Source organism: Triticum aestivum, chromosome 7D, assembly GCF_018294505.1.
Source record: "Triticum aestivum cultivar Chinese Spring chromosome 7D, IWGSC CS RefSeq v2.1, whole genome shotgun sequence".
NCBI lineage: Eukaryota > Viridiplantae > Streptophyta > Magnoliopsida > Poales > Poaceae > Triticum > Triticum aestivum.
Window position 1 is genome coordinate 501,437,516 of NC_057814.1, and position 72,089 is coordinate 501,509,604.

The 72,089-nt window shown below is 44.4% G+C and overlaps 1 pseudogene; it reads right to left on the reverse strand.

The window, feature by feature from the left end:
• Window positions 1-31,768: 31,768 nt before the first annotated feature.
• Window positions 31,769-57,463, reverse strand: LOC123171199 (diphosphomevalonate decarboxylase MVD2, peroxisomal-like; annotated as a pseudogene).
• Window positions 57,464-72,089: the final 14,626 nt, after the last annotated feature.

The window sequence follows — 72,089 nt, forward strand, 5'->3', positions numbered from 1 at the left end:
TACCGCTTATAAGCGGTACTACCGCCCCAAGGTTCATGTTTGGTTGCTCCTTTTCCCTGCTTCTTCCGCCAGAGCGGTAGTACCGCTCATGGAGCGGTAGTACCGCTCGTGTGCGGGCTGAGCACATAACGGTTGGATTTTTCCCCTTCTATAAAAGGGGGTCTTCTTCCCCAATGAACCTTATCCTTTGAGCTCGTGTTCTTCCCCCATTGTTGACCTTCTTCGAGCTTGCTAACTCTCAATCCCTCCATGGATTCTTGCTAGTTTTTGAGGGAAAAGAGAGAGGAGATCTAGATCCACATTTCCACCAATCACTTTCTCCTCTTTGTGAGGGGAACCCCTTGGATCTAGATCTTGGAGTTCTTGGTGTTCTCCTTCTTGTTCTTCCTCTCATTTTCTTCCCTAGCATTAGTTGCTTTGGTGGGATTTGAGAGAGAAGGACTTGGGCACTCCGTGTGCCCTTGCCATTGCATTTGGTGCATCGGTTTGAGTTCTCCACGGTGATACGTGGAAGTTACAAGTTGAGAAGCTTATTACTCTTGGGTGCTTGGTGCCCTTGAGCTTGTTCCTCTTGGGTGCTTGGGCGCCCTAGACGGTTGGTGGTGTTCGGAGCTCAATCATTGTGGTGTAAAGCTCCGGGCAAGCGTCGGGGTCTCCAATTAGGTTGTGGAGATCGCCCCGAGCAATTTGACGGGTACCGGTGACCGCCCCAAGGGTTGCCAAAGTGTACGGGTTCGGTGACCGCCCCCAAGGGTTGCCATTTGTACGGGTTCGGTGACCGCCCTCAAGGGTCCCTTAGTGGAATCACGGCATCTTGCATTGTGCGAGGGCGTGAGGAGATTACGGTGGCCCTAGTGGCTTCTTGGGGAGCATTGTGCCTCCACACCGCTCCAAATGGAGATTAGCATCCGCAAGGGTGTGAACTTCGGGATACATCGTCGTCTCCGCGTGCCTCGGTTATCTCTTACCCGAACCCTTTACTTATGCACTTTACTTTGTGATAGCCATATTGTTTCTTGTCATATATCTTGCTATCACTTAGTTGTTTATCTTGCTTAGCATAAGTTGTTGGTGCACATAGGTGAGCCTAGTTGTTGTAGGTTTTGTGCTTGTCAAATTAACCGCTAGGTTTATTCCGCATTTGTTCAAGCCTAAACCATAATTATTTTAAAGCGCCTATTCACCCCCCCTCTAGGCGACATCCACGATCTTTCAGTGTGTTCAGCTGCTCGTTGGTCCAAACGCACTTCCCTATTACAGGGTCCAATTTTCCCCCAACCCCGAAGAACCAAGTCCTGCAACGGTCTGGCCAGCGCCGCGTCTGTGGTTCGATCCCTTTATCAATGAGGTCATTCTCAGCCTTGTCCCACAACGGCCGGGCTTTCAGGTAGCCACCTGACCCCGTGCGATGGTGATGCTTCTTCTTTGCAGCATTTTTCTTGTTTGTCGCTGACATCTTCGCTGCTCTCTCAGATTTCTTTTGGGTGACAAATTCGGGCCACTGATCTTTGATCTTCTCAAATCGGCCGATGAATTCTGGAGTCTTGTCTTGGTCGACAAACGATGATTTCATCTCATTCTTCCACCTCCTGAATAGCTCAGCCATCTTCTTAAGAGCATAAGCCTTGATCATTGGCTTTTTAACTGGATTCTCCGGATCCTCCTCAGGCGGGAAGGTGAAATTTTCCTGCAGCGCGGTCCAAAGATCAGCTTTCTGCCTCTCGCAGACATAAGACACCTGAGAGTCTTTGTCCTTAGGCTTCAACCATTGCTCGATGCTGATCGGGATCATGTCCCTCACTAGAACCCCGCACTGAGCATTAAATTTTTTCTTGGTCCGGAGGGGTTCAATCGGTTGGCCAGCGCGATCAATTTCGATGATCGTGTACCTTTCATCCGCGCGCAACTTTCTCTTCGGGGCTTGTCTCATTACCGAAGTGTTGCTCGATCCGGAGGGCTAGAAAAGAAGAAAAAGAAGAGAGTTAATATGTGTACATACCAAAAACAATTAATGCATCAATTAGCTATAGTCAGCACATGCTTAATTAATTAATATATATACCTGGCCGGACTCCGTTCGGTCACCAGAGCCGTCATCACGGTGTCCTTCCCCCTCCATTCGGTCACCGGAGCCGTCATCACGGTGTCCTTCCCCCTCCATTCGGTCACCGGAGCCGTCATCACGGTGTCCTTCCTCCTCCATTGTTTGATCATCGTCGTAGCCTGCTTCTTCATCATGTCTTTCCAGACCATCGGTGCATGTGTCGTTGAGGAACGACAAGACGGCATCACTTCCGTGTGCGATTATCTCCCCCAACACCACTTCTTTTGCTTCGTCTCGGGGGTGCGGATCCATAGTTCTGCAAATATTTACAACATGGCAATTATTATTCAAACATGACAGATGGATATATTAGTGGCAAATGTTGAACTAGCTAGCTAAGCACAATAAGGAATCATATTAGTGGCATGGCCTCGACGCTTCTTTAGGGTTTGGGGTGGCCTCTGCAACGCTTCAAGGGTTTGGGGTGGCCTCAACAACGCTTCAAGGGTTCGGGGTGGCCTCGACGACAATGCTCTTTTAACTTGGTAAATTTGGGTGGCCTCAAGAGAGTTTGTCGATCGGGTAGGGGCGCGACGGGAGGGGGTAGGAGACCGACATTGTTTTTTTCTAGGGTTTGGGTGTCCTCGAGAGTTTTGGTCGAGCGAGAGGGCCGGGGGGTGCTCTGGACGTCCCCCCTCACTTTAACAAAGAACTACCTTAAAAAAAGACTTGCTTCGCCGCGGGTCCTTCTTCATTTTTTCCTTTGTTTTTTCTTATATGTTTGTTTTCGTTTTCATTCTACATTTTCGTACATATGAAAAAATAAAGTTTCTATACAAAAGTGCACAATTTTTATGAACAAATTACAACATCTAAATTAACTATACATCTAAATAAATATAACTATACATCTGAAATTTTCCTAATCTTAAAACTAAACTAAACATAAACTAAAATAATCTAAAAACATCTAAAACATCTAAAAATAGCATCTAAAAACATCTAAAAAAACATCTAAAAACATCTAAAAATCTAATAGCTAGCACTCGGCAGGGGCGGAGGGGCACGACGGAGGGGCCGGCGCCGGCGGGGCAGGGCAGGGGCGCGGGACAGGGGAGGGGCGTGAGAGTAGGCTGGTGCTCACAGGGGGCGGCGGGGCACGGTGGGCGGCGCGTCGGGGCCGGCAGGGGCACGAGGGTCGACGCCGTCGTCGGGGCAGAGGGCGTCAGCGGCGGCGGCGGCGACGTTGAGCAGCCTGACGGCGTCGGTGGCGGCGGCGACGGCGACGTCGAGCAGCCTGACGGCATCGGTGGTGGCGGCGACGGCAAGGTGGAGCAGGGGCGTCGGGCGGCGACGGCGAGGAGGAGCAGGGGCGTCGGGGGAAGAAGTGATGGATTTGGTCGAAACTGCTAAGTGTTTTCTTATATACCCAGGGCATTGGTCCCGGTTCATAGCAGCAACCAGGACCAAAGACCCCCTTTAGTCCCGATTGGTCAACCGGGACCAAAGGCCTCTTTTCAGCAGCCCAAAGGGCGGGAAGCGGCGGCCTTTGGTCCCGGTTGGTGGCACCAACCGGGACTAAAGGGGCGGCATTGGTCCCGGTTGGTGCCACGACCGGTTGGTGCCACCAACCGGGACCAAAGGCCTTGTGCTGCTGCGCCCGCGTCGAAAGTTTAGTCCCACCTCGCTAGTTGAGAGGGGCGCGCAGTGGTTTATAAGCCCCATTGTCGCACCCCTCTCGAGCTCCTCTCCATTGCAGGCTTATGGGCCTAATTGTGACTGCTATGCCTGATGGGCCTACTGGGCCTTATGCGGGCCTGAATCCTGGCCCAGGGATGGGTTTCTAGTCGTATTCAGGCCGTGGTGGCCTAGTAGGTGCCAATTTTTTATTTTTTCCCATTTTTTTGTTTTCTTTTTTGCTTTATTTTTTTGTTTTGTTTCTACTTACAACAAAATACTTATTTATTTTATTTTATTTTGTTTCTACTTATATATTTGCTATTAAAGTTTCTAACAAACAGAGTTCTTTATGAAAATTCTTTTTGCTTTTAATGATTTTGAACAGAAAATACTTTGATAATTTTAGTTGCATCAATTTTATATAATTTTAGTTTCATAAATTTTAGAGGTTGCTTATAATGTTTTGAACAGAAAATACTTTGATAATTTTAGTTTCATAAATTTTATTTATGTTATTAAAGTTTATTTTATTTTGTTTCTACTTATATATTTTATTAAAGTTTATATTATTTTGTTTCAAATTACTTATTTATTTTATGTTATGATAATTCTTTTTGCTATTAAATTTTCATGCATTTACAGATTATTTTGAGCTATAAGACCCTGAAATTGAAAAGCATTTCAAATGAACTCTGAAAAGGTGAAAAGTTGGCATGGTATCATCATTTCACCCACATAGCATGTGCAAGAAAGTAGAGAGTGTTACGGCAAAAACTGGATGCACTTCGTGTACAAAACGGACAATCTCTCTCGAAGTATCATGGTTTCATACAGAAACTCATCTGTTACAAAAGGATTTCATTTTTTTGAACTTATTTGAACTCCATAGTTTTTCTATGTTCAAAATGCACCATTCAAAACCACATCATCAATTTTCAACCCTTTCTGACTTCATTTGTTATTTTTCATGCATTTACTGATTTTTTCCAGCTATAAGACCCTGAAATTGAAAAGCACTACAAATGAACTCTGAAAAGGTTAAAAGTTGGCATGGTATCATCATTTCACCCACATAGCATGTGCAAGAAAGTAGAGAGGCTTACGGCAAAAATTGGATGCATTTCGTGTACAAATTGGACAATCTCTTTCGAAGTATCAGGGTTTCATACGGAAACTCGTCTGTCACAAAAGGGATTTCATTTTTTTGAACTTATTTGAACTCCATACTTTTTCTGTGTTCAAAATGCACCATTCAAAGCCACATCATCAATTTTCAACCCTTTCTGACTTCATTTGTTATTTTCATGCATTTACTGATTTTTTTTCAGCTATAAGACCCTGAAATTGAAAGCACTACAAATGGACTCTGAAAAGGTTAAAAGTTGGCATGGTATCATCATTTCACCCACATACCATGTGCAAAAAAGTAGAGAGGCTTACGGCAAAAACTGGATGCACTTCGTGTACAAAACGGACAATCTCTATCGAAGTATCAGGGTTTCATACGGAAACTCGTCTGTTACAAAGGGATTTCATTTTTTTGAACTTATTTGAACTCCATACTTTTTCTGTGTTCAAAATGCACCATTCAAATCCACATCATCAATTTTCAACCCTTTCTGACTTCATTTGTTTTTTTCATGCATTTACTGATTTTTTTCAGCTATAAGACCCTAAAATTGAAAACTACTACAAATGAACATGGATAGATAAGTGACCAAATTAATAGTAGTTCATCATCACATTAAAACCAAAGTACATACATAGTTCAAATTGAACAACATATAGCTCTCGAGAGCATCTAGTTAAACCATACATTGAAACTATGTAAAACCTTTCAATTCAACAACAAATGCGATCATAATCACAACTAAGGTAACAATTGATCCAACGGCATAATGATACCAAGCCTCAGTATGAATGGCATATTTTCTAATCTTTCTAATCTTCAACCGCATTGCATCCATCTTGATCTTGTGATCATCGACGACATCCGCAACATGCAACTCCAATATCATCTTCTCCTCCTCAATTTTTTTTTATTTTTTCCTTCAAGTAATTGTTTTCTTCTTCGACTAAATTTAACCTCTCGACAATAGGGTCGGTTGGAATTTCCGGTTCAACCACCTCCTACATAAATAAAATCTATGTCACGTTGGTCGGCATAATTGTCATAAACAATAAATGAACCAAATAGTTATAAAAAGTTAATATATATACCACATCCGAATCATAGACAGGACGAGGGCCGACGGTGGTGGATACCAGAACCATCGCACTATATAATAACAAGGAATAATAAAAGTAAGAAAACTAGACAAGTATCTATCTCAAGTAAGAATTTTTTTCTTTCAGAAAGAAGATAAGAACAAGAGGCTCACCACGGTGGTGCCAGCGACGAGATCGGCGCGGCCGATCAACGGACGTGAAGACGGGGAGAACCGCTAAACCTAGAAAAATCTCGGGGAAAATGGAGCTCGGAGGTCGAGTTTCGAGAGAAGAAATATTAACTAGTGTGGCTCGGACATTTCATCGAACACCTCATGTGCATAGGAGGTGAGCTAGAGCACCCAAATGCCCTCCCCTCGCTAACAGAGCAGGGTGGAGTGCTCTGCTCGCTGGCGATGGCCTATATATAGGCAAATCATTTGTCCCGGTTCGTGTCTGGAACCGGGACCAATGGTTATGGGCCAGGAGCGAGGCCCATTGGTCCCGGTTCGTTCCTAGAATCAGGACAAATGGGTCCAGACGAACCGGGACCAAAGCCCGCGAGGCCCTGGCCGGCCACCTGGGCTAACGAACCGGGACGAACGCACCCGTTGGTCCCGGTTCATATAAGAACCGGGACTAATGGGCTGGCTAGGCCTGAAACGAAAGCCCCTTTTTCTACTAGTGAAACGGTGGTCGCGAGGTCACCGGTGTGAACGCCAACAACCACGCCAGTGGTGATACGATCACCAGAACCACAAATGTTGCAACCGCCTTCCAAGACTTGCCACAACAAAGCACACATACAAGTCTAATAATCGCCGCCTCCATGAAAACCGATGGGTAATTTCCTCCCTATGAGATTTGATTGTTTTTGTTTTGTGTTAATGATTAGACTTTATGATTTAGAGGGACAACTATGCGATCTGACTCCTGAGGCATCTAGATATTTATGCAATTACACATGTTTACACATTTTAGTGTTTGTAGGTTTGGAAGTTTCTATTATCTATTTAACTTCCTATGTACCCAAAGATCTAACCAGGAAATTTTGATGTGTCGTGGATGTTGGAGTAATTGTTGCTATACCCAAGGGAACTCACGGATATGTTGTTTGGTTATTCGGTATGTCTATCAGAGAGAAGTTTTTGTGCATACACCAAGTCATTGGTTGTAATATATTAATTCTCAAATCATTGACATATGCCTATCGGATGAGGTAGGCTTATGTTACGAATTTGTGTACAGAGATCATAATGACATTTGGTCGGTGTGACACTTTCTTTTAAACGGGGCAAGGCTCATCTATTAACTAAGGAGATATAGAGTCAAAGTTCAAAGAGAGAGAGAGAGAGAATAGAGTTTGTTGTAGAGTGTGAATAGTTCTATTCTCATAAAAGTGGAGATATAAATATGAAATGAAGTAGAAACGACTTTTCTTTACAAGAGGCTCCTGAAACACACTAAATCCTAGTGAATGGATAATTATTGTGTTTTTTTGCTTTGTTGAGGATGTTATTGTTTATTCTCCATGTCTTCTACAAACTCCTCATCTACATGTGCTGCATTTTTCTACATTGTAAACTCCTCTAATGCTTGAGAAACAATGTATTTGATTTATCTAGGGAGATGGGAAACCTAAAAGCCGCGGGTCTGCAGGCTTAGCCAAGCAAAGTGTAGGTGAAGCTTATCATGTCGTACTTGGGTACCAGAACATAGAGGCAATAAGGAAGTCATGAAAAATGAAAAGGAAGGACATCACCAAAGGACAATAACTAGTGGAACAAGGATTATTGCCTCCGAATTAAGGGGATCTAAATACATTTGCAATGTTCGTTCTTGTGATTGCACAAAAACAAATGTAAAGACGAAGAAGTCAAACAAACAAGAAAAATAGGGTAATAAAATTAGCTTGTTTGTTCTTGTGCACTTAATATGTCACATGATTGCTAAATAGATGACATTCATAGTTGTCGATTCAAGTGGTCACACTTTCCGCTGGCAACAGAGTTGGTTTATGTTCCCTGCATTAACTTAACTCTCTTACTTTTTTAACTCTAAGTATCTACTTTGCCAACCTCCACTGCTAATAGAGTAAAGAGTCTCCATCTAATCTTGCAACATGCCAATAGACGATGAACTGCATGAACTTCTTTGCGATGTTTTTGGTGATAGTGATGATAATGGTATCACCTTATGTGACCCTGAAGATGTCAATGTGAGAAGACAAAAGAACACACTTTTTAACTCCACTTTTGCCTTGTCCATGAGTATTTACATTTGTAGCTCGATGTGAGTGGGCTAGTATATATATTATAATTATCTAGACAGACGGTACATGTTTTATAAATCATTTACACCATGGCATCACGACAATGACATAATATTTTATCTGTGCATTTGGGAGTGAACATGATACTTTTCTGCAGGCCATGTTCATGCAAAAATGTAAAATACCAGTAAAGACTATAAAATCATTATATGAAATGAACCATGCATATATGGAAACTATTTTTCTACTTAACTGCTAATACATAAAAGAGCTATTTTTATTAGAAAGTTGTAGAGGAGTTTGTGAAAGTTTCCATTTTCGTCCAACTTTGGGTTTTGACATCTTCACAAAAATACAATGTGTTCTCAAAGTGATTTCACCCTTATGATACTTAAACTTGCTTGGGTTGAGATGTCATCATTTTGTCCCACATGTTTTGCTTGCGTGCACTATATGGTAGTTGTATGTTTTTAACCAATAGTTTTTTTAAATATTATTAACATGTGTTGCCCATGTATGTTTGTGGGGCCTTCTAAACCCATCAATGTACCTAGGAAAGGCTACTTAATTTTTAATCTTACATTTCTTCTTGTAGAGATCGCTTACCGAGGGAGAAGACCATTGTGCGGATATTTTAGAACCAAAGGACGTAACTCGTGGAAAAGATATGTGCATGAATAATAGTCCAAACGTTGTCTAAATGGTCCTCCACTGAACTTGGTGGTTCCACATATACCACCACCTGGCAACCTGATCGAGTGAGTTGATAATATTTGGAAGTATGTAATCTCCTGCATATTTGTCCATGCACTCGTGATATGAACTCATCATTTTTAATCTGAATTCTTGATGTTCCCAACGTTTGTCATCTATGATGCCCATGGGGGTTCATATTTGAAACTAGCTAATTCTGGCTTGTACCTTCTACGAGTACATAGTGTATCTTCGATAGCAACAATTTCTGGTTTGATTGTTCTCATGAACTTGTGTGGCTTGTTGGGCTATCATATTTCCTTATTCCCACATCAATTTGCTCTGCTCCTTATGTTTCTCAACTTGCACTAGCATAGTTTAATGTTCTTGCTATTAATTAACAACTATATGGTACTATGTTGTGTTATTAGGCTAATGTGTTTATGCCTGTCATCGTACATGTTTGCAAGCAAAGAGGAAAGATCATTTATTGTACTTGAACTCTTTACTGGTGGAGATTTGAAATCTAATAAATTTCTGGTGGTAACATTATGAAAGAGTCCTAATAAATTATTTATTAGTTATAGTCTTCTTTCCTAAAAGGTGTCGGTCATAACAGTATGATCCTAAGATGCTGAGATTCTTAATGTCATTTTTTCTCAAACACGCGGAGAGCTGCACATCAGTTCATTAAGAAGAATAAAAAGGTACAACAATTTTCATTTTTAGATTTTTCCTTTTAATTTTTTTGTTCATTTTTTCTAACCATTTCTTCTTATTTTTCCTTTCTGCAATACACCGTGACATTTTTAAAAATACACGTCAAAATTTTATTGAAACATGGAAAATATTTTTAGGATCTGCAACAAATTATTTTCAAGTTCATGTTGAACACTTTTCCGAACACATGTAGGACATTTATCAAACACTTGTTAAATATTTTACAAATACACGATGAACGTTATTTAAACACACAATGAACATTTTACAAAATTGTCATGAACATATATTTGAACATTTGAAACATTTTAAAATGTCATAAACATTTTTTAAGGGTATGGAACATCTGTTTAAAAACACGTGAACAATTTTTTATGTTTCATGAACACTTTCTAAAAATGTCACGCACATATTTTTAAATGTGTGAACAATTAAAAATGTCACGAAGATATCTTTAGACATATAAAACATTATTGAAGTGTTATGAACATTTTTTTTCGAATGGTACGAAACAGCTTTGCAAAATTCTGCAAACATTTTTTTACATTCCATGAACATTTTCTATAAAATATCATAAACGTATTTGTAAATGCATGAACATTCTAAATGTTTTGAAAAAAATTGAATGGCTTGAACATTTTTTATAAACTACGTGAAAAAGTATTTGCATTTTCATGCATTTTTCAGAAAATATCATGAACATAATTTTTGAACTTATGGAAATTGTTTAAATGTCACGTACTTTTTTAATTTTACGATCAATTTCTAGAACCCATAATAAAACTTAAAATTCCGCAAATATTATTTAATGTGTGGTACAACAAAATGTGATTTCTATGCTATAAAAAGTATACTGTTAGATTCATATTAAGAATTGGATTTCCACCACATGTTCTTGTGATATATATAGTTTACGTTTTATTAGTTAAATATTTTAAGTTTGAACCAAAATATGAACAAAGCCAATAAACCCAGAGAAAGTAACTAAAGTAATTAGGACAGGCTAATTGAGAATGACACATCGGTATTTTCTCGTCAACTAGTGGTGCGATTCAGGAATGCTATTGATGACATAAATAGTTTTATTGAATTAGGAGGTTCATGGAAAGGAAAGGAGTTAAAACATTGTTTATAAAGCGCCCTTCCTTAGATGCTTAGGCGATATATAAGGCGCCCTCGCATCTCCTTGCAAATATGCCCGCTTTAGGCGCTTAGGCGTTAGCGCGGATGGTGCTCGCCATAGGTCTCCTTATTGCTTATAAACGGTGGCTCCAAAACAAAACATGTAGCATGAAATCCTTCATCTTTTTTGCAACACGCTGCAACCAAAGTGATAACCCCTGACCAATACCAAAGTACAAAATAAGAAATTCTTATCTAGATAGTAAATCTAGACCTAGCTTCTCGGAGATCATGCGTACAAGGGTTTCATCGCGAACCTTCCACCACAAATCTACAACCATGCGAGTTTTCTTTCTCGTCCTCCTTTCTATTAAAGTCACCCTTTCTCATCAGGTCCCACCTCAATTATCTCAACCATTGCCACCACTTGCTGGTGGTAGTGGGAAGAAGAGAAAAACCCTTGGAGGAAGAAGGAGGGCATGGAGGTCAGAGATAAAGTGGGGGCTGTTGAGGAGGAAAAGGGTCCGAAAGAGAACACCTTGTTCCTCCCCCGGCTGAGTGGTCCAATGAAACGAAGGATCACCGAGCAGCACTTACGGTTGTTTGGAGGTATCGAGTTTTCTTTCACCAGGTTGATGCCTTTTTTTCTAGGTTCTCTTGCGCATCTTAAAATTGATTTGAATGTGGAGGTTGGTTTTATTTGAGTGCATGCTGAAAATATTTACATTTACATTTCCTCACGTTACATGTGACCCCTTGTGTATCTTTGTAACATACTCAAAGTTTGAAATTTATTCAGGTGGGGTGCTTCCCCTCCCCACTGACATGCAATTTTTATCTTGTGAGTTATTGATTAGGTTGTTGTCGTCTTTTCATGACATCTACTAAAACATACATGGGTTGAACAACCTAGCTAATATGATGAGCGCAAAACAAAGGTACACGCGGGATATCAAGGGCAAAACAGAAAAATGAGGGTTTGGCATGTTTATAATTTCAGTGACCACTTCCATAAGAGAACAACTAGCAAATTGGCCGTTGCAAACGTGAGTGCATCGTACTTAGTGCGCGGGCATCATCTCTATATCACACGTAAAATACTACAAATGGTAAATAACAAATTTTTATTTGTATATGTCTAATGTGCCTAGTCCATATTATCCATCTATATTGATATTATGCGGTATATAATATTAACTTAATACAGGGTTTAGTAGTCTATTCATGTTATTTTAAAAACTACAAACTGTGAAAGGACCTAGATATCTTGTAGTATTTACATAAACCAGTCTAATTTAATATCATTAATTGATTGCACATAACTGAAATCATTTTTTTGGAAAAGGAGGACACATTGCCTCGGCTCCAACCAATACACACATCCATTTGTGATACCTAGTTTAGTTAGAAGTACATAACAAATAAAATAACAGTTACTTCCAAAAATTGGTTGCGTTCAGAAATTCCCATGGGTAATTATATTGTCAAATTTTATCACATGCATTTTCCTTTATATCCACTAAGTTGTGGTTAAAACTTAGTTCCACTTTCAATATCCTCATTAGAAGACTGCAATAGAACCTCTTGCTTCACACCAAATTTTCTAAGAGGTCAACATATTTATAATTTGGGATAGTTATGTAAAATATCTGTAACATCTTGCACGAAGAAATATTTATAGTAATAAGCTAGAACAGGTGCAAACATGTCATCGAATAGCACATCAAGTCTTCAAAAACTATACTGACCTCGTTGTTTCCACAACGTGCCGTAAAAAATGATTTTCTTTGAAGACCGTAAATTTCATAAGAAAATACATTTTCTATAACCCTTTTGTAGTTTCTTTGATAGTTTCAGTACCAGTCCACCCATCAAACATTTCGTTTGAGCAAAGTCCAACTAATTAAATTTTGAGTATTTATTCATTTCCTTCATTTTAGTGCCAAGAATTGACAAATTTAACCGTTCTTTTCCATATAATTGTTCAGGATAGAAAACTATAGCTTTTGAATAGATAGTTTAGAGTAATCATATGGACCTTCCTAACATAAATATCAAGTAAGACATCATAATAAGCTGGTGTAGCTAAACATAAGTCTAGAAGTTATTGTGAGACCAATACATCTCTCCCCTACAAGTTTGACTGAACGGGCATGTCCAACGGATGTTGTATGTGAATGGTTTTCAAAAGTTTTCATATAAGTAAGGTGGTTATTAGTTTTAGGAAAGTTTCATAAAGTTTTCTCCTTCGTTTTTCAACTAGTTTACCGGTTTTCATTTTCAGTTTTTCCTTTAAAAATTTTGTTCTTTTTTCTAACATTTTCTTCGTATGTTTCCTTTCTACAATACATAGTGACACTTTTACAAATACAAGTCAATTTTTTATTGAATACATGCAAAATATTTTTTCAAATCCATAACAAATTATTTTCAAGTTCATGTTGAACACTTTTCCATACACATGTTGCACATTTGTCAATAGCACGTTAAACATTTATAAATACATGACAAGCATTGTTTAAACACACAATGAACATATTTTAAAAATGTCATGAACATATATTTGAACATTTGAAACATTTTCATATGTCATAAACAATCTTTAAGGGTACGGAACATCTTTTTTTTTCAAACATGCAAATAAATTTTACATTTCATGAAAAATTCCCAAAATAAAGTCATGCGCATATTTTTAAATGGGTGGACATTTAACAATATCATGAACATATTTTAAACATGTGAAACGTTATTGAAGTGTTATGAACATTTTTCTTTCAATTGTATGGAACAACTTTAAAAAGTTTTGCGAACATTTTTTTTACATTTCATGAACATTTTCTTTAGAATATCACTAAAGTATTTTCAGATGTGTGGACATTTGTTAAATGTTTTGAACATTTTTACAAACTACGTGAAAAATTATTCACATTTTCATCATTTTTCTTAAAATGTCATGAACATATTTTAAAATGTACGGAAATTGCATAAATGTCACAAACATTTTCTTTAATTTTACGACCATTTTCTAAAACCGCATGAAAAAAACTTAATATTCTGCAAAAATTGTAACATGTGATACAACACAATATGATTTATATGCTATGAAAAGTATACTGTTAGATACATATTCAAAAGAGGATTCCTCCACATGTTTTTCTGTATATATTTTATGTTTTGTTAGTTAAATATTTTAAGTTTTACCTAAACTACCAAAAGTGCCAATAAACCCGGAGAAAGGAAATTAGTAAAGAGATTAGGACATGCTAATTGAGAATGACACATCTTCTTTTTACGTCATCTCGTGGTGCGATTTAGGAATGCTATTGATGATATCAACAATTTTATTGAATTGGGAAGTTCAGGGAAAGGAAAGGAGTTCTAAGCATTGTTTATAAAGCGTCCCGCCTTAGATGCTTAGGCGATAAGGCGCCCTGGAAACACCATACAAATACTCCCGCTTTAGGTGCTTAGGCATCGGCGCGGATGGTGCTAGTCTTAATTAGGCTGCCTTACTGCTTATATATGGTGGTTCTAAACGAAACGTGTAGTGTGAAATCATCCATCTTTTTTGCAAACATGCTGCAAGCAAAGTGATAACCCCTCACATCCAGCAAAGTACAAAAAAAGACATTCTTATCTAGAAAGTAAATCTAGATCTAGCTTTTCGGAGCACTTGCGAGCGAGGGTTTCATCGCAAACCTTCCACCACAGATCTACAACTAAGCAGTTTTTCTTTCTTGGCCTCCTTTCAATTAGTGTCATCCTGTCTCACCAGGTCCCACCTTAATCACCCTAACCATTGCCACCACTTGCTGGTGGTAGTGGGAAGAAGAGAAAAAAAACCCAAGGAGGAAGCACGAGGGCATGGATATCACACATAAAGTGGTCGATGTTGAGGAGGAAAGGATCCGAAATAGAACACCTTGTTCCACCCCCTACTGAGTGGTCGAATGAAAGAAGGATCACAGAGCAGCATTGTTAGTTTTTTGAGATGTTTGGTCGTATTGAGTTTTCTTTCTCTAGGTTAATGCATTTTTTCTAGGTTCTCTTATGCATCTTCAATTGATTTGAATGTGGAGGTTGGTGTGATTTGTGACATGCTTAAAATATTTACATTTACATTTCCTCAACTTCCATGTTACTCCTTGTGTATCTTTGTAACAAACTCAAAATTTGAAATATATCCAGGTGGGATGCCTCCCATTCCTACTGGCATGCAATTTTTATCTTGTGTGTTATTGATTAGGTTGTTGTTGTCTTTTCAAGACACCTACTGCAACATATATGGGTGGAATAGCCTAGCTAATCTGATGACTGCAATCAAAGGCACTCGCGGGATATCAAGGGCGAAACAGTCAAAATAAATGAGGGTTTGGCATGTTTACAATTTCAGCGACCACTTCATTCGGGAACAACTAGCAAATTGGTCGTCACAAACGTGAATGCAAGGTTTGTGGTGCGTGGGCATCATCGTTATATCACACGTACAAATACTACAAATGTTAAGTAAGAAATTTTATTTGTATATGTCTAATGTGCCTAGTCCATATTATCTATCTATATTGAAATTATAAGGTATAATATTAATTTAATCCGGGGATTAATAGCGTATTCATGTTGTTTTATAGACTACAATACTGTGAAAGAACCAACATATTTTGTATTATTTCCGTACACCAGTCAGATTTAATCTAATTAATTGATTGCACAGAACTGAAATCATATTTGTTTCGAAAAGGAGATGGACCCATGGCCTCGACCCCAACCGATACACACATCCATCTATGACACCTAGTTTAGTTAGAAGTACATAACAAATAAATTAATAGTCACTTCTTCAAGTTGCTTGCACTCATAAATTCCCATGGGTCATTTGTATTGCGAAATTTTATCACGTGTGTTTTCCTTTATCTACACTAAGTTGTGGTTAAATTTAATTAGGCTTTGATTATCCTTATCAGAAGGCTACAATAAAACTTCTTGCTTCACAGCAACTTTTGTAAGTGGTCAACATATTCGTAATTAGGGATGGTTATGTAAAATATCTATAACATCTTGCACAAAGAAAGAATTTATAGTAATAAGCCAAAAAAGTGCAAACATGTCATCGAAAAGCACATCAAGTCTTCGAAAATTGTATTCACCTCAGTGTCTCAAAAATGTGCCGTAAAGTATTTGATTTTCTTTGAACACGGTTAGTTTCATAAGAATAGCTTGTCTATAGCCCTTTTGTAGTTTCTTTGATAGTTTCAGTACCAGTCCATCCAACAGACATTTGTTTCGAGCAAAGTCCAACTAATTAAATTTTGAGTATATATTCATTTCCTTCATTTTAGTATCAAGAATTGACAAATTTAACCTTTCTTTTCCATATAATTGTTTAGGATAGAAAACTATAGATTTTGAATTAATAGTTTGGAGCACTCATATGGACCTTCCCAACATAAATATCAAGTAAGACATAAAAATAACCTATCATAGCTTAACATAAGGCTAGAACTTATTGTGACACTAATACTGAAGGAAATATGCCCTAGAGGCAATAATAAAGTATTATATATTTTCTTATATCATGATAAATGTTTATTATTCATGCTAGAATTGTATTAACCGGAAACATAATACATGTGTGAATAGATAGACAAATCTACTTGACTAGCTCGTTAATCAAAGATGGTTATGTTTCCTAGCCATAGACATGAGTTGTCATTTGATTAACGGGATCACCTCATTAGGAGAATGACGTGATTGACATGACCCATTACGTTAGCTTACCACCCGATCGTTTAGTATGTTGCTATTGCTTTCTTCATGACTTATACATGTTCCTATGACTATGAGATTATGCAACTCCCGTTTACCGGAGGAACACTTTGTGTGCTACCAAACGTCACAACGTAACTGGGTGATTATAAAGGTGCTCTACAGGTGTCTCCAAAGGTACTTGTTGGGTTGGCGTATTTCGAGATTAGGATTTGTCACTCCGATTGTCAGAGAGGTATCTCTGGGCCCACTCGGTAATACACATCACTATAAGCCTTGCAAGCATTATGACTAATGAGTCAGTTGCGGGATGATGTATTACGGAACGAGTAAAGAGACTTGCCGGTAACGAGATTGAACTAGGTATCGAGATACCGACGATCGAATCTCGGGCAAGTAACATACCGATGACAAAGGGAACAACGTATGTTGTTATGCGGTCTGACCGATAAAGATCTTCGTAGAATATGTGGGAGCCAATATGGGCATCCAGGTCCCGCTATTGGTTATTGACCGGAGAGGTGTCTCGGTCATGTCTACATAGTTCTCGAACCCGAAGGGTCCGCACGCTTAACGTTACGATGACAGTTTTATTGAGTTTTGATGTACCGAAGGAGTTCGGAGTCCCGGATGAGATCGGGGACATGACGAGGAGTCTCGAAATGGCCGAGACGTAAAGATCGATATATTGGACGACTATATTCGGACTTCGGAAAGGTTCCGAATGATTCGGGTATTTTTCGGAGTACCGGAGAGTTACGGGAATTCGTATTGGGCCTTAATGGGCCATACGGGAAAGGAGAGGAAGACCCCAAAGGGTGGCCGCACCCCTCCCCATGGGCTAGTCCGAATTGGACTAGGGAAGGGGGCGCCCCCTTCCTTCTTTCTCCTTCCCCCTTCCCTTCTCCTACTCCCACAAGGAAAGGAGGAGTCCTACTCCCGGTGGGAGTAGGACCCCTCCCTTTGGCGCGCCTCTCCCCTTGGCCGGCTGCCTCCCCCTTGCTCCTTTATATACGGAGGCAGGGGGGCACCCCAGAGACACAACAATTGATCCTTGAGATCTTTTAGCCGTGTGCGGTGCCCCCCTCCACCAAATTACACCTCGATAATATCATTGCGGAGCTTAGGCGAAGCCCTGCGTCGGTAGAACATCATCATCGTCATCACGCCGTCGTGCTGACGAAACTCTCCCTCAACACTCGGCTGGATCGGAGTTCGAGGGACGTCATCAAGCTGAACGTGTGTAGAACTCGGAGGTGTCGTGCCTTCGGTACTTGATCGGTCGGATCGTGAAGACGTTCGACTACATCAACCGCGTTGTGATAACGCTTCCGCTGTCGGTCTACGAGGGTACGTGGACAACACTCTCCCCTCTCGTTGCTATGCATCACCATGATCTTGCGTGTGCGTAGGAATTTTTTTGAAATTACTACGTTCCCCAACAAATACAACTCTCCCCTACGATGTTTGACCGAACGGACCGGTCCAACGGATGTTGTGTGTGAACGGTTTTCAGAAATTTCCATATAAGTATGGTGGGTATTAGTTTCGGTAAACTATCATCGAGTTCTTTCCTTTCTTTTTTCAACTAGTTTATCAGCTTTGATTTTTAGTTTTTTCTTTTAAATTTTTGTTCCTTTTTCTAAACTTTTCTTCTTATGTTTCCTTTCTGCAATACGCGGTGACATTTTTACAAATACACGTCAAATTTTTTTTGATACATGTAAACTATTTTTCAGAGCCGCAACAAATTATTTTCAAGTTCATGTTGAACACTTTTCCGAACACATGTTCGACATTTATCAAACACTTGTTAAACATTTTATAAATACACGATGAATGTTATTTGTTTGATAGTTTCGGTACCAGTCCATCCAACAAACATTTGTTTCGAGCAAAGACCAACTAATTAAATCTTGAGTATATCTTCATTTACCTCATTTTAGTATCACAAATTGACAAATTTAACCTTTCTTTTCCATATAATTATTCAGAATGTAAGTCTATAGCTTTTGAATTGATAGTTTGGAGTACTCATATGGACCTTCCCAACTTAATTAAATATCAAGTAAGACATCATAATAACCTACCATAGGGGAAGAAAATTATAGAACTTACTGTGTCACCAATACAGCTCTCCCCTAAAATGTTTGCCCGAGCGGTCCGGCCCTACCGATGTTGTGTGTGAACGGTTTTATGAAGTTTCCATATATGTATGGTGGGTATTAGTTTTGGGAAAGTTTCATCGAGTTTTTTCCTTTGTTTTTCCAACTAGTTTATCGGTTTTCATTTTCAGATTTCCCTTTCAATTTTTTTTGTTTTTTCTAGCTTTCTCTTCTTATTTTCCGTTTCAGCAATACACGGGGACATATTTCCAAGTACACATCAACTTTTTCTGATCACAGTAAAATATTTTTAAGATCCACAACAATTTCTTTCAAGTTCCCGTTGAACACTTTTACGAACACATGTTGGACATTTGTCAAATGCACGTTAAACATTTTATAAATACACAATGAACATTATTAAACAGATATTGAACATTTTTTAAAATGTCATGAACATATATTTGAACATTTGAAACATTGTCAAATGTCATAAACATTTTTTAGTGGTACAAAACATCTTTTTAAAACACGCGAACAATTCTTTACATTTGATGAAAATTTTCTAAAAATGTTATGCGCAAATTTTTAAATGTGTGAACATTACAAATGTCATGCATATTTTTAAACATGTGAAACATTATTGAAGTGTCATGAGAATTTTTCTTGGTTGGTACGAAACAATTGCACAAATATATTTTTTACATTTCATGAACATTTTCTTCAAAATGTCATAAACATATTTTTAAATGCTATATTTTTTTAATTGTTTTGAACATTTGTTTGAATGATTTGAATTTTTTTACAAACTACATGGAAAAATATTTACATTTTCTCGATTTTTTTTCTAAAAATTGACATGAATATATTTTAAAATGTATGGAAATGTTTAAATGTCACGATGTCTTTAAAAAATTACAACCATTTTCAAAAACCCCATGAAAAAACTTAGCATTCTGCAAATAATTTTGGACCTGTGGTACAACAAAATATGATTTATATGCTATAAAATTGTAATGAAAGAGGATTCCCACCATATGTTTTTGTGATATATAGTTTATGTTTTAGTAGTTAAATTTATAATTTTGACCAAAAATACGAGGGGGCCCAATAAATCCAGACAAAGGAAGTAACTAAAGAGATTAGGACATGTTGATTGAGAATGACACGTCTGTTTTTTCCGTCAACTGGTGGAGCACTTCACGAATGCTATTGATGACATCGGCAGTTTTATTGAATTTTGAAATTCATGAAAAGGAAAGGAGTTCCAAACATTGTTTATAAAGCATGCTCCCTTAGACGCTTAGGCAATAAGGCGCCCTGTCAACACCTTACAAATATGCCGTTTTCGGCGCTTAGGCGTCAGCGTGGATGGTGCTTACCTTAGCTTGCCTTACTACTTATAAATGGCGGTTCGAAAAGCAATGTGTAGCTTGAAATGCTCCATCTTTTTTGCAAACACACTGCAAGCTAAGTGATAACCCCAGACTCCCACAAGTGATATCCTATCTGGAAAGTACATCTAGATCTACCTTTTTGGAGCTCTAGCGAGCGAGGGTTTCATCGCAAACCATCCACCATATATCTACAACCATGCGGGTTTCCTTTCCCGTCCTCCTTCATCCTGTCTCATCAGATCCCACCTCAATCACCCCAAACATCGCCATCACTTGCTGGTGGCAGTGGAAAGAGTAAGAAAGCTGAGGAGGAAGCAGGAGGGCATGGATGTCACATATAAACCAGGGGTTGTTGAGGAGGAAAATGGTCCGAAACAGAACACCTTGCTCCTTCCCTGGCTGAGTGGTCCATGAAACGAAGGATCATCGAGCAACATTGTTGGTTGTTTGAGGTGTTTGGTGTTATCGAGTTCTTTCACTAGGTTGATGTAATTTGTTTCTAGTTTCTCTTATGCATGTTGAGTTGATTTGAATGTGGATGTTGGTGTTATTTGAGTGCATGCTAAAAATATTTACATTTCCACATGTTTCATGTGACGCCTTGTGTGTCTTTGTAACAAACTCAAAATTTAAAATATATCCACGTGGGGGTGCCTACACTCCCTGCTCACATGCGATTTTTTTATCTTGTGTGTTATTGATTAGGTTGTTGTCGTCTTTTCATGACACCTATTACAACATAGATGGTCGAACGACCTAGCTAATCTGATCAGCACAAATCAAAGGCACCCGCCGGATATCCAAGGAGAAACAGTCAAAATAAATGAGGGTTTGACATGTTTACAATTTCAGCGAGCACTTCCATTTGGGAACAACTAGCAAATTGGTCGTCGCAAATGTGAGTGCACCATCTTTAGTGCGCAGACATCAACTTTATATCACACGTAAAGTACTACAAATGGTAAATATAATATAAAAAATTATTTGTATATGTCCAATGTGCCTAGCCCATATTATCTATCTATATTGATATTATAAGGTATATAATCTTAATTTAATCAGGGGATCAGTAGTGTATTCATGTTATTTTAAAGACTACAATATTGCGAAACGACCTAGATATTTTGTAGTATTTCCATACAACAGTCAAATTTAATCTCATTAATTGATTACACATAATTGACATCCAACACATCCTTCTCTGAAGGACCCCTGGCCTTGGCCCCAACCACATCCATCAATGACACCTAGTTTAGTTAGAAGTAGATAAAAAAAACGGAAACTCACAGGAGCGCTCGTCCTCGCCTGGTCACGTTATCATCCACTGTTCAACAACTTCCAGATCTGACACATCGTCTCTTGTGGGACAGAGTTGCTTTTAATGTTCTAATGAGTGGAGAACTTCAGGGCAGTAATGTCGTTTGGATGGTCGTCCAGACTTGACGGGGGAGTTGACTTTGTACCCACAGCCCAATTTGAGGCGGGTTGCACATGGGCTGTTTGGCCGGTCCGCAAAATCTTTTTTGAAAACCCTGTTAGTACACATCGCCAGTTACAGGTTTATTCAGCCAGCAAAATCCAATAGTTACACAAATTCTGTTCCTCACACCACACAGGAAAATTGATACACCTTTTTTCTACAAATCACTGCCCTACTCTACACCATCAATTAAATCCGGCACTTGCACTTTGTGAAGCCACCTACACCACAATTGGTGCACGTCGGTCCTTTCCTAGGTTTCTTTGGTATGCCCCCCCCTCTTTGACTCTCTTTTCAAAGTCCTTTTCATCTTTCCCTCGCGGTACTTGTTCGCTATCGGTCTCTCGCCTGTATTTAGCCTTGGACGGAGTCTACCGCCCGATTTGGGCTGCATTCCCAAACAACCCGACTCGTTGACGGCGCCTCGTGGGGCGACAGGGTCCGGGCCGGACGGGGCTCTCACCCTCCCAGGCGCCCCTTTCCAGGGGACTTGGGCCCGGTCCGTCGCTGAGGACGCCTCTCCAGACTACAATTCGGACGGCACAGCCGCCCGATTCTCAAGCTGGGCTGCTCCCGGTTCGCTCGCCGTTACTAGGGGAATCCTTGTAAGTTTCTTCTCCTCCGCTTATTTATATGCTTAAACTCAGCGGGTAGTCCCGCCTGACCTGGGGTCGCGGTCGAAGCGACGTGTGCTTCGTTGCTGGGTCGTTCTGAGGCCATAATGTCGGCTGCGCGTCGGATGCACTGCGTTGATAAAGCGAGGACGCCTACCATGCGCTGTGTCCGGCGCGGTACACCGGCAGCCCGATCTTCGGTCCACCGACCCTTGCGAGACGAGGGACCAGATGCCGCATCCCGATTCCCGATGAGGGTGGTTGGGAGCGTGTTTTGGCGTGACGCCCAAGCAGGCGTGCCCTCGGCCGAGTGGCCTCGGGCGCAACTCCGAATGTGCTTGCTTGTTCCACCATCATCTGCCTCGCCAAGTTTTTTTATTCATTTTCTTCTTCGAATTCTTGAATGCACGTTGAAAAGAACTACTCCCTCCGTTCCTAAATATAAGTCTTTGTAGAGATTCTATTAGGTGGACTACATACGAAGCAAAATGGATGAATCTACACTTAAAATGCATCTATATACATCCGTATGTGGTTCATAGTGAGATATCTACGAAGACTTATATTTAGGAACGGAGGGAGTAGTAGCTAGACTAAATGGATGGATTGTAGAGAACGAACAGTAGTAGAAGATGTGTACGTGAAGGAAACTGTAGCTGATCGGAAGTAGCACATGTATAGTACGAAAATCCATAGGAGCTCATGAGGTCGCCTACTCATGGAAGCGCTAGGCACAGAATGACGTGCGCTAAATATAATGCGCGACTTTGAAAGCAAAACAACACGTAATGTTACGTGTGCACGGAAGCACCGTCGTGGGGTTACTACGTGATTAATAAATTACTAGTAAAATGCCCGTGCGTTCCTACGGGCCATAATGCGGGTAAATGAATCAAATAGATTATTAAGTGACATAAATAAGTGATGAAAGTGAACGAAATCATGGCTTGCATTCTTCATTTAAGATTGGTCAGCAATATGATCCATCCACCAATAAGACTTGATTCATGCACAAGCTTTTGCATCACATTTGTAGAGCAATCAAGGTTTTAGCAACTTCATAATTGAACAATTATATGATATCTCAATGTTATAAATTCTCCTTCACCTGAAGGTCCACGGGAATGGTGACCACGGTCTCCATCTTGAGATTTTTTTTGTGGAACAGGGCATGCAGTAGGGTCACGAGGGCTTCGCTGCATGGGGACATTGACTTTGTTGGTTTCATGTTGACAAATGAAGTGTGAACCTTAATTCAATGGAAGTCACTGGCTTTTCAATGCGCGGTGATTAGCTTTGTTCCTTTTATGTTGGCAAAATAAGTGTCACCCATATCATGACCAGGAGTATAGTACATTTCTAATGCTTCCTAGGCAAGTATTTAGTTGGTTTAGCAAATTCAAATGAATGTCAAAAAAAAATTGAGACATGATTTATAGCCAATAGTAAACGTGTACGTGCCAACATAAATAAATAAAAGTAACTGTTGTGTGGCAATGCACATATGAACTAACGCACAAAAGTTTGGAGTATATACTAAGTATGCTACTTGAAACTCAAGCTAACATTAATATATATGTTCATGAAAGTAAACATCTCTTGTGAAAATGTGTTTGCTTCACCCGAGGAATTGCGAACCAATACAAAAGGTGTACTTATCTGCTAACAGAAAATAGTTTCCACTTCTCTTAAAAAAAGCAAGTCATGAAATAACAATAACAACGAACTACAAAAGTTCATATTTCTAACTTGTAATGGGGCAAAGAAGCATCTCAGTAAAAGTTTTGACCATGCAATTAAATGAAACTTTTTTTCACAATTATGCAAATAGTGAACATACCCAGAAAAATATCTCCAATTTTTCTTTCGGCTGCATACAGCAGTTTGTTTCAAATAATACTAATTTACATAGAGCCCGATGGCAGCAATACCAGGAATAGAAATTGTTCGATGGCAGAAACCAGGAGACCAAAGAATCGACGATGGATATAGAAATATCTAGGCTATACATACATACCAGCCATCCGGCTGCACTTTTGGCTTAACATCGCCCAACTCCACTCCGAGTTGCTCCAAAGTCTTCTCTAACTCGAGCAAACATACCCAGGCAGGTTCAATCACTCTCATGCCCCTCATGTTAGGCAATAACAGTGAAGAATGGCCTTGTAATGCCATCAATGGAGGTTACCCCTAATGATTCATCTAGAATGGCTTTCACAGTAAGCAAAAGAATAGGAATTAAACGCTTCCTGTAAAAACCTAGCTAGATCCTACAACATTGCAGGAAGGTGGAATCAAGTTCCGTAGTGTAGCACTTGATGGCACACCATCATGCATATTTTCAGTAATCCAGACTGAAGTAGGGCTGTCGGGAACACTGTTGAGGAGAAATGCTGAAAGTGGACGTCAGCAACAATGTCGTCATCCACTCTCGAAACCTTGGGGGAACCCCCTCCTTTGGAACAGGTCAAGCAGGTATTCCCATTTAACTGAATCAAAATCCTTCTTGATGTCCAACTTGAGCAGAAGCGATGGCGTGTTGGTTCGTTGGAGATGGTGAGCATAGTTGCGTACATACATGAAGTTGTCATGAATGCATGCTTCAGGGTGACCCGTTATCGCCCCTTATTTTTGTCCTTGCGATTGACCCCTTTCAGCAGATTTTGGACGTGGCTACGGCCAATGGTAGCCTGGCCAAATTACGTGGTTGCGGGGCTTGTCTTCGCACCTCCTTGTGTGCGGATGATGCAGCGTTTTTTTAAGCCTATTAAGGAGGACATGGACATGCTTGCCTCCATCCTCCAGAGCTTTGGCAATGTCACCGGTCAAGTTACAAATATCCATAAGAGCTCGTTGGCCCTTATCAGATGCTCCAATGTCGATCTGGACATGATTTTGGGTGACTTCCTGGCGGTCTGAGCTCAATTCCCCTTGAAGTACCTCGGCCTTCCTCTTTCTATTCACCGGTTGTGGCTGTGGACTTCCAGCATTTGCTTGATAAGATTGCCAGAAAAATCATGCCCGTTCGAAGGAAGTTCCTTACGATGGCTGGCAGGAGCACTTGGGTAAAGTCGGTTGTCACTTCGCTGGCCATCCACCACCTCACTTCGCTTGTCGTACCCAAAGGAACAATGTCTTCCATTGGCAAGTTGCAACAAGCTTTCCTTTGGAGTGGCACAGATAAGGTTTCCGATGGAAATGTAAGATCAGATGGGCCAACATTTGCAAGCCTAAGGATTTGGGCGGGGGCCAACATTTGCAAGCCTAAGGATTTGGGCGGGTTGGGCAACCTGGACATGGAAAATTTCGCGTGTGCATTGCGTCTCCAGTGACCTTGGCAGGCTTGGAAGGACCCGAGCAGAGCTTGGGTTGATTTAGGGCACCTGTGCGATGAGGAAGACATGGCGCTCTTTTATGAGTGCACCACCATCACCATTTTCAATGGAAAGAGGACCCCCTTTTGGCACTCCCCGTGGCTTGGGGGGCACAAGCCAAAAGACATCGCCCCCTCCATTTTCGCAATTCCCAAACACAAGAATGTCACTGTCCATATGGCTCTCACTACCTGGAGAAACTTCCACAATGTGGAGTGATGGCACCACACGGTGGGCGTCAATGCCAACGTGAGAAAGGGCCTTGCATCCCTCGTCATGATAAGTCTCTCGGGGGATTTGCTACAAGCGGAATGCACGGGTGTTTAGAAATGTGTCATCCTTGCCAACTGTAATCACATCCAAGATTAAGACCGATGTTGGGTTATGGGGGTTGGCGGGGGCTAAGCGTCTGTGTTCTTTAATGCCACAGAAGTAGGCTTATTTTTTGGGGTCGTCCTTTGACGGCTGGCTATGTATTTCCAAACTCTTCTTAATTCATGAGATGAGGCAAATCTTTTGCCTCCGCTTCAAAAAACTGACTGAAGTAGATATCAAGTACTTGAGGCATTAAAAAAATTTAACAATGTATGAAAAAAATCTAATAAGATCTATAAGCAAGTTGTTTTTCCTCTATGTTGAATAAGTGAAATATAAGAGTAACAAACTCTCATAACTACGGAAATATTTTAGTAAAATGAAGATGTGAAATATAAGAGTAATAAACTCTAATAACTACGGAGATATTTTAGTTAATTTACATATTTCTAAAGCAAAAGTGTTGCCAATTAATTAAATTACAAGTGATGATACAAAGTAAACAGGATCCCATGTATACAATAGTAACAAAATATGCCTTCATTAAAAATAGTATCTTAACAGGACAGTCTTAACTGTTTGTGTTGCACAACCTTGTGGTTTTTCCATGTCTCCGACAGCCTTTACGCACAACTTTGACCTTGTTTATCACAGTTCATGACGAATCTCCTGCTAAGGTAGAGATCATAGAAACCTTTATTGCACTTTCCAGTTTCTGGCCCAAAGAAAACATACGACTTAACACATCCAAAAGCCCACAATAGTTTGCACACTTCAAACCTGAAGCAAGACTAACCAGTTTATCCACTCATTTTCTTCCCATGCATCATTGCCTATTAATATTATGCAAGCAATAACATTAGGAATAGCAAAGCCAATGGAGTACTAATTGACACTATTCCTAAATATTCCCTCCGAACTAATGCAGTCAAAATAATTTCAGAAGTTGCTAAATCGAAGATACTTATTTTGGGATGAAGGGAATAGATGATCAGGCCATCCTAGAACTAATGCAGTCAAAATTCTGAAATTTGGATAACTAATAAACACAAACAGTTTGATTCTGGCTCAAATATATGGTACAGGCATAGTCAAAAAAAATGGTACAGGTATATTTTTATAGTATCAAGTTAACTGTCAAGGACCTCGGTGCCCAAGACAGCCGGACCTCGACTACGTAGTTCGTAGTCTCGGTTGATAGGAGCGCTAGGGTTTTTGCCTAACTGCTCAATGGCGCAGGAGATGAGATTAGGAGTAGAGGAAGAGGTAGGAAATAATGATTTATTGCTTGCCGTCAAAGGGTGCAGATTACACGATATATAAAGGCCTCATGGGCTGCTAACAAACTGGAAACTATGCCTAACAAACTACTCCTGGACTCTAGGAACCAATGTATACGGATCAGGACTCCTTGCCCCGATCACGCCTCGCCAGCTGTGGCCGTCGGCTGATGCTCCTGGGCGTGTGGCCCGCGCCTGTACGCAGCGCCCCACATGACAGCTCTCCCCCCTTGACGAGCAGCTCGTCCTCGAGCTGAAAAGTGGGGTAGCGCTCGATGAAACTGTCAAGATCCTCCCATGTTGCCGATGATGCAGCCTCGCCCTTCCAGTGGACAAGGAGCTGGCGAACGCCACGTGCTAGGCATGAACGAGTCACGCGTTCTGGTTCCGGGACAGCCGCACCGTTGTGGATCGGAGGCAAACCCGGCGGTGCAGTTGGAGGCGTGCGGAAGAACTTCTTGAGGAGGCCCACGTGGAACACGTCATGGAGGCGCGAGCGCGCCGGAAGCTCAAGGCGGTAGGCGACGTCGTTGACGACCTCCGAGATGCGGTACGGCCCGTAGAAGCGTGGCTTGAGCTTGCCCCTGGTTGGCAAGTTGAGAGAAGACGCGGCGCGCTGGCGAAGACAAAGCCACACCCAATCGCCGACGACATGCCGAACATCGCGATGGCGTCTGTCGTAGTAGGACTTGTAGACCGCCTGCGCCTGCTGTAGACGATAGCGGACGTCAGCGAGTAGCTCGTCGCGCTCCGCCATGCTCTTGGCCACGGCCGCCACCCTCGTGTCGCCTGGCTCGTAAGAGCGAATAGTGGGAGGGTCGCGGCCATACACGAGCTTGAACGGAGTTTCTTGGGTCGCTGTCTGGTAGGCGGTGTTGTAGATGTACTCGGCCCAGGGAAGCCACCGTAGCCACTGCCGCGGACGATCCCCTGTGAGGCAACGCAGGTACATAACAATGATCTTGTTAGCAGCCTCTGTTTGGCCATCCGATTGAGGATGGAACGCCGACGTCATGTGCAGCTTCGTCCCGGTGAGACGCATGAGCTCTCGCCAAAAAACCGAGGTGAAGACGGGGTCGCGGTCAGAGACCATGGACTGCGGAACGCCATGGAGGCGCACGATCTCGGCGAAGAACACCTGTGCCACCGACTCCGCCGTGTACGGGTGGGCCAACGCCACGAAGTGGCAGTACTTGCTGAAGCGATCCACCACGGTGAGGATGACGGACTTCACGCCCACGCGAGGAGCGCTTCCACGAAGTCGATGCCGACATCAGTCCAAAGGCCCGTGGGCACCGGCAGTGGAAGCAGCAGACCGGCGGGGTGCAAGTGCTCGGACTTGTACCTCTGGCAAGTACCGCAGGCGCGGACGTACTCTTGCACCGTCGTGCGAAGGTTAGGCGTGTGGAAGTCGCGGCGGAGACGATGCAGCGTGCGCAGGACGCCTTCGTGCCCGTCGTCATGCACTGCGGTGAGGAGCTCCTGGAGTAGTGGGGACGACGGCGGAATGTAGAGGCGGCCGTTGAAAGTGACGAGGCCGTCGGAGAGCGACCACGGCAGCTGCCGCGTGCCCGCCGTGATATCCTCGCGCAGCGCGACGAGCGCCGGGTCGGTTGACGTAGCTTGCCGTAGGCAATCGATGAAGTCGAAGCGAGGACCCGATATCGCCATGACCGTCGTCTCCTCCGTGTCGCGGCGGGAAAGGGCGTCCGCCACCGTGTTTGTACTACCTGCCTTGTACTCCACGGTGAAGTCGAACCCCAGTAGTTTGCCGACCCAATGGTGCTGCGGAATGGTTGCCAAACGCTGGTCAAGGAGGAATTTGAGACTGTAGTGATCAGTTTTTACCACAAATTGGCGGCCCCAGAGGTATGGTCTCCAATGACGAATAGCGAGCACCAGGCCGATGAGTTCCCGTTCATATGCTGCCAGGGAACGGTGACGAGGCGCGGCCGGCCGGCTAAAGAAAGCCACCGGGTGCTGGTCCTGGAGAAGGACGGCCCCGAAGCCGTATGTAGAGGCGTCACACTCGACGATGAACGGCCGTGTGAAGTCCGGCAACGCGAGGACGGGAGCCGTGGTGACCGCCGTCTTGAGGGCGGTAAAAGCTGCTGCCGCCTCCGGCGACCAGGAGAAGCCGTCCTTGCGAAGGAGGGCCGTTAGGGGCGCGGCGACCACGCCAAACTCCTTGACAAACTTGCGGTAGTACCCCGCAAGGCCGAGGAACCCCCAGACCGCGCGCGCCGAGCGTGGCTGCGGCCAGTCGGCCACTGCCTGCACCTTTTCCAGGTCCATGGCCACTCCTGCAGCGGAGATGGTGTGACCCAGGTAGGAGATTGACTCGACGGCGAACGCGCATTTGGATCGCTTGACGAAGAGCCGGTGCTGGTGCAGGACGGTGAAGACGGTGCGCACATGTCGGAGATGGTCGGCCCACGTCTAGCTGAAAATGAGGATGTCGTCGAAGAAGACGAGAACGAAACGGCGCAGGTACGGCCGCAGCAGATTGTTCATGAGTGCCTGGAACATCGCTGGCGCGTTGCAGAGGCCGAACGGCATCACCAGGAACTCGTAGAGGCCGTCGTGGGTGCGGAAGGCGGTCTTTGGGATGTCCTCTGCGCGCATCCGCACCTGGTGGTAGCCGGAGCGCAAGTCGAGCTTGGTGAAGAAACGAGCGCGCCGGAGCTCGTCGAGGAGTTCGTCCACCACCGGGATCGGAAACGCATCCTTGACGGTGATGGCGTTCAGGGCGCGGTAGTCGATGCAGAAGCGCCAGGACCCGTCGGGCTTGCGGACCAGCAGTACCGGCGAGGAGAATGCGGAACAACTCGCTCGGATGATGCCCTGGGCGAGCATGGCGGCGCACTGACGCTCCAGCTCGTCCTTGTGCGCGGCCGGGTAGCGATACGACGGACGACCACCGGAGCGGAACCGGGCAGCAGGGTGATGCCGTGGTCACGGCCGCGGGGTGGTGGCATGCCGGAGGGTTCGGCGAAGATGCCGTCGAACTCGGTGATGATGGCGTCGAGGAAGTCGCGGCCGCTGCATGATTTCAGGGCTGGTCCAGCCAGTCCTGCAATGCCGCGCCAGCACACCCGATGGCCCTCCCGCCAGAACGTCATGGAGAGGGTGCGGAAATCCCACAGGATCGGTCCAAGCGTCGCAAGCCACTGCGTGCCCAGGACGACGTCGTAGCCCGCGAGCGGCAAGGCGAGGAAATCCTCCGAGAACGCCTCTTGGTCGATGTGGAAGGACACGGCGCGGTATGCGCCCTGGCACGGAACGCGCTCGCCGTTGGCCACCGTTACGCGCATCTTCTCAGGGGTGGGGGATGGCAGTGTAGCACGGGCGGCCGCCTCCTCGGCGATGAAGTTGTGGGTGGAGCTGGAGTCGATCAGGGCGAGGAGGGAGACACCCCCGAGTGTGATATGCATCTGCATGGTCTCGCTCGTGCGCACGCCGGAGATTGCGTGGAGCGAGATCCGAGGGTCGGCCGGCGAGGCATCAGCGGTGGCGGAGGCCGCGTCGTCGTCGTCGTCTGGCGCCAGGTCGAGGAGAAAGATGCGCTGACACACGCGGTTGTGGCCCCTGCCAAACTTCTCATTACAATTGAAGCAAAGGCCCAGGCAACGGCGTTCCTCCATCTCCGCCTGTGACAGGCGTTTGATTTGGCGCCCTTCCGGCAGAACGGGGGCAGGCTGGGGTGCGGCTGGTGGTGCCGGTGCGGGGGGCGCGAGGCGTGGTACGGGCGCCGACAGGATGCCCTTCTGCTGAAAACGAACCGGTGGCGCGGAGGTGAGCGCGCACTGGTCGCGCAGCTCCAACTTGCGGGCGAGACTCATGGCGACGGCGAGGGACTGCGGGTTGTGGATCTCCACGTCGAGGCTGAGGGGTGGCTGGAGTCCCGCGGTGAAGATCTGAACCTTTTGTGTCTCCGATAAGAAGCCTGCCCGGGGAAGGAGCGCCTCAAACCGCTCCTGGAAGCGACGACGGACGTCGTGCGCTTGCACGCCATCAGTTCGCCCAGCGGGTTAGCGCGCAGAGGTGGCCCGAAGCGGAGATTGAGCAGCTCGGTGAAGCGGCACCACGGAGGTGTGCCCTCGTCGCGCTGGACCTGCATATACCACAGTTGGGCAGTACCCTCGAGATTGTATGACCCCATCCACACTTTCTCCTCCTCGGTGATCCGTTGTTGATGGAAGAAGGACTCGCATCTGTTGATGAATGCGAGAGGGTCGGACTTGCCGTCGAACTTGGGGAAGTCCATCTTCTGAAACCGGGGTGGTCGATCGTTGTGGTGCTGCCCATCGTGGGCCCCGTCAGCGCCCGACGAGGAGGCGGACTTCTCCTTCTGCAGTGCGGTGACAGACGTCTGCAGGGACGCCACCGTTGCAGTCAAGGCCTCGATCATCTTGGCCAAATCAGCGGTGGTTGGTTCTGCCATGGCGGAAGTAACCGAGACGACGGCGGATGGTGGCGATGGAGGTGGGCTTGGCGCGGACGCATGGGTGGAGGCGGGCTGCGGAGGCGTGGACAAGGAAGAGGAACGCCTGGAACCCGATACCAAGTTGTCAAGGACCTCGGTGCCCAAGACAGCCGGACCTCGACTACGTAGTTCGTAGTCTCGGTTGATAGGAGCGCTAGGGTTTTTGCCTAACTGCTCAATGGCGCAGGAGATGAGATTAGGAGTAGAGGAAGAGGTAGGAAATAATGATTTATTGCTTGCCGTCAAAGGGTGCAGATTACACGATATATAAAGGCCTCATGGGCTGCTAACAAACTGGAAACTATGCCTAACAAACTACTCCTGGACTCTAGGAACCAATGTATACGGATCAGGACTCCTTGCCCCGATCACGCCTCGCCAGCTGTGGCCGTCGGCTGCTGCTCCTGGGCGCGTGGCCCGCGCCTGTACGCAGCGCCCCACATGACATTAACATCGACAGGAAAAGAGTACTGATATATTTTTACAGTACCTAGTTCGCACCGATTAAAAAAAGTACTAATCAACAGGTAGGTGAGTTCACTCCGTTCAATCATTTATAGGAAGTCCTCATCGCTGATGTCCATCTAGATCATCTTGTCTTCCTTGTCCTGCTCGTCCCTCAACGGCTTTTACTTTTACAGAATCTTCTACACTCTAGGGAGAGACTTTATTCCTACATCCAAGGTGTTAGGCTTGGCAGTATCTTGCTATAACTTTAGCGGTCCAAAACATATCTTACTAAACCGCCCTGCAGCAATGAGGAGATCAGCACTGACACCAAAAAAATTATAGCCAAGCAATAGTACAAAAGTCATCCCCTAACGATACGTCAATAGAATTCTGTTGCCAACCCGTAAATACGAACCAACTGTGGTTGTCCAATGTGGTCGCATCGACCCATATCCTGCAAAGGATGCTCAAATGCCGGACTTCAACAACAGAGAGACTATGCCATCTAATTTAGGCATTTCTATTTAACCTCAAAAAATCATTTATGATCTGAACCTTTCAAATTCGTTAATTCAACGTCCAGGTCGGCGAAATGCAGTTCCTCTAAAAAAAATTGAATGAGTGACTGTAGGTACAGTAGTGTGACCATAAGTATGGGCGATGAAACTACATGTTACCGTCCATAATCATGTTCTTGGGCTCTGCTTTGCCATGTGCATACCAAGGTGCCTGAAACCCCAAACTTATTATTTCCCAAATAATTACCAACCAAACAGGAAGATGACGAAGGATTCCAATAGCTAAATTAATGTACAAGCAAGCATTAATAGCAATACTTCAACACGAGAAATTGGAGATTAAAAAGAGGAGTCATAATATGTAGTATCATTTACCTTAGACTGAAGCTTGGTTAAGAAGAGTGCAGTCACCAATTAAGCTTGGTTCCTCATAGCAGCTAGAAATCACTTCATCAATCGGTGGAACATCACACTTTTTTTTAACATCACTCCACTATGGCACTCCTTCAAAGAATTATTATGTCTGGACCACAACGCCAGCGAAACCCATCCTGCCCAGCAACCGTGAGATGAAGTGAGTAGTTAAAGTAAAGATAAATCAAGGAATGAGAGCATATGCCGACATCTGTGCTCTGTAGCGAGGCCAGTCTCCATCGTAGAGGTCGCGCACTCTGTGGAGCCCATTACCACGTCAAGCACTTAGCATGTGGTGTCGTTGGCCTGTCCGGGCGTCCTACGAATGTCAACTCAACGTAGGAAAAAATAGACCACTAAACCCACGATACATGGGCAGCAAAGAACACATCAAGATCAAGCGAAAAACAATAAGATCATATCATGATGAGGAGAGCCTGTGCCGCTACCTTGTCAGGTTATATGTCAACGACGGAACCGATTCCTCATCGGCGTCGGAGAATCGATGGCCACCATGTCTCCGGAGCCGGTGAAGGCTCCTGGCATAGCAGCAGAGGAGGACACGCCTGATCTCCTTGGCTACAAGGCGGTGAAGCAAGAGGAAATAGTTGTCGCCCCTGGCGGCGGAGGTGGGTTTCACGTGGCCTCCGGCCACAACGCTTATGACAACACACAAAACAATCAAGAAGAGGAATAACTACCAGCCTTGATAGGAAAAGGACATGAAGGATCGACGCAAACCGAACGAGTTATTGCAAAATAGAGGAGGACGAGAACAGATTCCTTTCTTGACTGGACTATCAAATATCGCAGATGCATTTTCCTGTGTGAGGGTCGTGATCAGTGGAAGTGTGTTAACCGATATGAATTTGGCAATGGCAGATGCTCTGAACTTGCTGTCAGCACAATGAATGGTACATTTATATCGAATTCATAGGCCAAAATCATCTAATATACATAGGAAGGCTGCTGGAAGCTGAACCAAGTTAGTGATGAAAATACCTTATACGTTCAACTTCTCCTCTTTCTTCAGCAAGACAAGACTGTTAGCTTTGTTAATCTTGATTCACATGTATCTGCATATTAGTTTGCTTGTCCATGCATATAGGTAGTTGTAGCAGGTGGAGCCTCGGAGAACATGCAGGAGGTGAGATGCGAGGAGCCGTGAGATATGGCGCATGGCGAGATGCCGAACGGTGGCGAGAGGCTGCTGTGTATGCATGTCCGAGGTTGCTAGCTGCTGTTGCATGAGTGGCCGGGTCGTGTGGTTCCTAGAGTGATTCTAGGAGAAGATCAGGTCATTAGTTAGTGGTGTGAGTGGGTGCGTGCATGCAGTTAGTGGGCGAGTGTGTGGCCCGGCTGCGTGGGCGTGAGTCTACTTAAGCACTTGTACGCATATTTGCTTTGAGAAAAGTATACAGAGAAGAGAAAAGGGTCGGCTGTGTGATACAGCGGCCACCAAATATCTGTGTTCTTTTGTTCTTGCGTGAGCTTTGAGAGGAAGGTAGACGAAGAAGAAGAGGAGCTGGCGATCAGCTCCAACAAAGACTACAGAGGTGCACTTGGCTTCAGGGTCAATGTGGAAAAGCTCAGCTACATTAGGACTAGTAGTATGCTAGAAGTTGAATGTGTCTTCCAGCCTTGAAGCAGCAGCAAGCTCATTACTTCGAGCACCCTACAACATTTGACATGATTTATTGACCACAACACTACAGTCTGCAATATCTAAACTCCAGGCACTGCTACTCTTAGTGAAGGTACACATATGAGTATATGACTGCTTTCCTTTGTAGTTATATTAGTAGCCATGATTGGTGGTTGGAATATTAATTAAGCTGGCCATACGATATTACTGCTACTCTTAGTCATCTTTCAAACACAACAAACTTGACATGCATATATACAGAGAATATAATGCTAAGTAATGAATGGAAGAAAAAGAATAACATAGTTGAGACACTTATTTTGCGATGGAGGAAGTAGAAAATAGGATGAAACCAGAGCTCAGCGTTAAAAGATAGCTTGAAGAAATAAGATGGGTATCTATATATGAGTGGAGTTATACCTAAATTCCTTGTTCTGTCCAAGCAAGATCAGTCATGAGCACATCATCAAATTGGTACACTATGCAACATATATCATCAGTAGTGCAAGTGGCAAACTTTGCATTTGATTGTCAGGAAATCCCTCTGCGAGAAGAAACATCTTGTTGTAAAGAAGTACAAGATATGGATTGCATCAATGAATTAAGTCTCCGCAAAAAAATTCAATGAATTAAGTCCCCCAAAAAATTAAATAATGCATGCTCTGTTGGTGTTAACATAGATATGTCTACATTGCTTAGTTTGTGTGATGCAGTTTAATATACCCACAAAATAAGTTGAATTGTTCGTAATCGGTGCCATTAAATCACAATGTGAGCCAAACTTAGGACTGAGAAGGGATTAGGGAGAGAGGGGCTATTACATGAATCTGCTACCTGCTGACGGTGGGGGTGTATGAGGTGAAAAGGCTTCTTGCAGGGGGGAGAGAAACAAAATAAGATTTTTAATGTAACCAAATGAGATGTCCTATTCTTCTTCTGCATTGGAACTGATTACACACTACATTGTCTCCTTGAATGTAGCTAAATACCAAATTACCGGCTGAAGTTATTTTCCATTTCACCTGTTTGTTCTGTAGGGAGAGACTGCTCGGTGCTCAAGTGGTCTGAGGTCACGCAAATCAGTGCTATGATCTCTCTGCTTAGATAAGTCATGATGAATCCAAAGCTACAAGCAGAAGACAACAATTCTTAAAATGCTCTGACTTGTTATGTTTTCCTAAATGTGGTGACTTTAGGAGCATCTCCTTTTCAGTTTCCTGTGCCAAGACCTGAAGAAAAAAATGCAGAGTGTGGGGGCTGACCTTGCTGCTGCAGGCTAGCATAGATCGAGGAGGCAGTGGCTGCGGGGATATGTTTTCATCATGAACTCTTCAAACTGAACTATATGTTCCCTAAAAACCAAAGGATTGGAAGCTTAAACTCGTATTTTCTGGACCTTTTTCAGAAAGATGGCAATAATTTTGTTGCTCTTTTAAATTAAGTTAAATTACTTCATTGTGTGATGCTAGTTAAATATGTTATATCCAGTGCAGTGAAAACTTATTGTACTGGCATATCATAACAAAGCTTGACCAACCTTATTTTAGAACCCTATATGCAGCACCGACGCAGGTCAGAAGAATTTAAAACAAGGTAGCAAGTGTTAAACAGGAACAGAATATACCTGTGGGGTTCCTTCCGAGTGGTTCCACTTCTCCACAAGGCTAATTATCCTGCAGTTGGTTGAAAGAGCGATCCTCAACTCTGGGATTTCAGTACTAACAGAACCTCAAAATCAGGACTGCCAAAAAACTACCTGTGTGACGTATCATTCATGTAGAAGATGGGAGGACTCGTGTCCAAACATACAGCATGAAACTGGTTGCTATCTGCACAAGTTAACCTGGCAAAGGATTCAAAATCACGATTCTTGATGGCCTCTTCCATTTTCAATATGCGACCTGGCACTACAGTCTGGAATACAAGAAAAAGTAGTGCAGTGCAGAGTGAGAGCAAGAAACAGTAAGCTGCAGCTAAAGAGATAAATGGCCAAAAGACTTGATAAAAAAATTGAAACAACAAAACTTGAGGGTCCACACAAGAGGAGGGATGTTTTGTTTCCTCGATGATTCGTAAAAAAAATTGTACTATATGTGCCAAAAACAAGTTAAAGATGAAAATGCAATCACCTGGGCCCTGTACTGCAAGAGGGGGCTTGTTTCAACAGTGTCCCGCATCCCACTGGTGCTACTGGTTTCCTTCTGCTTTGAACTGACCTAATTCCACAAAGCAACACAATAAGAGAAAGATGTTGGGATAAAAATGGTAAAACGGTGTCACTATATAGTTAAGGATTGGTGTTAATGGAACCATGACTCGATGAGCAATATCTGTTATACAACAGAGATCACATTGACATACCACTGCTATGATTATAACAAGATCATCCCAATGCGATTCGTCAACAGTACTGCCATACTGTCACTTCCATCATCATTCTACAAGTATAGGGTCAAACTCAATCGTTTTACAATAGAAAAACATGCATTTTAACCAATTCAATTTCTCTGCCTTAACCAAGAGATCACTTACTTTTCCCATACACCATTTCACAAATCCACCGTATATACTGCGGCATGCACTTCCAGACCCCTGCCTGCATTGAAATTTGTCAGCCCGAGAGAAGTATAACTAAAGAGAGGACATAAGTATACAGAGTAAGATGAAGTAAAATTGTTGCTATATCATCAAGCAAACATCATGAACAGGATAGTGCACAAACAGAGTGTTGCTACATAATGTATCAGTACAGAGTACAGACCTTGCTATTGAAGAAAGTTCTCCATAATATTCATTCACGTTCATTAGCTTTCCGAGGGTGAAAACTACAAACAGTATTCAAATTACTAATTTGTGCTGTGATATTGGTATGAAAGCAAGACCATGTTTAGCTTCTCCCGTGTCTTCTCATGGCGACCCAGACCCCCGGCGCGATGGCGAGGACCATGAGATCTGGCGGAGGGGATTCACGCAGCGGCGAGAGGGGATTCGCGTAGTGGCGAGGAGTGCGGCATCCGGATCGGACGTGAGGGCGGGAGATGGTGGGGATGCGGGCGGTGGAAGGCAGAGGCCTCCTCCTCTTCCTGTGCGTTGGCTGTGGAGCTCAAGGATGGCAAAGATGCGGAAGCAGCGGTGCGACCGTGGCGGATCTTGTTGCGGCCGGAGCTCGTAGGGGGAGAGAATGGGAGGGGAGGGAAGGGGGCGCCGACAGAGGGGTAGAGGGGGGAGGCCGGAGTTGGGGTTGACGAGGTGGGCGGTGGGGTTGGAGGCCGGCGGCTGGTTTGGAGGAATCGGGAGAGGAGGAAGATAGCGGCGGCGGGCGGCTGGTTGGGTGGACAGTGGGCGGCTGCCCTGGTTCTTTTTCGTGGGTTTATTTTCGTAGATTTTATTTTCTAGTCGTTTTTTCCTCGATCGGCCGTGTGGGAGGAGGCAATCGACGCTCGAACCAGCGGGGGGTTCGCTGTTACGTACGAGGTGGGAGCGAGGACGAAAATAAACCAATCTGACACATCGTCTCTCGCTCTCTTGTGGGACAGAGTTGCTTTTAATGCTCTAACGAGTGGAGAACTTCAGGGCAGTAATGTCGTTTGCATGGTCGTCCAGACTTGACGGGGAGTTGACTTTGTACCCACAACCCAATTTGAGGCGGGTTGCACATGGGCTGTTTGGCCGGTCCGCAAAATCTTTTTTGAAAACCCTGTTAGTACACATCGCCAGTTACAGGTTTATTCAGCCAGCAAAATCCAATAGTTACACAAATTCTGTTCCTCACACCACACAGGAAAATTGGTACACCTTTTTTCTACAAATCACTGCCCTACTCTACATCACCAATTAAATCCGGCACTTGCACTTTGTGAAGCCACCTACACCACAATTGGTGCACGTCGGTCCTTTCCTAGGTTTCTTTGGCATGCCCCCCCCCCCCCCCCCCCCCCCCGCCCGCTGCCTACATATTCCGCAGAACCGAATGTGCTTGCTTGTGCCACCATCATCTGCCTCGCCAAGTTTTTTTTATTCATTTTCTTCTTCGAATTCTTGAATGCACGTTGAAAAGAACTAGTAGCTAGACTGATGGATGGATTGTAGAGATCGAACAGTAGTAGAAGATGTGTACGTGAAGGAAACTGTAGCTGATCGGAAGTAGCACATGTATAGTACGAAAATCCATAGGAGCTCATGGGGTCGCCTACTCACGGAAGCGCTAGGCACAGAATGACGTGCGCTAAATATAGTGCGCGACTTTGAAAGCAAAACAACACGTAATGTTACGTGTGCACGGAAGCACCGTCGTGGGGTTACTACGTGATTAATAAATTACTAGTACTACTGCAAAAGGAAGCTGCAGATCAGATATTTGCATTTTTCCAGTTTTTCTTCTTCTCTTACCCATTTAAAAAAATATGTTGACATGTTTTTACAAATTGAACATTTCTTAGATGTACTCTAAACATTTTCCGAATACATGTTGAACATTTGACAAATGCAAGTTGATTATTTTTTAAATAGATGGTGAATTTTTTAAACGTTGAACAATTTTCAAAGACACGTTAAATATGTTTCTAAATACACAATGAATATTTTTAATATCTCCTGAGAATTTTATAAGATACACGGCGACATTTTCAAACCACATGGTGAAAATGTTTTGAGCACACTATTATTTTTCAAAATTATAACAAACATACTCTAAATACACGGTGAACATTTTGTAACACATACATTGAAAAAAAATCAGATACACCATGATCATTTTCTAAAACACATGATGAACATTTCTCCTTTTCTTTTTTCCATTTCTTTCTTGCAAAAATACACACATTTTGTGATGCATGCTCAAGCACATTATAATACATCACAAACATTTTCTTAAAGCGTGATGACTCTTTTTTAAATGCTCAACAAATATTTAGTACTCCCGCCGTTCCAAAATAGATGACCCAACTTTCTTTTTGCAGGGGATAGATGACCCAACTTTGTACTAACTTTGTACTGAAGTTAGTACAAAGTTGAGTCATCTATTTTGGAACGGAGGGAGTACATGTTGTTTTTTTTAAAGATATGGCATGCACATTTTTAAATACACATTGACTATTTTTTAAATGCATGTTGTAGATGTTTTAATACACACTGAACACTTTTAAATATATGGTAAAAGGTTTTGAATTACACTACAAACAATTTTTTTTATAAAATTCAATGAGTTTATTAATATATGAGGATTAGTTTTTAACTTGCCAATGAACACTTCATAAAAAATGTTCGCACGAAAAAAATGTTCGCATGACCATGAAAAGTCGTAATGCATGATGAACATTTTCATATTACATGATGAACATGGTTCAATTACACTACGAATAATTTTTAGTGCACGACAAACAAGTTCTAAAATAAATGATATTTTTTTAACACGTTGAACCCTTTTTAACATTTTTTTTAAAATACATATGAACCCTTTTTTATCCACTAATAGTTTTTTTACATATGTGAACATTTTATATTTTTTAGCACATGTATTTTACCCAAAAGAATAAAGAATCACTCGCCAGTGGGGCTCATCACTGCCGATATCAAGGAGTTGGCGTCGTTCTTCTTGTCTGTTTGCTGTAGTCATGTAAATCGTTTGTCAAATATCGCAGCACATATTCTAGCTAGATCATCTGAGTCTTCTAGCGACTCTATTTTTCATGTAATACCGGATTGCATTCGGGAGACACTCTCTCTTGATTATCCTTGTTCAATAATGCACGATATTTCTCAATAAGAAAGAATAAAGAATCAAAAATAAAATCTAAAGGAAACCAAATAGAAAAATTGCGCTTGCCCCACAGCCTTTTTTTAATAAGTGTGTTGCTAACTTTTTCTGTTTTAGAGGTAGTGTGTTTCTAGCCTTGTTTACTCACGAAATAGCAGTGCCCCCCCCCCCCCCCCCCCCTCATGTGCTAAACAGCCCACCAAGATGCTCAGTGTCTCCACAACATGCAAAAATATTTGATTTTCTTTGAACACCGTTAATTTCACAAGAAAATAGCTTGTCTATAGCCCTTTTATATTTTCTTTGATAGTTTCGGTACAGTCCATCCAACAGACATTTGTTTCTAGCAAAGACCATCTAATTAAATTTTGAGTACATATTCATTTCCTTCATTTTAGTATCAAGAATTGACATATATTAAACCTTTCTTTTTCATATAATTTTTCAGAATGGAAGTCTATAGCTTTTGAAGTGGTAGTTTGGAGTACTCATCTGGACCTTCCCAACATAAATGTCAAGATAGACATCATAATAACCTACCATAGTGGAACATAAGTCTAGAACTTATTGTGATACCAGTACATCTCTCCCCTACAACATTTGCCCGGAAGGTCGGCCAAACAGATGTGGTATGTGAACGGTATTCAAAAGTTTCCATATATGTACGGTGGGTGTTAGTTTTGTGAATGTTTCATCTAGTTTTTTCTTTGTTTTTTCAAACTTGTTTATCGGTTTTTATTTTTAGTTTTTCCTTTTAAATCTTTGTTAGTTTTCTCTAACCTTTTCTTCTTATTTTTCTTTTCTGCAATATACAAAGACATTTTTATTAATACATGTCAATTTTTTGAATGCATGTAAAATATTTTCGGATCCACATCAGTTTTTTTCCAAGTTCATGAACACTTTTCCGAACACATGTTGGACATTTGTCAAACATACGATAATCATTTTATAAATACACAATGAACAATATTGAAAAACCCATTGAACATTTTTCAAAAATGTCATGAACATTTGAATATGTCATAAACATTTATTTAATGTTACAAAACATCTTTTTAAAAGCATGCGAATAATTTTTTACATTTCATGAACATTTTCTAATAATGTCATGGAAACTTTTTTAATGGTATGGACATTTTCACAAACTAAGTGAACAAATAATTTATTTTTTATGATCCGTTTTTTGAAATTGTCATGAACATATTTTGTTAATGTATGAATGTCGTTTCAATGTTACAGAGATTTTTTTTTCAATTGTATGTTCATTTTTTAAAAACAACATGCACAAAGTTTAACATTCCACACACATTTTTTAAATGCATGTAAAAACATTTTTCCTATACACGTTGAACATTTTTTCAAACGCATGTTGAAAATTTGTCAAATGCACTTTGAACATCTTCAAAAAATAACATGAATATATTACTATAATGTGAAATACATTGTAAACGTCATCAACATTGAATGGTACGAAACATCTTCAAAAAGTTATGCAAACAATTTTTGACATCTTGTAAAAATGCCAGGAACATATTTTTAAATGAGGAATAAATGTCACGACAAATGTTTCTAATGGTATGAACAAAATCTTTCCTGTTTTGATTTGTTAGTATTCTGCATCGAACTAATCCTTAACTTTCCATTCCTTTGACCATAATCTATGCATAAAGTTGTTTCACGTGTTCAAATTTGCCAATTTATTTTTGTTATAAACACATGCCCCACTCCCACCCATCCCCAAGTTGGGTCTTGTTTTACAAGAGACCATATGCAAAACTACCCCAACCCACCCCCTCTCCCCATAGTGTTCTTTCCCAGAGCTTTCCCTCTGCTCCTTGTCCACTCTCTCCATCGACCATGCCTTTTGAGTTCTTCCCAAATGGATCACCCGAACATGCTACTATTGGCACTAGTACTAGAACTATATGACTAGATTAAGCAATTTGTGAACCTAATATGATCTACTATGCAAATTTTCTTATTTCTTCATTATTATTTTTTGTCAAGTGTGCTAGAAGAATGTTCTTCCTCTCGTTGTAATGTATCTATTCTTTCAGAGTGTAGATGGTACCGATGATGTTAACCTCCTTCTGAGGCTTGTCCTGATGAAAAGACCTCTAGCTTGGTTAGCTAAAACTGGTGCACTCGTTGTTATTTGTCCATACTTTCCATGAACCTTTCTTATAGTCATTTCAATCTGTACTCAAAGTCCAAAAATAGATCTATTCTTTCTTTGCAGGATTCACTACTAGGGAAAACCCTAGTAGTAGTGCGGGATAAAGGCATAGCAGTAGCATAGGTGCCAGCACTACTGCTACGACGCTACAACTAACTTTTAGCAGTAGCGCTGGTCCACCACCGCTACTGCTATCCGTATGTAGCAGTAGCGCGTTTTAGTAAACTATGCTGCTAAAAGCTGCAACGCGCCTATTTAGCACGCGCTACTTCTAAGGCAGCACTGCTGCTACACACATACCCCGCGCTACTGTTATTATGTATTTGTTTAGGTGTTCTACAATAGTCTCTATCATATCATACACAATAGTCTCATCATATCATACACACACAAATAGTCTCATCAAATCAAGTCATCATCATCCAACACAAATGATGTCTCTCGTCGTCATCTCAAAATAGCGATACAAGTTATGATATGTCTCTAATACATGCAACTACATCATCATCCCATACACATGTTTCATCATCCATCTATGCCATGATATAGAAGAGAAGAGCTATCACTATGAGCAAGAGCAGAATTATGTAGTAGTTCATGAGGTGCCGGTTCTGATTCCTCTCTTGCGGTAGCGTGAACCTCAAGTAACTAGCTTCCGCTTCTTGTGTGCTATCAAACCCTTTCTGGCTGCCGCCCAATCGAGAACCCTGACACTTGGGCCTGACACTCTGGACACTCGTCGTAAACTCCCGGAACCCTCCCTATGTACATGACATAACACTTCTTCGCCATCCAGGACCTATGTACCTGTTATAGATGCATCTTCATCAAGCGAATTCAACAATAATATGCAACATAATATACTTGAGCAACACGAAGAGAAAGAGTTAGCAAAAATATGCAACATATAGTAAACATAATCAATGCATGTTATATCATACCCAAACTAATTAACTATATGTACGCAGGTTCATCGTACCCAAACTAATTAACTACCGTTAAGAAAGTTCAACAGGACGTTTACATCACAAAGTTGCATCGCTATATAAAGTACTAATTCAACCGACACATCATCATCGGCATCATCAATCACTGCAAGTTTCATCCATCCATATCCGGGAGGATGCACCTAGCTCCATGAACGGCGTCAGGTCCAAATGTTGTAGGCCTATGCGAGTCCGGACGTCGGGTCGCTATATAAGGCTGTGGTGGAACATCCCGTTCTCTTCGACGACTTCTTTCATGATGATTGTTGCAATTCCTTATGGATGCAAAAGAAGTCATCTCTGAGTTTATAATCTGGTTCGGCTCCTAAGGATTCTGCCCATTTGTGGATATGGCCATCGTTTCTGGTTGTCATGCGAAGATGTTGGCAATCCCTTCTGAACTCCATCATGAGATGGAGGACGTAGAATCCATCGTTCTTGCTTGCTGTCGGTTGATGCACGGAGTAGAAGGTAGTTTTATGCAAGAAACCCGACACGCCCTTCCTTTGTTTCCTGATCTCGATGTGGCCACCCATCATGCTGAATCTGTTGAGAGCACTACCCAGAATATTTATTATGTGGCTGTAGTCTTTCTTCTGGAAGTTTCTGGATGAGTCAAAATACATAGCGTGGGAGACTCGCGGGAAAGAACAATAAGGATGGCGCACCCGTTCTTGCGCAAAATAAATACACCTCAAATTAGCCTCCAAATGAGCTAAGGAATGATTGAAATGTACGAAAGGGATGTCCGGCAATGACTTACATTGGATGATAAGGCAGGAGAACCATTTCCTTGGTCCTTATTCATTATCATGAAGTATACGATGTACTTCCTAGCAGCTTCACGTTCAAAGTCACCGAGACTCAAGAAGGACTCATGCATGTAATATGGATCCACAACCGAGATTTGCGAGATTTGGTCTCTCTTGATGATGAAGTTCATATGTAGCGCAAAAAGGCGTACAATCGTAAAATTGAGACACCTCATGAGAAACATCTCAAAGATGTGATCAACCGCAGGAAGAACACATCTGCGGGTACTGTGTCGACGTAGCACTTGGCCTCAGGCACATGAACCGCATAAAGCGGGTATCTTGGAGTCTTTGAGGCAAGAAGGCTTTTCTTTGTTGACAGCACATGGTTGTGTAGTCTCCTGAGATCCTGTGATATAGTAACCTCGCATTCAGCAGGAAGAATGTGACAAATCTAGTGTTTGCTTGGTTGGCTACATATCATTCCAGCGTTATTGTCTTCAATCGAATGTCATGAGAACTGAGAAAATCCCAGTTCTTACGAAATCACCGATTGGTTATAACTTTCTTACCGCGTCCTGTTGCCTAAATAGACATGAAGATTGAAAACAATTAAGGTCTAAAAAAGGGTGTCAAAAGAGCAACAGCTAAACTGTTAATTCTAGTAGACTATATGCGGGCTTCCAATGTGCGTGAAATTATCACCTTTATATACAACTTCTCCAGACAAGGAAAGCGTTACAACAAGACAATAATCTTGTTCAGATCAAAACTATTCATATGGATATATAAGATCTTGACAGAATCCAGCACCATTAATAGGCTATCCATGGATAAACTCGTTATTGGGCATAGAACATAATATTAGTACAAAAAGTGTACTCCAAGATGATATAGAACTTATGCATAGAAATTTAAAATGCAGCTTATGATTACAAATGTAGATGATAATATACAGTACCTGAAGAACTGTGGATCCAAACACCATTGAAATGAGCGCAAAGATCATGTATTACACCCAAGGTCTCCAGTTTAGGCGCAGAGACGACAGTTATTTGCAATGGTGAATAACAAGAATCAAGGATCAACCTTTGAAGTGAAGGGGCATCTTCGATGATGAGCTCCCTTCCGTCAAAAGAAATTCTAATTCTTATAAGGTTAAGCGACTTTATTTGGAGACAACCGATTCTAACTATCAAAACAAGCACCAAGCACTCTAGGGCAGGGCAACTGGAGTGGATGATGCTGTGCAATGAGGCTTCCGACATACGAACCAGCACAATGAAAGTTTTTTTGAGAAGTGGGAGTTGAAGCTTTTGTACTAGATTGCCTGGTAGGTTGCACAACGCAAAGGTGGCGGTGTAGACAAAGGAGGAAAACCGTGAGATGGACATCGGTGCTGAGGGCACAAGTACATGGCGTTCTTTATGTGGTATGTGATATCTAGGGGAATAGTAGAACTCAAGCAGCTGTAGTTTTGTGAAATCAGGGGATTTCAGCCAGGCGTCCACCATGCAGGGCATGCACAGGTAGCATGTGATGTCTACTACACAACCTTCTTCTTGTAGACGTTGTTGGGCCTCCAAGTGCAGAGGTTTGTAGGACAGTAGCAAATTTCCCTCAAGTGGATGACCTAAGGTTTATCAATCCGTGGGAGGCGTAGGATGAAGATGGTCTCTCTCAAGCAACCCTGCAACCAAATAACAAAGAGTCTCTTGTGTCCCCAACACACCCAATACAATGGTAAATTGTATAGGTGCACTAGTTCGGCGAAGAGATGGTGATACAAGTTTAATATGGATGGTAGATATGGGTATTTGTAATCTGAAAATATAAAAACAGCAAGGTAGCAAGTGGTAAAAGTGAGCGTAAACGGTATTGCAATGCTAGGAAACAAGGCCTAGGGTTCCTACTTTCACTAGTGCAAGTTCTCTCAACAATAATAACATAATTGGATCATATAACTATCCCTCAACATGCAACAAAGAGTCACTCCAAAGTCACTAATAGCGGAGAACAAACGAAGAGATTATTGTAGGGTACGAAACCACCTCAAAGTTATCCTTTCTGATCGATCTATTCAAGAGTCTGTAGTAAAATAACACGAAGCTATTCTTTCCGTTTGATCTATCCTAGAGTTCATACTAGAATAACACCTTAAGACACAAATCAACCAAAACCCTAATGTCACCTAGATACTCCAATGTCACCTCAAGTATCCGCGGGTATGATTATACGATATGCATCACACAATCTCAGATTCATCTATTCAACCAACACAAAGAACTTCAAAGAGTGCCCCAAAGTTTCTACCGGAGAGTCAAGACGTGTGCCAACCCCTATGCACAGATTCCCAAGGTCACGGAACCCGCAAGTTGATCACCAAAACATACATCAAGTGAATCAATAGAATACCCCTTTGTCACCATGGGTATCCCACGCAAGACATACGTCAAGTGTTCTCAAATCCTTAAAGACTCAATCCGATAAGATAACTTCAAAGGGAAAACTCAATCCATTACAAGAGAGTAGAGGGGGAGAAACATCATAAGATCCAACTATAATAGCAAAGCTCGCGATACATCAAGATCGTGCCAAATCGAGAACACGAGAGAGAGAGATCAAACACATAGCTACTGGTACATACCCTCAGCCCCGAGGGTGAACTACTCTCTCCTCGTCATGGAGAGCACCGGGATGATGAAGATGGCTATTGGTGAGGGATCCCCCCTTCGGCAGGGTGCCGGAATAGGGTCCCGATTGATTTTTGGTGGCTACAGAGGCTTGCGGCGGCGGAACTCCCGATCTAGGTTTCTTTTCGGGGGTTTCTATATTTATAGGGATTTTTGGCGTCGGGAACAAGTCAGGGGGTCTCCGAGGCGGCCATGAGGTAGGGGGTGCGCCCAGGGGGTAGGGCGCGCCCCCACCCTCGTGGGTGCCTCGGGACTCTTCTGGTCCATCTCCGATACTCCGTGGGCTTCTTATGGTCAATCTCCATGAAATTTCAGGTCAATTGGACTTCGTTTGATTTTCCTTTTCTGCGATACTCAAAAACAAGGAAAAAAAACAGAAACTGGCACTGGGCTCTTGGTTAATAGGTTAGTCCCAAAAATCATATAAAGTAGCATATAAATGCATATAAAACATCCTAGATGGATAATATAATAGCATGGAACAATAAAAAAATTATAGATACGTTGGAGACGTATCAGCATGCCGGGATGCAGAAGCCTTGAACGGAGCCCTGGTGGGAGGAGATGATCGCTTCGGGAAGTTCAAATTCATTAAAGAGAGATAGGCCACAATAGTCGAGATTAAGAGGCACGACACGCCATAGAGGGCGCCACCGGCATGCGAGTACTTGAGTGCGGCAGCCATCCTTGGTGGGGAGAAGGGAGACGATATCCCCAAGGATGGTGTCCGGGACATCGCTGATGAGGTCCACCCGAGTTTCTTTGGGTTCCTCAGATCAAGGGGTGGCCCTCACCGCTTCTCCCCGTGCTACCGGGTGCGGGATCTACAACAGGCGTCACCGCTGGCGGAAGCCTCATTTTCTTGGTGCTGGGGTCAGCCGACTCCATTTTCCTTCCGGTGCCGCGTCAAGCTCACATATTTGAGCAGAGTAACGAATGACGAGCCTAGTTGTAGCGCGGGTGAAGAAGAAAGGCAGCTAGGGTTTTCTATAGTAGTGAGGAGGAAGAAGGGGAGCTGGGGTTTTATGTAGGAGTGAGGTGAGGAATTTGGGGGTAAGAGTGGAGCGAGCTAACGTGAGGTGGGTGGGAGTGAGGAGGAAGAAGAGCAACCAAGTTTTTTGGGGGGCGGTGTGCTTGGGAACGCCTCTCATTAAGTAAATATATGGTCTTTTGAATAGATTTTGATATTTAGGGTCAATGGGCTCTTTTGTCTTGGGCCCAGAGAAACAATTACTACTAGTACAGTGGAGACACTCTACATCTACCCAGAAAAACAATTACTACTAGTACAGTGGATACACTACCGCCTCTGGCTCCTGCTTGGTCATCGAAATGTCTTCCGCTACTGACTGTCGTTTTACTTTGGTTCATCGACATGTGGGCCATGCAGCGTGCGGGCCCAAATGGCATCCACCAAATTCAAAGGCAGTATGCAGGCTTTGAGTCACCCCGGTCGTAGCGCCGCAGTAATGAGCCGTCATATCACAAAAACCCACCTCCCCGCAGTCTAAGTTGGACAGACGAAGCAACCATCATTTCACACTTCGCTGAATCCCCTTCTCCCTCACCGCCTTCAAGAAAGCCAACACTCACTTCTTTCATTGTTCTTCTCTCCCAACAAAGGGAAGGTAAGCGGATCCGTGATGTTGGTATATTTTCTTTAAAAAAAACTTCTGCAAAGTAGTAACCGATCCTCACTCTTTTTTTTTTGTTTCATTTTCATTGTGATTGTGTTTTCCTTTCAGTTGTCTCCTATTCGTCAGTTTCATGATGGACCAAGGAGAACTAGGCAAAGATCTGTTGATGTTGGCGCAGACGCGGGAGGCTGATCCCCACGAGACAGAGAGCTCCAAGAAGATGAAGGCCACCACCGAGCCGACCCCAGATACGCTCACGGCCACTACTGAGATGGTCAACAACACGTTTGAGGTTACAGCCCCCGTGGCCCTACAGGACCAATTTTCCCCCGTCGATGATGTGTCCCCCCCCCCCCCCGCTAAGCTGCCCAAGGTGATTTTCTTCTTTGCCGATCTTGATTGTAATTTTTCATCTAAGTATGTGGTGATAAAAAATGCAATATTTATTAGCTCCGATACCATGCTACCTTCCCTGTCATGCATACTTTTGACTCAACATAGTGGTTTAAATAACTTGTGTTTTTATATTAGAAAGTAATTTCAAATTCGTTTTTGTTTCAGTTAGAGCCCTGATGAAGACAAGGATTGTGTGGTTGTACATGTCACTCGCTATGAGGTGGATGGCCTGAATATACGCAGTGGAAAAACAAAGTTCTTAGGCTGTTCGATCCTGGAAGTTATTTGCACTTATACCAAAGACGAGATGTATTCCAGCCACACTGTTGTCAAACGTGTTGTCCAGGGTGTACTGAAGCACAAGAAGTTCAAAGCTACTCCTTCGTTTGTGAGGCTTACTGTTCTTGTCAAGCTTACGCAGGAAAATGATGTGACATGCCTGGACGAACAAGTTTATGAGTGGCAAGGCCACAAGGTTATCTTCAAGAAGGTTGACAGGATTGAGCTGCTGTCTGACGTCCTCGTTGATGTTCATGGCAAGGTCCGTCTTGTGTCCATCCCAAATTAGATCGATGGCATGAAATAGTTGGCACAACTAGTGTTTCAAAGTAGTTTGGATTGTGTTTAATTATCCAAACCATGCCTATTATCGAGCCCTCTGGGGGTAGTACTCTGTTCGAATTTGTCTATGGGAACTACTGCAAAAATTTTGTGCCGTGAATCATGTGAGAACCATCGTAATTTTTGCCGAAACAGATGCATCCTCACTAGTTTTTTCATTTAATATGGCATGGTAAGACATAAGTTGCCACAGTTTATCATACGAGTAGTGTGTGTTGGATGAAATAGAGTCCTTATTTGACAATTGTGCGCCGACATATACATTGTTGGGGAACGTAGTATTTCAAAAAAAAAATCCTACGATCACGCAAGATCTATCTAGGAGAAGCATAGCAATGAGCGGGGAGAGTGTGTCCACGTACCCTCGTAGACCGAAAGCGGAAGCGTTTAGTAACGCGGTTGATGTAGTCGAACGTCTTCGCGATCCAACCGATCAAGTACCGAACGCACGGCACCTCCGCGATCTGCACACGTTAAGCTCGGTGACGTCCCTCATACTCTTGATCCAGCTGAGGCCGAGGGAGAGTTTTGTCAGCACGACGGCGTGGTGATGGTGATGATGAAGTTACCGACGCAGGGCTTCGCCTAAGCACTACGACAATATGACCGAGGTGGAAAACTGTGGAGGGGGCACCGCACACGACTAAAGATCAACTTGTGTGTCTATGGGGTGCCCCTCCCCCGTATATAAAGGATGGGAGGAGGAGGCCGGCCGGCCACAAGGGGCGCGCCCAAGGGGGGGAATCCCACTCCAAGTAGGAATCACCCCCCCTTTCCTAGTCCAAGTAGGAGAAGAAGGAAGGAGAGGGAGAGGGAAAGAGGGGCCGCACCCCCATCCCCTAGTCCTATTCGGACTCCCCTTGGGGGGCGCCACCTCCTGACTGCTGCCCTTTCTCTCTCCCCTAAGGCCCACTAAGGCCCATTACTTCCCCGGGGAGTTCCAGAAACCCCTCCGGCACTCCGGTTTTATCCGAAACCAACCCGAACACTTCCGGTGTCCGAATAACATGGTCCAATATATCAATATTTATGTCTCAAGCATTTGGAGACTCCTCGTCACGTCTATGATCTCATCCGGGACTCCGAACAACCTTCGGTCATCAAACCACAAAAACTCATAATACAAATCGTCATCAAACGTTAAGCGCGCGGACCCTACGGGTTCAAGAACTATGTAGACATGATCGAGACACATCTATGGTCAATAACCAATAGCGGAACCTGGATGCTCATATTGGCTCCTACATATTCTACGAAGATCTTTATCAGTCAAACCGCATAACAACATACGTTGTTCCCTTTGTCATCAGTATGTTACTTGCCCAAGATTCGATCGTCGGTATCATCATACCTAGTTCAATCTCGTTACCGGCAAGTCTCTTTACTCGTTCCGTAATGCATCATCCCGCAACTAACTCATTAGTCACATTGCTTGCAAGGCTTATAGTGATGTGCATTACCGAGAGGGCCCAAAGATACCTCTTCGACAATCGGAATGACAAATCCTAATCTCGATCTATGCCAACTCAACAAACACCATCGGAGACACCTATAGAGCATCTTTATAATCACCCAGTTACGTTGTGACATTTTATAGCAGAGTAAGTGTTCCTCCGGTAATCGGGAGTTGCATAATTTCATAGTCATAGGAACATGTATAAGTCATGAAGAAAGCAATAGAATAAAGTAAACGATCATAGTGCTAAGCTAACGGATGGGTCTTGTCCATCACATAATTCTCTAATGATGTCATCCCGTTCATCATATGACAACACATGTCTATGGCTAGGAAACTTAACCATCTTTGATTAACGAGCTAGTCTAGTAGAGGCATACTAGGGACACTTTGCTTGTCTATGTATTCACACATGTACTAAGTTTCCAGTTAATACAATTCTAGCATGAATAATAAACATTTATCATGATATAAGGAAATATAAATAACAACTTTATTATTGCCTCTAGGGCATATTTCCTTCAGTCTCCCACTTGCACTAGAGTCAATAATCTAGTTCACATCGCCATCTGATTTAACGCCAATAGTTCACATCTTTACGTGATTAATACCTATAGTTCACATCACCATGTGACCTACACTTACTAGAGTCAATAATTTAGTTTACATCTCTATGTGATTAACACCCAAGAGCAATAAGGTATGATCATTTTTTGCCCGTGAGAGAAATTTTAGTCTACGGGTCTACAACATTCAGATCCGTATGTATTTTGCAAATTTCTATGTCTACAATACTCTGCATGGAGCTACTCTAGCTAATTGCTCCCACTTCCAATATGTATCTAGATCGAGACTTAGAGTCATCCAGATCGGTGTCAAAGCTTGCATCAACGTAACCTTTTACGACGAACTCTTTGTCACCTCCATAACCGAGAAACACTTCCTTATTCCACTAAGGATAATTTTGACCGTTGTCCAGTGATCCACTCTTGGATCATTATTGTACCCTCTTGCCAAACTCATGGTGAGGTACACAATAGGTCTGGTACACAGCATATCATATTTTATAGAACCTATGACTGAGGCATAGGGAATGACTTTTCATTCTTTTTCTATTTTCTGCCGTGGTCGGGTTTTGAGTCTTTACTCAATTTTACACCTTGCAACATAGGCAAGAACTCCTTCTTTGACTGTTCCATTTTGAACTACTTCAAAATCTTGTCAAGGTATGTACTCATTGAAAAATCTTATCAAGCATCTTGATTTATTTCTATAGATCTTGATGCTCAATGTGCAAGCAGCTTCACCGAGGTATTTCTTTGAAAAACTCCTTTCAAACACTCTTTATGCTTTCCAGAAAATTCTACATAATTTCCGATCAACAATATGTCACTCACATATACTTATCAGAAAGGCTGTAGTGCTCCCACTCACTTTGTTGTAAATACAGGCTTCACTGCAAGTCTGTATAAAACTATATGCTTTGATCAACTCATCAAAGCATATATTCCAACTCCGAGATGCTTGCTCCAGTCCATAAATGGATCGCTGGAGCTTGCACACTGTGTTAGCACCTTTAGGATTGATAAAACCTTCTAGTTGTATCATATACAACTCTTCTTTAATAAATCCATTAAGGAATGCAGTTTTGATATCCATTTGTCAGATTTCATAAAATGTGGCAATTGCTAACATGATTTAGACAGACTTTAAGCATCGATACGATTGAGAAAATCTCATCGTAGTCAACATCTTGAACTTGTCAAAAACCCTTTTCGACAAGTCGAGCTTTGTAGATAGTAACACTACTATCAGCGTCCGTCTTCCTCTTGAAGATCCATTTATTCTCAATGGCTTGCCGATCATCGGGCAAGTCCACACTTTGTTCTCATACATGGATTCTATCTCAGATTTCATGGCCTCAAGCCATCTGTTGGAATCTGGGCTCATCATCGCTTCCTCATAGTTCGTAGGTTCATCATGGTCTAGTAACATGACTTCCAGAACAGGATTACCGTACCACTCTGGTGCGGATCATACTCTGGTTGACCTAGGAGGTTTGGTAGTAACTTGATCCGAAGTTTCATGATCATCATTAGCTTCCCCACTAACTGGTGTAGGAATCACTGGAACTGATTTCTGTGATGAACTAACAATTACCTCTTCAAGTTCTACTTTCCTCCCACTCACTTCTTTCGAGAGAAACTCCTTCTCTAGAAAGGATCCATTCTTAGCAACGAATGTCTTGCCTTCGGATCTGTGATAGAAGGTGTACCCAACAGTTTCTTTTGGGTATCCTATGAAGACGCACTTCTCCGATTTGGGTTCGAGCTTATCATGTTTGAAGCTTTTTCACATAAGCATCGCAGTCCCAAACTTTAAGAAACGACAGCTTAGGTTTATTGCTAAACCACAGTTCATACGGTGTCATCTCAACGGATATTTAACGTGAATGCAGCTGTCACTAATGCATAACCCCAAAACGATAGCGGTAAATCAATAAGAGACATCATAGATCGCACCATATCTAATAAAGTGCGGTTACGACATTCGGACACACCATCACGCTGTGGTGTTCCAGGTGGCGTGAGTTGCGAAACTATTCCGCATTGTTTCAAATGAAGACCAAACTCATAACTCAAATATTCACCTCCACGATCAGATCTTAGAAACTTTATTTTCTTGTTACGATGATTTTCCACTTCACTCTGAAATTCTTTGAACTTTTCAAATGTTTCATACTTATGTTTCATCAAGTAGATATACCCATATCTGCTCAAATCATCTGTGAAGGTTAGAAAATAACGATACCCGCCGCGAGTGTCGGTGTGAAACGACACCTATGGGATCACAAGAATCCCTACTACGGTTGTCGGGGCGCGGGGTTGTGAGAAGAGCAGGATTAACAGTCAGTACAAGGATCGTTTACCCAGGTTCGGGACGCGAGGGTGCGTAAAACCCTAGTCCTGCTTTGGTGGATGTATTGAGTGTTCTTGAGCTCTCAAACTAGCTACGGGGGCTGTGTAGTTCAAAAGAGTCGAATCCCTCTCCAGTACGCCATGGGCCTCCTTTTATAGTCGAAAGGGGCTGCCACAGTGGTACACAGGAGGTGGAAAGGCCTACAGTACTGTGAGCTTATCGCCCGTATTATAGGACAAGACGCATTTAATTCGCGGCTTAGGTGTCCCCTAGCTTTATCGGGGACGGGAACGAGGCCCGTCCCGTCCGTTGCCGCTCCCAACTCGCTTCGACACGCGCCCTGGCCAGCGATGCATGCGGCGCCATGTAGGCAGGCAGGCAGCTGAGGTGGCGCGGTGGTAGGGTCTTCGCGAAGATCCGCATGCCGCCACGCAGGCGCTTGCTGATCTGGCCTGGAAGCTGCATGTCGCCGCGCAGGTGCCTGCCCAGCTGGTTGGGCTGGCAGCTGCATGCTAACGGCAGTGGAAACTTGGCTGGTGCGGGTCTGGTGGTGGCCCTGCTGACGTCCTCGGCAAGGGCCTTGCCGGGAGCCCGGCAAGGGTCTTGTCGTGGCGCGCAGTCGTCCCCGGCAAGGATCTTGCCGGGGGTCTTGTGGCCTTCCTCGGCAAGGATCTCGCCGAGGGTCGCCATCTTCTGGTCCTCATCTGATCTTGTGTGTTTATGATCTTGACAAAGATCTGCACGCCACCACGGAGGTGCCTCCCGAGCCCTGGTCCCAACGTAGTTGGTTGGGTTGGAACCCGCGGTGCTCAAGGGCGGCTCGCTCTGTTGGTGTTTGGGCAAGTTGCCCCGGCAGGGCCCTCGCCGGGGCCGCGGAGGCCGCCCTAGCAAGGGCCTTGCCGGGGGACTCCATCTCGCCACTTTGCTGCCTTGTGTTCCCAGTCTTGGCGTCGCCTCCGACCATCTTGTGCCTCTGGCTTCTCTCCGGTTTCCCTCCCCTGCTCTGCTCAGTGTGGCCGTGGGCGCGGCTCCGACTGTCCGTGCACAAGTAAAGGGGTCAAAAGGAGCGCCCCTATCTTTTGTATACCGACAGGAGCCCCCGGGCCTGGGCCACACATAAGCGCGACGCGTTGTTGGGCCAGGCCCAGAACGGTGCGCGGGCAGGCGGGGCGGATTTTACCATAGTAATTTTCCATCTGCTAGCGCTTCCCCACGACCCGCGTTGAACGCGCGATGTGGGGAGGGGGGTCGTGCGTGACATGGGGGCATGCGCGGACCGGTTCCCACACGCATGCGTCACATCGCAGTTAATGGGAAAGGAGGTGGTCCGCGCCTTCCCCGTAAAAAGGAATCACCGCGGGCGCGCTCCTCACTTTACCCTCCTCCCCGCGTCTTCTCCAATCTCAGAGCCGCCGCCCCCTTTCTTCCTCCTCGAGCTCTTGCCTTCGCTTGCCGCTGCTGCGCCTTCGCCATCCTCCGCCCCTTGCTTCTCGCAGCCGCCATGGCTCCCAAATCCACCAAGGGCAAGGGAGTGGCCAAAGATGCCGGGGCGATGGAGCCGCCCGAGAGTGAGCAGGCAGCGCGACGGACGCAGCTCGCCTACTTCCCCTCGACGGTCGACGTGTTCGAGCTCCGGGAGGCCTTCAAACCCTTGTGGGGGGTGAAGACGGGGGGAGAGACGACGGGGCATCCAGCCACGCGCGTCATCCCTGCCAACTACACCGAGGCTGCCCCAAATCGGTACCCTTTCTTTGTCGACTACTTCTCCTGCGGGCTCTGTCCCCCCTTCTCCGATTTCTTCAACGACGTCATGCACACCTACGGCTTCCATCTTTTGGATTTTACTCCGAATGCCGTAGCATGCATGGCTCTTTTCGCGGACCTCTGCGAGGGCTTCGCCGGGGTGCATCCCAACACGGCGATCTTCCGCCATTACTTCTTCCCTCGGATCCAATCGGGGGGCACCATTTCCGGGTGCGTCGCCTGGATCCCAAGGGCCAAGGGGGCGTACCCGGAGGGCGCCATGAAGGAGAGGTGGGAAGAATGGCGGGGCCGGTGGCGCTGGATTGAAGAGAAGGACCTGCCGGACTTTTGTCGGGCCCGCGGCGCGCCGCCGGTTTGCCGGGGCGACTGGAGCAACGCTGACGCTGATGACGCGAAGCTCACGGTCGCCACCACCAGGATCCTCCGCCCTACCGAGGCCGGGCTCACCCTTGAGATGATCGGGGCGGATTTCATCCGCCGCCGAATCGCTCCGCTGCATAACAAGGGGAGGCGGCTTGGCTCTTCATGAACGCCGCCGACATCATGAGGCTTCGCCCCGGCCTCGACCACAACCTCACGGTGATGGGGCATGCCCACTTCTGCCAGCGGCTCTTCCAGCTCGACGTGAACCGCGACGGCGAGGTTGAGCGGACCGGCAAGGCTGCGAGGGCCGCCGCGAAGGCCGACAAGGTCGCCAAGGGGCCTTTGTTCAAGTTGCCGGCAGGAGTGGTCCCGCTGAGCAACAACTCGCGCCGGATCGACATCATCGCCATGATGCCGGACTTCAACGCGCATGGGCTTGACCCGAGCTAGGTTGAGCCAGAGGAAATTCAAGTGCAGGAGTTCTTCGACACCCTGCATAAGGGGTACGTCACCACCGAGCCGCGGCTCGTCCAGGACACTACCCAGGCGGAGCTGGACTACATCGCCACCAGGGCGGCAGAGGCGAAGCTCACCGAGGAGGCCGGCAGCACCGGTGGCGTTGAGGACCAGGCCGCGGCGGAAGCGGAGGAGAAGGAGCTCGCCCAGTGGGTGGAGGCCGCCGGGGAGCCCAGCAGCACCGGCACTGGGGCTCCTCTCATCGAAGACGTGGTCGGCGATTCGTCGGAGGAGGAGGCCGTGGCCGTTGACCCCCAGCCACGGGGAGAGGGCGGGTCCTGCGGCGGGCCACCTCTGGCGAGCCGGTCCAGCCCGGCAGGGCGGCGCAGCTATGGCACGCCCAGGAGACGTCCGCGCGCCAGACGAGGGCCGCGGCGGCGAAGAAAGTGGTGAGGGCCGCGGTGGCGAAGAAGAAGGCATCCGCTTCTTCCTCATCCAAGCGCGTTCAAACGCCACCTCCTTTCCCTCCTCTGGCAGATGTTGACGCGGAGATGACTTTTGACTTCGGATCCCTCGGCCCGAGGAGGAAGAGGAAGGCGGCAGAGGAGGAGGAGGAGGAGGAATAAGCTCTTTATTCCCCCCTTCTTTTTGTCATCTCCGTTTCCTCAAACAATGCTGCTTATCTTGGATTATCTTCATTTGCTGGGAGGTGGAGACGCTGGCCCAGAGGGTGAAGAGGGCCAGGACCTCGACGAGCGACCAGCCCCTGGCAGGCGCCTCCGGCACACCACTGGTGGTGTTGAGCAGCCCGGACAGCAGCCCCGGCCCAGCCCCCAGCGCGAGTCCATCACTTGCCCTCCGCCAACGTGTGTCGGGGGTATGATCAGTTGGCGCTGACCTTGCCATGGTTGCAGGAGGAGAACAGCGGCAGGAGGAGCCACAGAGGGCCACCCCCAACACGCCGCCCCCATCGACCACGCCGCCCCGAGGGGCGTCCCCGGCAAGGGCGCTGATACGTCTCCAACGTATCTATAATTTTTGATTGCTCCATGCTATATTATCTACTGTTTTGGACATTATTGGGCTTTATTATTCACTTTTATATTATTTTTGGGACTAACCTATTAACTGGAGGCCCAGCCCAGAATTGTTGTTTTTTGCCTATTTCAGAGTTTCGCAGAAATGGAATATCAAACGGAGTCCAAACGGAATGAAACCTTGGGAACGTGATTTTTAGGAAGAATATGATCCAGGAGACTTGGACCCTACGTCAAGAAACAAAGGAGGAGGCCACGAGGTAGGGGGGTGCGCCTACCCCCCCCCAGGGCGTGCCCTCCACCCTCGTGGGCCCCCTGTTGCTCCACCGACGTACTCCTTCCTCCTATATATACCTACATACCCCCAAACGATCAGAACAGGAGCCAAAAACCTAAGTCCACCGCCGCAACCTTCTGTACCCACGAGATCCCATCTTGGGGCCTGTTCCGGAGCTCCGCCGGAGGGGGCATCCATCACGGAGGGCTTCTACATCATCACCATAGCCCCTCCGATGAAGTGTGAGTAGTTTACTTCAGACCTTCGGGTCCATAGTTAGTAGCTAGATGGTTTATTCTCTCTTTTTGGATCTCAATACAATGTTCTCCCCCCTCTCTCGTGGAGATCTATTCGATGTAATCTTCTTTTTGCGGTGTGTTTGTTGAGACCGATGAATTGTGGGTTTATGATCAAGATTATCTATGAACAATATTTGAATCTTCTCTGAATTCTTTTATGTATGATTGGTTATCTTTGCAAGTCTCTTCGAATTATCAGTTTGGTTTGCCCTACTAGATTGATCTTTCTTGCAATGGGAGAAGTGCTTAGCTTTGGGTTTAATCTTGTAGTGTCCTTTCCCAGTGACAGTAGGGGCAGCAAGGCACATATTGTATTGTTGCCATCGAGGATAACAAGATGTTTTTTTTTATCATATTGCATGAATTTACCCCTCTACATCATGTCATCTTGCTTAAGATGTTACTCTGTTTTCATGAACTTAATACTCTAGATGCATGCTGGATAGCGGTCGATGAGTGGAGTAATAGTAGTAGATGCAGGCAGGAGTCGGTCTACTTGTCTCGGACGTGATTCCTGTATACATGATCATACCTAGATATTCTCATAACTATGCTCAATTCTGTCAATTGCTCAACAGTAATTCGTTCACCCACCGTAAAATACTTATGCTCTTGAGAGAAGCCACTAGTGAAACCTATGGCCCCGGGTCTATCTTCATCATATTAATCTTCCAACACTTAGTTATTTCCTTTGCTTTTATTTTACTTTGCATCTTTATCATAAAAATACCAAAAAAATTATCCTATCATATCTATCAGATCTCACTCTCGTAAGTGACCGTGAAGGGATTGACAACCCCTTATCGCATTGGTTGCGAGGATTTATTTGTTTTGTGTAGGTACGAGGGACTCGCGCGTAGCCTCCTACTGGATTGATACCTTGGTTCTCAAAAACTGAGGGAAATACTTACGCTACTTTGCTGCATCACCCTTTCCTCTTCAAGGGAAAACCAACGCAGTGCTCAAGAGGTAGCAAGAAGGATTTCTGGCGCTGTTGTCGGGGAGGTCTACGCAAAAGTCAACATACCAAGTACCCATCACAATCCGTTATCTCCCGCATTACATTATTTGCCATTTGCCTCTCGTTTTCCTCTCCCCCACTTCACCCTTGCCGTTCTATTTGCCCTCTCTTTTCCATTTGCCTCTTTTTCGCTTGCTTTTTGTTTGCTCGTGTGTTGAATTGTTTGTTTGTCACGATGGCTCAAGATAATACCAAATTATGTGACTTTACCAATACCAACAATAATGATTTCCTTAGCACTCTGATTGCTCCTCTTACCGATACTGAATCTTGTGAAATCAATGCTGCTTTGTTGAATCTTGTCATGAAAGATCAATTCGCCGGCCTTCCTAGTGAAGATGCCGCTACTCACCTAAATAGCTTCGTTGATTTGTGTGATATGCAAAAGAAGAAAGATGTTGATAATGATATTGTTAAATTGAAGCTCTTTCATTTTTCACTTAGAGATCGTGCTAAAGCTTGGTTTTCGTCTTTGCCTAAAAATAGTATTGATTGTTGGAACAAGTGCAAAGATGCTTTTATCTCTAAGTATTTTCCTCCCGCTAAAATCATCTCTCTTAGAAACGATATTATGAATTTTAAGCAACTGGATCATGAACATGTTGCACAAGCTTGGGAGAGGATGAAATTAATGATACGTAATTGCCCTACTCATGGTTTGAATTTGTGGATGATTATACAAATTTTTTATGCCGGATTGAATTTTGCTTCTAGAAATCTTTTAGATTCGGCCACGGGAGGCACTTTTATGGAAATCACTTTAGGAGAAGCTACTAAACTCCTAGATAATATTATGGTTAATTATTCTCAATGGCACACTGAAAGATCTACTAATAAAAAAGTGCATGCGATAGAAGAAATTAATGTTTTGAGTGGAAAGATGGATGAACTTATGAAATTATTTGCTACTAAGAGTGTTTCTTCTGATCCTAATGATATGCCTTTGTCTACTTCGATTGAGAATAATAATGAATCTATGGATGTGAATTTTGTTGGTAGGAATAATTTTGGTAACAACGCGTATAGAGGAAACTTTAATCCTAGGCCTTATCCTAGTAATTCCTCTAATAATTATGGTAATTCCTACAATAACTCTTATGGAAATTTTAATAAGATGCCCTCTGAATTTGAGACTAGTGTTAAAGAGTTTATGAATTCGCAAAAGAATTTCAATGCTTTGCTTGAAGAGAAATTGCTTAAAGTTGATGAATTGGCTAGGAACGTTGATAGAATTTCTCTTGATGTTGATTCTTTAAAACTTAGATCTATTCCTCCTAAGCATGATATCAATGAGTCTCTCAAAGCCATGAGAATTTCCATTGATGAGTGCAAAGAAAGAACCGCTAGGATGCGTGCTAAGAAAGATTGCTTTATAAAAGCGTGTTCTTCAAATTTCTATGCAAATAAAGATGAAGATCTAAAAGTTATTGATGTGTCTCCTATTAAATATTTGTTTTGCAATATGAATCTTGATAATGATGGGACTGAATATGATCCACCTTTACCTAGAAGGCGTTCGAAAAATTTGGAGTTTTTAGATCTTGATGCTAAAATTGACAAAAGTGGGATTGAAGAAATCAAAACCCTAGATGTTAAACCCACTATTTTGGATTTCAAGGAATTTAATTATGATAATTGCTCTTTGATAGATTGTATTTCCTTGTTGCAATTTGTCCTAAATTCTCCTCATGCTTATAGTCAAAATAAAGCGTTTACTAAACATATCGTTGATGCCTTGATGCAACTTATGAAGAAAAACTTGAGTTGGAAGTTTCTATCCCTAGAAAACTTTATGATGAGTGGGAACCTACAATTAAAATTAAGATTAAGGATCATGAGTTCTATGCTTTATGTGATTTGGGTGCTAGTGTTTCCACTATTCCCAAAACTTTGTGTGATTTGCTAGGTTTCCATGATTTTGATGATTGCTCTCTAAACTTGCACCTTGCAGATTCCACTATTAAGAAACCTATGGGAAGAACTAATGATGTTCTTATTGTTGCAAATAGGAATTATGTGCCCGTAGATTTTATCGTCCTTGATATAGATTGCAATCCTTCATGTCCTATTATTCTTGGTAGACCTTTCCTTAGAACGATTGGTGCAATCATTGATATGAAGGAAGGGAGTATTAGATTTCAATTTCCATTAAAGAAAGGCATGGAACACTTCCCTAGGAAAAAATTACCATATGAATATATCATGAGAGCCACTTATGGATTGCCTACCAAAGATGGCAATACCTAAGATCTATCCTTGCTTTTATGCCTAGCTAGATGGTTTCTTCTCTCTTTTTGGATCTCAATACAATGTTCTCCCCCTCTCTCGTGGAGATCTATTCGATGTAATCTTCTTTTTGCGGTGTGTTTGTTGAGACCGATGAATTGTGGGATTATGATCAAGATTATTTATGAACAATATTTGAATCTTCTCTGAATTCTTTTATGTATGATTGGTTATCTTTGCAAGTCTCTTCAAATTATCAGTTTGGTTTGGCCTACTAGATTGATCTTTCTTGCAATGGGAGAAGTGCTTAGCTTTGGATTCAATCTTGCGGTGTCCTTTCCCAGTGACAGTAGGGGCAGCAAGGCACGTATTGTATTGTTGCCATCGAGGATAACAAGATGGGTTTTTTTTAATCATATTGCATGAATTTATCCCTCTACATCATGTCATCTTGCTTAAGGCGTTACTCTGTTTTCATGAACTTAATACTCTAGATGCATGCTGGATAGCGGTCGATGAGTGGAGTAATAGTAGTAGATGCAGGCAGGAGTCGGTCTACTTGTCTCGGACGTGATTCCTATATACATGATCATACCTAGATATTCTCATAACTATGCTCAATTCTGTCAATTGCTCAAAGTAATTCGTTCACCCATCGTAAAATACTTATGCTCTTAAGAGAAGACACTAGTGAAACCTATGGCCCCCGGGTCTATCTTCATCATATTAATCTTCCAACACTTAGTTATTTCCTTTGCTTTTATTTTACTTTGCATCTTTATCATAAAAATACCAAAAAAAAATTATCCTATCATATCTATCAGATCTCACTCTCGTAAGTGACCGTGAAGGGATTGACAACCCCTTATCGCGTTGGTTGCGAGGATTTATTTGTTTTGTGTAGGCACGAGGGACTCGCGCATAGCCTCCTACTGGATTAATACCTTGGTTCTCAAAAACTGAGGGAAATACTTATGCTACTTTGCTGCATCACCCTTTCCTCTTCAAGGGAAAACCAACGCAGTGCTCAAGAGGTAGCAGGCGCCAAGCACCGAGCCTATGCACACGGAGGAGGAGGAGGCGGACTCAGGCACTGGTGGCTTTGCCTCGGCGCCAAATGGTGGTGGGGAGGGGCCTCTGCTTCCCAGCCTGGCACGGCTAAGCCACTCGCCTTCCGTTCCTGTTTGCTTTTTCTTTGTTTTATTTTTTTGTCTTGGCCTCGCCTCATCCTCTCCTCGGCGTTCAGATCCTCCCTCGGCAGATCCAGAGGACATCGACACCGTCATCGAGGATGTCGCCAAGGCCGCTGAGGCGGAGGCCGAGAAGATCGTTGCCGAGGAGGCCGCCAAGGGCGCTGCTGAGGACGCCGCGAAGGAGCCTGCCGGGGAGCCCGGCAAGGGGCCTGCCGAGGGGCCGGCAAGTCCGTTACCGAGGAGGAGGTTGTTGATGACCAACCTTCCTCCTCCACTGCCTCTAGCTCTGGCAGGTATCTGAAGGTGAGTGACGACCTCTTCGTCCACCTTCCAGGCGCGTCGAGCACCAGGGCTCCCGTCGAGGGAGAGGTGTTCGACGACGAGGTGCTTGCTGCCGTTGGGCTCAAGGTTGTTGACGAGCCGAGCGCTGGTGGCGACGGCTCCCAGGAAGAACGGCTCCTCCATGCCATGGGCGCCAGCTTCCGGAAGCTCCAGGCACTCCACCGTGCCCGCTTGGACAAGGCTAAGTCCAGGATGGCGGTGGCGGAGAAGGCGGAGGCGGACCTCCAGAAGCGCGTCGCCGAGACGCAGGACTGGTTCCGCCAGGCTCGCGAGGAGCTGAAGGATGCCCAGGGCAAGCTGGCCAAGCATGACGTGAAGCTCACCATGAAGCGGGCCGACATTGAGAAGGCCCAGGAGACGGCGGAGAGCTTGGCCGCCGCAGCCGAGGCCGCTCGTGTTGGGTATCGTAGCATAATTTTAAAATTTTCCTATGCTCACCAAGATGCATCTATGGAGTATACTAGCAATGAGGGGAAAGGAGTGCATCTACATACCCTTGTTGATCGCGAGCGGAAGCGTTCCAATGAACGTGGATGACTGAGTCGTACTCGCCGTGATCCAAATCACCGATGACCGAGTGCCGAACGGACGGCACCTCCGCGTTCAAAACACGTACGGTGCAGCGACGTCTCCTCCTTCTTGATCCAGCAAGGGGGAAGGAGAGGTTGATGGAGATCCAGCAGCACGACGGCGTGGTGGTGGATGTAGCGGGTCTCGGCAGGGCTTCGCCGAGCTTCTGCGAGAGGGAGAGGTGTTGCAGGGGAGGAGGGAGGCGCCCAAGGCTGTAGTGTGCTGCCCTCCCCCCTTTATATAGGCCTCCTGGGGGGGGGGGTGCCGGCCCTGGAGATGGGATCTCAAGGGGGGGCGGCGGCCAAAGGGGGGAAGGGGGTGCCTTGCCGCCCAAGGCAAGTGGGAAGCCCCCCCACCCTAGGGTTCCCAACCCTAGGCGCATGGGGGGAGGCCCATGGGGGGGCGCCCAGCCCACTAGGGGCTGGTTCCCTTCCCACTTCAGCCCATGGGGCCCTCCGGGATAGGTGGCCCCACCCGGTGGACCCCCGGGACCCTTCCGGTGGTCCCGGTACAATACCGGTAACCCCCGAAACTTTCCCGGTGGCCGAAACTTGACTTCCTATATATAATTCTTCACCTCCGGACCATTCCGGAACCTCTCGTGATGTCCGGAATCTCATCCGGGACTCCGAACAACTTTTGGGTTTCCGCATACACATATCTCTACAACCCTAGCGTCACCGAACCTTAAGTGTGTAGACCCTACGGGTTCGGGAGACATGCAGACATGACCGAGACGCCTCTCCGGTCAATAACCAACAGCGGGATCTGGATACCCATGTTGGCTCCCACATGTTCCACGATGATCTCATCGGATGAACCATGGTGTCGAGGATTCAATCAATCCCGTATGCAATTCCCTTTGTCAATCGGTATGTTACTTGCCCGAGATTCGATCGTCGGTATCCCAATACCTTGTCCAATCTCGTTACCGGCAAGTCTCTTTACTCGTACCGCAATGCATGATCCCGTGACTAACGCCTTAGTCACATAGAGCTCATTATGATGATGCATTACCGAGTGGGCCCAGAGATACCTCTCCGTCACACGGAGTGACAAATCCCAGTCTCGATCCGTGCCAACCCAACAGACACTTTCGGAGATACCCGTAGTGCACCTTTATAATCACCCAGTTACGTTGTGACGTTTGGCACACCCAAAGCACTCCTACGGTATCCGGGAGTTGCACGATCTCATGGTCTAAGGAAAAGATACTTGACATTGGAAAAGCTCTAGCAAACGAAACTACACGATCTTTTATGCTATGCTTAGGATTGGGTCTTGTCCATCACATCATTCTCCTAATGATGTGATCCTGTTATCAATGACATCCAATGTCCATAGTCAGGAAACCATGACTATCTGTTGATCAACGAGCTAGTCAACTAGAGGCTTACTAGGGACACTTTGTGGTCTATGTATTCACACATGTATTACGATTTCCAGACAATATAATTATAGCATGAATAATAGACAATTACCATGAACAAAGAAATATAATAATAACCATTTATTATTGCCTCTAGGGCATATTTCCAACAGTCTCCCACTTGCACTAGAGTCAATAATCTAGTTACATTGTGATGAATCGAACACCCATTGTGTCCTGGTGTTGATCATGTTTTGCCCTAGGGAGAGGTTTAGTAAACGGATCTGCTACATTCAGGTCCGTATGTACTTTACAAATATCTATGTCTCCATTTTGAACACTTTCACGAATGGAGTTGAAGCGACGCTTGATATGCCTGGTCTTCCTGTGAAACCTGGGCTCCTTCGCAAGGGCAATAGCTCCAGTGTTGTCATAGAAGAGAGTCATCGGGCCCGACGCATTGGGAATCACCCCTAGGTCGGTAATGAACTCCTTCATCCAGACTGCTTCCTGTGCTGCCTCCGAGGCTGCCATGTACTCCGCTTCACATGTAGATCCCGCCACGACGCTTTGCTTGCAACTGCACCAGCTTACTGCTCCTCCATTCAAAATATACACGTATCCGGTTTGTGACTTCGAGTCATCCAGATCTGTGTCGAAGCTAGCGTCGACGTAACCCTTTACGACGAGCTCTTCGTCACCTCCATAAACGAGAAACATATCCTTCGTCCTTTTCAGGTACTTCAGGATATTCTTGACCGCTGTCCAGTGTTCCATGTCGGGATTACTTTGGTACCTTCCTTACGGCAAGGTTTACATCAGGTCTGGTACACAGCATGGCATACATAATAGACCCTATGGCCGAGGCATAGGGGATGACACTCATCTTTTCTATATCTTCTGCCGTGGTCGGGCATTGAGCCGTGCTCAATTGCACACCTTGCAATACAGGCAAGAACCCCTTCTTGGACTGATCCATATTGAACTTCTTCAATATCTTGTCAAGGTATGTACTCTGTGAAAGACCAATGAGGCGTCTTGATCTATCTCTATAGATTTTGATGCCTAATATATAAGCAGCTTCTCCAAGGTCCTTCATTGAAAAACACTTATTCAAATAGGCCTTTATACTTTCCAAGAATTCTATATCATTTCCCATCAATAATATGTCATCCACATATAATATGAGAAATGCTACAGAGCTCCCACTCACTTTCTTGTAAACACAGGCTTCTCCATAAGTCTGTGTAAACCCAAACGCTTTGATCATCTCATCAAAGCGAATGTTCCAACTCCGAGATGCTTGCACCAGCCCATAGATTGAGCGCTGGAGCTTGCATACTTTGTTAGCATTCTTAGGATCGACAAAACCTTCCGGCTGCATCATATACAACTCTTCCTTAAGGAAGCCGCTAAGGAATGCCATTTTGACGTCCATCTGCCATATCTCATAATCATAGTATGCGGCAATTGCTAACATGATTCGGACGGACTTCAGCTTCGCTACGGGTGAGAAAGTCTCATCGTAGTCAACCCCTTGAACTTGTCGATAACCCTTAGCGACAAGTCGAGCCTTATAGATGGTCACATTACCATCCGCGTCTGTCTTCTTCTTAAAGATCCATTTGTTTTCTATGGCTCGCCGATCATCGGGCAAGTCAGTCAAAGTCCATACTTCGTTTTCATACATGGATCCTATCTCGGATTTCATGGCTTCTAGCCATTTGTCGGAATCCAGGCCCGCCATCGCTTCTTCATAGTTCGAAGGTTCACCGTTGTCTAACAACATGATTTCCAGGACAGGGTTCCCGTACCACTCTGGTGCGGAATGTGTCCTTGTGGACCTACGAAGTTCAGTGGCAACTTGATCCGAAGCTTCATGATCATCATCATTAACTTCCTCCCCAGTCGGTGTAGGCACCACAGGAACATTTTCCCGCGCTGCGCTACTTTCCGGTTCGGAAGGGGTGACTATCACCTCATCAAGTTCCACTTTCCTCCCACTCAATTCTTTCGAGAGAAACTCCTTCTCCAGAAAGGACCCGTTCTTGGCAACAAAGATCTTGCCTTCGGATCTGAGGTAGAAGGTATACCCAATAGTTTCCTTAGGGTATCCTATGAAGACGTATTTCTCCGACTTGGGTTCGAGCTTTTCAGGTTGAAGTTTCTTGACATAAGCATCGCATCCCCAAACTTTTAGAAACGACAGCTTAGGTTTCTTCCCAAACCATGATTCATACGGTGTCATCTCAACGGATTTCGACGGAGCCCTATTTAAAGTGAATGCGGCAGTCTCTAAAGCATAACCCCAAAATGAGAGCGGTAAATCGGTAAGAGACATCATAGATCGCACCATATCCAATAGAGTGCGATTACGACGTTCGGACACACCATTTCTCTGAGGTGTTCCAGGCGGCGTGAGTTGTGAAACTATTCCACATTTCCTTAAGTGTGCACCAAACTCGTGACTTAAATATTCTCCACAATGATCTGATCGTAAGAATTTTATTCTCCTGTCACGTTGATTCTCAACCTCACTCTGAAATTCCTTGAACTTTTCAAAGGTTTCAGACTTGTGTTTCATTAGGTAGACATACCCATATCTACTTAAGTCATCAGTGAGAGTGAGAACATAACGATATCCTCCGCGAGCCTCAACACTCATTGGACCACACACATCGGTATGTATGATTTCCAATAAGTTGGTTGCTCGCTCCATTGTTCCGGAGAACGGAGTCTTGGTCATCTTACCCATGAGGCATGGTTCGCACGTGTCAAATGATTCGTAATCAAGAGACTCCAAAAGTCCATCTGCATGGAGCTTCTTCATGCGCTTGACACCAATGTGACCAATGCGGCAGTGCCACAAGTATGTGGGACTATCGTTATCAACTTTACATCTTTTGGTATTCACACTATGAACATGTGTAACATCACGTTCGAGATTCATCAAAAATAAACCATTGACCAGCGGGGCATGACCATAAAACATATCTCTCGAATAAATAGAACAACCATTATTATCGGATTTAAATGAGTAGCCATCTCGAATTAAACGAGATCCAGATACAATGTTCATGCTCAAAGCTGGCACTAAATAACAATTATTGAGGTTTAAAACTAATCCCGTAGGGAGATGCAGAGGTAGCGTGCCGACGGCGATCACATCGACCTTGGAACCATTCCCGACGCGCATCGTCACCTCGTCCTTCGCCAGTCTCCGTTTATTCCGTAGTTCCTGTTTTGAGTTACAAATATGAGCAACCGCACCTGTATCAAATACCCAGGAGCTACTACGAGTACTGGTAAGGTACACATCAATTACATGTATATCACATATACCTTTGGTGTTGCCGGCCTTCTTCTTGTCCGCTAAGTATATGGGGCAGTTCCGCTTCCAGTGACCACTTCCCTTGCAATAAAAGCACTCAGTCTCGGGTTTGGGTCCATTCTTTGACTTCTTCCCAGTAACTGGTTTACCGGGCGCGGCAACTCCCTTGCCGTCCTTCTTGAAGTTCTTCTTACCCTTGTCCTTCTTGAACTTAGTGGTTTTATTCACCATCAACACTTGATGTTCTTTTCTGATCTCTACCTCAGCTGATTTCAGCATTGAATATACCTCAGGAATGGTCTTTTCCATCCCCTGCATATTGAAGTTCATCACAAAGCTCTTGTAGCTTGGTGGAAGCGACTGGAGGATTCTGTCAATGACCGCGTCATCCGGGAGATTAACTCCCAGCTGAGACAAGCGGTTATGCAACCCAGACATTCTGAGTATGTGCTCACTAACAGAACTGTTCTCCTCCATTTTACAGCTGAAGAACTTGTCAGAGACATCATATCTCTCGACCCGGGCATGAGCTTGGAAAACCAATTTCAGCTCCTCGAACATCTCATATGCTCCATGTTTCTCAAAACGCTTTTGGAGACCCGGTTCTAGGCTGTAAAGCATGCCGCACTGAACGAGGGAGTAATCATCAGCACGCTGCTGCCAAGCGTTCATAACGTCTTGGTTCTGTGGGATTGGTGCATCACCTAGCGGTGCTTCTAAGACATAATCTTTCTTGGCTACTATGAGGATGATCCTCAGGTTCTGGACCCAGTCCGTATAGTTGCTGCCATCATCTTTCAGCTTGGTTTTCTCTAGGAACGCGTTGAAATTGAGGACAACGTTGGCCATTTGATCTACAAGACATAGTGTAAAGATTTTAGACTAAGTTCATGATAATTAAGTTCATCTAATCAAATTATTTAATGAACTCCCACTCAGATAGACATCCCTCTAGTCATCTAAGTGATACATGATCCGAATTTAACTAGGCCGTGTCCGATCATCACGTGAGACGGACTAGTCAAGATCGGTGAACATCTCCATGTTGATCGTATTTTCTATACGACTCATGCTCGACCTTTCGGTCCTCCGTGTTCCGAGGCCATGTCTGTACATGCTAGGCTCGTCAAGTCAACCTAAGTGTATTGCGTGTGTTCCGAGGCCATGTCTGTACATGCTAGGCTCGTCAACACCCGTTGTATTCGAACGTTAGAATCTATCACACCCGATCATCACGTGGTGCTTCGAAACAACGAACCTTCGCAACGGTGCACAGTTAGGGGGAACACTTTCTTGAAATTATCATAAGGGATCATCTTACTTACTACCGTCGTTCTAAGCAAATAAGATGCTAAAACATGATAAACATCACATGCAATCAAATAGTGACATGATATGGCCAATATCATTATGCTCCTTTGATCTCCATCTTCGGGGCACCATGATCATCTTCGTCACCGGCATGACACCATGATCTCCATCATCATGATCTCCATCATTGTGTCTTCATGAAGTCGTCACGCCAACGATTACTTCTACTTCTATGGCTAACGCGTTTAGCAACAAAGTAAAGTAAATTACATGGCGTTATTCAATGACACGCAGGTCATACAAAATAATAAAGACAACTCCTATGGCTCCTGCCGGTTGTCATACTCATCGACATGCAAGTTGTGATTCCTATTACAAGAATATGATCAATCTCATACATCACATATATCATGCATCACATCTTCTAGCCATATCACATCACATAGCACTTGCTGCAAAAACAAGTTAGACGTCCTCTAATTGTTGTTGCAAGTTTTTACGTGGTTTGTAGGTTTCTAGCAAGAACGTTTTCTTACCTACGTATGACCACAACATGATTTGCCAATTTCTATTTACCCTTCATAAGGACCCTTTTCATCGAATCCGTTCCGACTAAAGTAGGAGAGACAGACACCCGCTAGCCACCTTATGCAACTAGTGCATGTCAATCGGTGGAACCTGTCTCACGTAAGCGTACGTGTAAGGTCGGTCTGGGCCGCTTCATCCTACAATGCCGCCGAAACAAGAAAAGACTAGTAGCAGCAAGAAGAATTGGCAAACTCAACGCCCACAACTTCTTTGTGTTCTACTCGTGCATAGTAACTACGCATAGGCCTGGCTCATGATGCCACTGTTGGGTATCGTAGCATAATTTTAAAATTTTCCTACGCTCACCAAGATGCATCTATGGAGTATACTAGCAACGAGGGGAAAGGAGTGCATCTACATACCCTTGTTGATCGCGAGCGGAAGCGTTCCAATGAACGTGGATGACGGAGTCGTACTCGCCGTGATCCAAATTACCGATGACCGAGTGCCGAACGGACGGCACCTCCGCGTTCAAAACACGTACGGTGCAGCGACGTCTCCTCCTTCTTGATCCAGCAAGGGGGAAGGAGAGGTTGATGGAGATCCAGCAGCACGACGGCGTGGTGGTGGATGTAGCGGGTCTCGGCAGGGCTTCACCGAGCTTCTGCGAGAGGGAGAGGTGTTGCAGGGGAGGAGGGAGGCGCCCAAGGCTGTAGTGTGCTGCCCTCCCTCCCCCCCTTTATATAGGCCCCCTGGGGGGGGGGGCGCCGGCCCTGGAGATGGGATCTCAAGGGGGGGGGCAAAGGGGGGAAGGGGGTGCCTTGCCCCCCAAGGCAAGTGGGAAGCCCCCTCCCCCCACACTAGGGTTCCCAACCCTAGGCGCATGGGGGGAGGCCCATGGGGGGGCGCCCAGCCCACTAGGGGCTGGTTCCCTTCCCACTTAAGCCCATGGGGCCCTCCGGGATAGGTGGCCCCACCCGGTGGACCCCCGGGACCCTTCCGGTGGTCCCGGTACAATACCGGTAACCCCCGAAACTTTCCCGGTGGCCGAAACTTGACTTCCTATATATAATTCTTCACCTCCGGACCATTCCGGAACCTCTCGTGACATCCGGGATCTCATTCGGGACTCCGAACAACTTTCGGGTTTCCGCATACACATATCTCTACAACCCTAGCGTCACCGAACCTTAAGTGTGTAGACCCTACGGGTTCGGGAGACATGCAGACATGACCGAGACGCCTCTCCGGTCAATAACCAACAGCGGGGTCTGGATACCCATGTTGGCTCCCACATGTTCCACGATGATCTCATCGGATGAACCACGGTGTCGAGGATTCAATCAATCCCGTATGCAATTCCCTTTGTCAATCGGTATGTTACTTGCCCGAGATTCGATCGTCGGTATCCCAATACCTTGTTCAATCTCGTTACCGGCAAGTCTCTTTACTCGTACCGCAATGCATGATCCCGTGACTAACGCCTTAGTCACATAGAGCTCATTATGATGATGCATTACTGAGTGGGCCCAGAGATACCTCTCCGTCACACGGAGTGACAAATCCCAGTCTCGATCCGTGCCAACCCAACAAACACTTTCGGAGATACCCGTAGTGCACCTTTATAGTCACCCAGTTACGTTGTGACGTTTGGCACACCCAAAGCACTCCTACAGTATCCGGGAGTTGCACGATCTCATGGTCTAAGGAAAAGATACTTGACATTGGAAAAGCTCTAGCAAACGAAACTACACGATCTTTTATGCTATGCTTAGGATTGGGTCTTGTCCATCACATCATTATCCTAATGATGTGATCCCGTTATCAATGACATCCAATGTCCATAGTCAGGAAACCATGACTATCTGTTGATCAACGAGCTAGTCAACTAGAGGCTTACTAGGGACACTTTGTGGTCTATGTATTCACACATGTATTACGATTTCCGGACAATACAATTATAGCATGAATAATAGACAATTACCATGAACAAAGAAATATAATAATAACCATTTATTATTGCCTCTA